At 39.6% G+C, this 72,089-nt stretch overlaps 5 protein-coding genes across 10 annotated transcripts in view; 2 read left to right on the plus strand and 3 right to left on the minus strand.

Moving 5' to 3' along the window:
• Positions 1–17, plus strand: part of si:dkey-229b18.3 (uncharacterized) — a 7,632-nt gene extending 7,615 nt beyond the window's left edge. Inside the window, exon 7 of the mRNA XM_017470469.3 lies at positions 1–17. This exon is cut by the window's left edge and continues 1,022 nt beyond it. The gene's annotated coding sequence lies outside the window, so the exon portion shown is untranslated.
• An 8,606-nt stretch (positions 18–8,623) lies between these two features.
• Positions 8,624–16,755, minus strand: acp6 (acid phosphatase 6, lysophosphatidic). The gene is made up of 11 exons (XM_017470176.3): positions 16,597–16,755; positions 14,320–14,544; positions 14,016–14,144; positions 13,624–13,754; positions 13,439–13,518; positions 13,268–13,355; positions 12,430–12,562; positions 12,047–12,147; positions 10,344–10,436; positions 9,572–9,737; positions 8,624–9,483 (listed from the first exon to the last, which is right to left on the minus strand). Exons 2-11 carry the CDS (start codon positions 14,533–14,535, stop codon positions 9,349–9,351), a joined length of 1,272 nt encoding a protein of 423 aa, XP_017325665.1. The 5' UTR covers positions 14,536–14,544; positions 16,597–16,755; the 3' UTR covers positions 8,624–9,348.
• Positions 16,756–17,955: 1,200 nt separating this feature from the next.
• On the minus strand, positions 17,956–32,544 carry gja5a (gap junction protein, alpha 5a). The gene is made up of 2 exons (XM_017470177.3): positions 32,086–32,544; positions 17,956–22,471 (listed from the first exon to the last, which is right to left on the minus strand). The coding sequence occupies exon 2, from the start codon at positions 22,429–22,431 to the stop codon at positions 21,202–21,204; it is 1,230 nt and encodes a 409-aa protein (XP_017325666.1). The 5' UTR covers positions 22,432–22,471; positions 32,086–32,544; the 3' UTR covers positions 17,956–21,201.
• Positions 32,545–48,450: 15,906 nt separating this feature from the next.
• Positions 48,451–54,995, plus strand: gja8a (gap junction protein alpha 8 paralog a). The gene is made up of 2 exons (XM_017470173.3): positions 48,451–49,217; positions 49,411–54,995. The coding sequence occupies exon 2, from the start codon at positions 49,426–49,428 to the stop codon at positions 52,549–52,551; it is 3,126 nt and encodes a 1,041-aa protein (XP_017325662.2). The 5' UTR covers positions 48,451–49,217; positions 49,411–49,425; the 3' UTR covers positions 52,552–54,995.
• Positions 54,996–60,445: 5,450 nt separating this feature from the next.
• si:dkey-18p12.4 (SPRY_PRY_C-I_1 domain-containing protein) lies at positions 60,446–66,416 on the minus strand. 6 transcript variants are annotated; one of them, XM_017470171.3, is made up of 12 exons: positions 66,260–66,416; positions 65,486–65,622; positions 65,183–65,269; positions 64,527–64,629; positions 63,871–63,975; positions 63,457–63,566; positions 62,931–63,026; positions 62,495–62,620; positions 62,351–62,387; positions 62,030–62,053; positions 61,903–61,929; positions 60,446–61,742 (listed from the first exon to the last, which is right to left on the minus strand). In XM_017470171.3, exons 1-12 carry the CDS (start codon positions 66,348–66,350, stop codon positions 61,210–61,212), a joined length of 1,476 nt encoding a protein of 491 aa, XP_017325660.1. In that variant the 5' UTR covers positions 66,351–66,416; the 3' UTR covers positions 60,446–61,209. The 6 variants fall into 6 exon arrangements, with proteins under 6 accessions (XP_017325660.1, XP_053536680.1, XP_053536682.1 ...); XM_053680705.1 differs by lacking the exon at positions 65,183–65,269; XM_053680707.1 differs by lacking the exon at positions 63,871–63,975.
• Between the last annotated feature and the right edge of the window lie 5,673 nt (positions 66,417–72,089).

A 72,089-nucleotide genomic window follows, 5' to 3' on the forward strand; every position in this document is an offset into this window, starting at 1 on the left:
CAAATTTTACTCTGCAATCGTGTGGCAATATTGTCATACCACAGAATATAGTGATGTCGTCTTTTGGAATTATTAAGATAATGGGGGAAATTATTTTGTATTTCTATTAGTCCGTGGTATATTTGTAACCTTTAAGATTTTTGCATTGATGGGGATCATTTCAGGATGTTACTATAAGCTGTAAGGTCTGAGGACGTGTAATCAGCGCAGCCCACTGTCAGCGTTTCTTTAATATTGTGTTTTTTTTTTTTGTTTTGTTTTTTTTTTATAATAAATATGCATGACTCTTATTATGGCAAGCATGAAATACATGAAACTCCACTGTAGTTCTTTTGTGTATTATCGTGCATTTGATGATGATGATGATAATGATGATAATAATAATAATAATAATAATAATAATATTCTGATGTGGGCTGCAAAACTAGATTTTATCATTTTATCTTCTGCAATAAAAAGGCTACAGAAATACAACTTGTTCTGTATAAACCCAAATATAAATGCTATTTAAAGAGACATGCTTAGTATATTCCAGGTTTCTAGGTGCATTTAACTAATAAGCAGTTTTATGCTCCTTTTATTACTTTGAACTTCATGTTTGTTAAATGGACATTGACTTATATATATTTGCACTATAGCAGGTTAAGAGTAATTGATTAATTTGAAGGTCTAGTTTTATTATTTTATTTTTTAAATTTTTTATTTTTTTTGGGGGGGGGGGGGTTGTTTTCTTTTTCTTTCTCTTTTACTATTTCTTTTTGCAGCGGGCTTGGTAATCAGAATCAGAGGCCGCTCCTGGCTGTTGTCATCTTTCAGATATTTTCTTCTTTCATGTTTATAAATATAAATGTGAAAATGAAAGACCTCAAGATTGGGGGGAGAATCACTATATATCACTAAATATCACTAATATCTGAATGATCAAGCTTTCATTTCCCTTTTTAAGTGTAATATAAATCTTTTATTAACATGTAGATCCACCCTTTGCTTTTTTTTTTTTTTTTTTTGAAACTATATGTCCAACCTGCTTCATGTCATCTGGAGGAAAAAGAAAAAGAAAAACCCATACATTTAAAAAAAAATGTAGACAAGCTGATAATAATAATAATAATAATAATAATAATAATAATAAATTTATATAGTGCCTTTCCAGAGCTCTAGGATGCTCTAGGTCCAAAAGCTGCATGGATTTTAGCATTTCTTCCGGATCATTTCGACAGTACAGTAAACTCTAAACTTCCTCCAGGTTATGTTAGTTTTAGGGCCTAAATCATCGTCCTACTGGAGGAATGGCCAGTAAATTTCTGCAGGATCCAAGACTTTTCTTAATGGACGAAAATGACAGTTGGAAACTGTATTCACGCACATCCGTCATTTCAAGGTCATTAAAAAGAAATACTAATCCCAGCTCAGTTTCAAATCCAAACAATTCATGGCCTTAAATCACCATATTGCCAAATACACAAATTATATAACATATAATTTTATTAGTCGTCATTATAGACAATCCCTCATGACATTTGATAACAGATTAAGCCTTATCAGATTAAGGAAAATTTGAGTTGAGTAGTTATATAGGGTGCCCATGAAGCGATAGCTATACAAGACAAAACAACAACATAACCACAATATTGGAAATGTTGTTCTCCTTCTTTTGGCTTGTTCCATTCAGGGTTGCCACAGTGGATCATTGGTCCGCATATTTGATTTGGCACAGGTTTTACGCCGGATACCCTTCCTGACCTAACCCTCCCATTTGATCTGGGCTTGGGACTGGCGCTGGGTGCAACCCAATACTAGGTTGGTTCCCTGCCCGGAAATTGAACCTGGACCGCAGTGGTGAGAGCGTGGGATCCTTTGCCCCTGGACCACCAGGGACCCAAACCACAATATTGGAAATAATTACCTTTTAAAAAGGGAAATTACTGTACACGACGCACCAAATACACAGTGCTTTCTTAACTCCGTATCATTAAAAGTAAATTAAAACGACTGTTGTTGAACTCCCCACTTTTTCATGTGTCTATATTACAATCTAATCAACAAAGCTACACAAGAACCGTACCTGGGACAGACAACCCATCAAGAACAGATATTAATATCGCATATTATACAACCCCTGGCAAAAACGATGGAATCAGCACACTTGGAGGATGTTTTTTTACTTCGTAGCAAATAAACAAGTCACAGATATGACACAAAACAATTTTTATTTAATAGCTGGACATTCTGGCTCCGTGAAACATGCCTCAAACGAGGTCGTTTTAATTAATGGCATGTTTTTATTACATAATGTTTTAGAGGAAAATAGATTATGGAATCACCTTGTCATTTGCATTTCTGAAACAAATACCAACACATGTCTAAAAATGCAAATGAGTCTGCAGTTAAAAGAGCGTGCTTACACACCTTAACCTTGGACATTTTGATAGGAAACATGGCCTCAACAAGAGAGATGTCTATTGAAACATGGTTCTAAGGTCTGGACGGTCTTCTGATTTTTTCCCCTTGTACACATACACCTTTTGCAGTGAATTTCCCTTTATAACACGTTTTTAAAACTGATTAAACCAGGGGTTCCCAAACTTTTCCAGTGCAAGGCCCCCCAAATGTCATTAACATTTGACCGAGGCCCCCCTTTTGCAAGATGTCTTTAAAACACATTAAAAATACAGACTTCTGAATATATCCCCCTTTTTTTTATTATTATTAATAGTTACATCTTACATCTTTACATTACATTACATTTGGAATTGATTGTGTGTGTGTGTGTGTGTGGTTGTCTGAGAGTGAGAAAGAGAAAACATACTAGTGGGAGGGATGGGCACACCAAATTGTTGAGGCCCCTCGGGCGCCCCCTGGTGGCCTCCAAAGAGGCCGCGGCCCCCACTTTGAAAAACACTGGATTAAACTAGGGAAGAGGTTGCAAACTAATCTGTACACAATGAGTAATCCTAAACAGAAAAGTGCTGTGTCACAGTCGAAAAAGACTAGCTTCTTTCATTTCCACAGGAAAACAGATTGCGTTATCTTGCCTTACTCACTGGGTGCATATCGATAGTTTTGACTTAGACTTTACAACTATATACAACAAGCATAACTATGTTGATGGAGAGAACACACTGTTTAAGATTTATATCAACTACTCCCTATATGATTAATAATCTACATCCAAGAGATATATTATGGAATTCACAAAAAATATTTCATAGAACATATCGGGATGTAAGCATGTGATTAAGCGTAAGAAAATCCTCTCCTATCTCAAGCAAAACAGATCAGACAGAGCTATGCTGCAAGAACCTCACTGAGAAATTCAAAAGGGGTGGGGATTGATCAGGTATACTCAAGTACATTCAATACTAGGAGTAGAGGTGTTGCTATTTTGATCAGGAAGGGTTTAGACTTCAATGTTCACAAAGCATATAATGTCCAGGAAGGCAGATGGATTGCCTTGGATTCTAAGTTAGAAGGACAGAAAATTCTGATTATGAATATCTACGCCCCCAATGTGATATCTCCTGATTTCTTTAACGAAATTTTGCAATATTATTAGAAATATTGGTAATCGCAATACAATACTTGGTGGTTAGAAATGGACAGATTGATAAGTCAAGCCACAAACAGACCACACCTGTAATGTACACAGCCATTGATATGGCCTAAAAGATATATGGCGTACACAAGATTTCACATTCTTCTCCCATCCTCATGGGTCATACTCGAGGATTGATTCCATCCTAATTTCAAAACAACTGGTGAGTCAGGTTCAGTCTGCTTCGATCGGGAATATGGTTCTCTCATACCATGGTCCAGTGGATGTGGTCCTTAGCACTTAGCGCGAATTATAAAAAAGACACATGATGGCGCTTTAACAATTCACTATTGCAGAATGAGACCTCATGATCCTTTAGACGAGTGGCAATAGATGAATACTGGCTGTACACTGATGGCTCTGTCTCTGACCCTGGTGTAACACGGGATGCGTTTAAGGCTTTCCAGAGGGGACGGCTTATCCAACACTGCTCGCTACGTAAACTAGTTCAATTAGAAGAACAGATTAGGACCGTGAAAAAAACAACAACAGATTAACCACCCAGACCCTGTAAATTTGAATAAATTGAACAGTTTGAAATTGGAATTAAACGACATAATACTGAAAAAAATAAACTGACTACAGAGGTGAGGGAAATGAATTATTATTATTATTATTTACCAAGATTTATATACATCGCAAGGGGAAGTAACTGTAGAACTGTATGACCGATTCTTCTCTTCCTTTCAGATTCCATGTATATCCACAAGATAGAGACTCATTAGAAAATGACATCACATTGGAAGAGGTTAAGGGGGCCATGGAGGACCTCAAACCAGGTCGTGCCCCCAGGGAGGATGGCTTTCCCTCTGTTTTCTATAAAAAGTATTCTGAGGTGTTGGCTCCTAAATTGCTTTATGTCTATCAGAATGCGTTGGGAAAGGATAAACTTCCAGAGAGAATGAGAACCGACATAATCAATCACGCTCATTCATAAGAAACGGAAAGACCCTCAACAATGTGCAAGCTGCAGACCCATTTCACTTGATGTTGATAGGAAAATATTAGTCCAAAATCTAGCAAAAAGATTCGGTAATTTATTACCTACTATTATACATCCGGACCAAGTTGGGTTCATTAGGGCTAGGGCTTCAGCAGAGAATATGAGAAGATTATTACACCTTATGTGGAGCTCTAGAAATAACACTGACCCTGTCATGACTTCCTCCTTAGATACGGAGAAGGCCTTTGGCAGAATCGAAAGGGGCTTCTTATTTCGAACATTTAAAAGATTTGTTTTTGGACCGTTAATTACTAAATGGGTAAACTTACTGTACACCGGACCAATGGCGTCGGTACTATGTAATGGTGTAGTGTCATCGCGATTTGAGCTACACAGGGGTGTCCCCTCTTCCCTCTGTTTTTTGAGTTGGACTTAGAGCAATTAGCTATAGCAATACGTAATAATCCAAATATTAAAAAGGTATTATAGTGGGCCAGCAGGAGCATAAAGTACTTCTGTATGCTGATGATATTTTACTTGTCTCCAGTAGCCAACAAATGACAGTGCCGACAACGTTTTCCTTAACTGAAGGTTTCTCCCAGATCTCGGGCTATAAAATCAATTAGACTAAGTCAGAAGTAACGCCCTTATCTAAGAACTGCCATGGGGTAACAGTGGGACGTTTAAATGGGTCTCGTCAGGCATGGTTTATTTGGGAATTAAACTTGTACCGGGATTGGAGAAAATAATACAGATTCAACCAGTTTACCAGGATATCCAAAATTGGTTACAGAATTGGAGTAAACTTACGTCGTCTATTCTGCGTCAGATCAATCGAGGTGAAATGATAAATACTTCATTTTGGGTACAATTATGATACACGCGTCCCCTTGTGTTACCATTGTCACGTCTGAAGGAATGCAGTAAACGTGTAGAATCCTTTATATGGCGGGGGAAGAGACCCCTTTTCAATCGCACTAAATGGTAAATGGTAATGAAACAATTTTATTGAACTTATTTGAGGTGTATTTCACGAAGCCAGCCATTAAACAAAAATTTATTTGGCCAGAAGTAAAAAAAAACAAACAAAAACAAACCAAGGTGAGCATCCTGTAAGTGTGCTGATTCCATACTTTTTGCCAGGGGTTGTACACAGAATCATTAAGCCCATTAATCACACAGCATACAATGCAGTCCCATTCCCCTCAGCCTTTCTATAAAACGTATTCAATTAAATGTCTCATCGATCTGAAAATGCTTTCTAATCGTGATACGTTTGCACAGTGATGAAATAAAGGAACCGAATCTATTTTAAGGCTGTAATGTAGTCTATGGGAGTTCATTTTCCCGTTTATATTTAAAAAAAAAAAAAAAAAAAAACTTAAAGGCTGAAGTCAAATGAATACTCGGCAACTACGGTACGACCACACGACTGTTTAATCTCCTGCCTATCGGTTGGGCTGACGGAAAAATCTAGCAACATTTGGGAAGTGTTTCAAATATACACAGTTTTAAATGATGAGAACTGAACGGTTTGCACACGGCGGGAACATGGCATCCTTAAGCAAAGCAGATGCTCTCATTCCTGTTATTCACAGGGTCAGTGCCCAATCTACGGTTTTGTCATTCCTTTGACCACTGCACAAGCTTTAAATGCACATTCCTGCTTAGACCTTGTAGATTTTTCAAGGATTTTCCAGTGTGAGTTATCTAACCAAGGTGTAACCAAGAAAACTAAATGTCACACGCCATTGCAAATTTGAAACCTGTGACGAAGTAGTGGACAAAACAATTAACAATACGTCTTTTGGTCAAGATTACGCACTTATGACCTAACCTCCGGCAGCTTGGGTGTGAAGATAACGCTTTTGTAGCATCATATTGTGACATCGATGCAAACTCTTTCCTTACAGAGAGCGAAGAATGAAGCAATACGAAAACTTTCGGAGACGTGACACGTCCCATACAACCTCGGAAATCGGGAAAGAGGTGTTGTAAGCAGCCCTTCTGCTGTAGTTTTCCATAAAAAAGCACAAAACCTCTGCAAAATCTGCATAGGGGCGTATCGCAATCGTCTCATCTCAATATATCTTTAACATCTGGTCACTGTGATTTAAATTATATGAATTATGTGCAATTTATTGATTTATTTTTGGAGAAATAGAACTAAGCTGATTAGAAGATATCCTGTGATATCTGAGACTCTTTGTATTTTGAGTTGAACCGTACAGTAATATCACAAGTCGTCACATAACCTAGCACTGTGAGTACTCGGCGTAATCGAAAGCAAACGAAGCAATTATGTTAAATAAAGTGAACAGGGTGGTCCTTTGAAACAGGTACTCGATGCTGCTGCTTTGCATGATCACGTGGTTCTGCATTCTGTTGACATACGCACACCTGTTGCCCACAACATCATCTCTTTTTTGCATAAGAATTGGGTCCGTACTCACTGTTGAAATGCTCTGAACGTCCCCCGTACCAGACCTTTATTCTCAAGGTCAGAATATTCATCAACGAATAGCTGATCAATCGATTCAATACAGGCCATTTTTGTACTCGGAGTACTCCCAAACCCCTAACTACGACGCCGCACGCAGTACAGTAAGCAAGGTAATCATCATTCAGAACCACGGACAACAGCTGTAGGTGTCATTGCTCTAGTGTGATGTACGGAAGTTAGGGATTGGCAATACAACCAGCACTTGTATTCCGATACTGAAATGTTGACACGTCATCTTTCGTCTTTTGAAAATTGTCTTCAGCGACAATTATATTTGAATTATATATGAAGTAAATACACTATATGGCTAAAATTATGTGGACAGCTGGAAAATTGTACCCATATGTGGTTCTTCCCCGAACTTTCCCCACAAAGTTGGAAGCACACAATTGTAAAGGATGTCTTTGTATGCTGTAACGTTAAGATTTCCCGTCACTGGAACTATAAGGGGCCAAAACATGTTCCAGCACACAGGACAACGCCCCTGTGCACAAACCGAGCTCCATAAAGGCGCCATGGTTTGCCAAATCTAGTGTAGAAGATCTCGAGTGGTCTGCACAGAGCCCTGACTTCAACCCCACTGAACACCTTTGGGATGAACTGGAACGCTGACTGCACCCCAGGCTTCCTCACCAAACATCAGTGCCTGACCTCAGTAATACTCGAAGCTGATTGGGCACAAATCCCTACAACATGCATTCCATATAGCATATAGCATAAAGCATAAAGCCTTCACAGAAGAGTGGAGGCTGTTATAACAATAACGGGGGAACAGAGTCTGGAATGAGATGTGTAATAACGTAGCAACAGTGCAATACATAGTATCACTCACATGCAGGTCAAAAACCTGAGTTAATGTCCACATCAAACATCAGAATGGGGAAGAAATGTGATCTCAATGACTTTGACTGTGAGATGGTTATTGGTGCCAGACCGGAGGGTTCGAGTATTTTAGAAACAGCTGATCTCGTGCAATTTTCACAGTTTACACAGAATGTTGTGTACAACAAGAACAACAAAAACAAAAAACATCCAGTGAGGTGACAATTCTGCAGGCGGAAATGCTTTGTCGGCGGGAGAGGTCGGAGGAGAGTGGCCCGATTGGTTTGAGCTTACAGGAAGTCTACGGTAACTCAGTTAATCACTCTTTACAACCGTCATGAGCAGAAAAGCATCTCAGAAAGCATCGTACGTCGAACCTTGAGGCAGATGGGCGAAGACCACAGGAGGTACAGTACCAATCCTGTCAAAGAACAGGAATCTGAGACTAAACAGGGCACAGACTCACCGAAAATGGCCAGCTGAACATTTGAGAGAAAAACAAACACAAACATAATATAACACAACATTACCCAGCCTTTTCCCCAACCGCCCCCGAGTCATTGTTTAAATTTAAATGACTACTATTATTATTTAAATTAGTGCTACAATATGGAGGCAAAACAACAAAACTCCTCATATTCTCATGCCCTCACTAGCTTGTGCATGTTTTCAGTGTATTAAGATCCTATTTCTTGCCCCCCCCCCCCCACATAACGCCTTTTCCTGTGCGTGTTTCGAGTAAAACATTTCGAGTAAAATATTGGACTGCACAATAATTTATTCATTGATTAGGCTTGAACACCATGAAAAATGTATATTTACTAAAAGGACACATTATAATGACAGAAGTAAAGTTGAAACAAATCCACAAAAAAACACGAGGCGAAACCACCGACATCATCTTTCACATCATAGATATGCTAGCACTGCAGTAAAACACCCCATAGAGGGGGGAATAAGATAAGCACACACTCATGAGGACAATAGGTCCACAAATGCAAAACTGGCCCCTGAGTGACAAATTGCTGCATACATTACATATAACAAAATAAATAAGATCACGTTTCGGGGCCATTTCCCCTTCTTACCTTGTATTAACAATCTTTAATAAAGCATCATTTTGGATTAGCTTTTTTTTTTTGTGTGCGTGTGTGTTATAGTGACTGATGATATGATAAAAACCAAGTCTACTTAGACATAACTTCCAATAAGTACAGGACGCAGTTTTTATTCGTTGACCATGAGATGTGCAAATGCTGAGCTTTACGATCGAGACCGTCCTAAACTAAAATGTAAATCTGCTGATACTAATACTGCTGAAGAAAAACCCTAAAAGCAAAATAAAACAAGTAATGAACACCAGAATAAAGCTCTTCCATCGGCACGTGTAAACCTGAACTGAACAGAACTGGATGGTGTTGAACCTTAGTGGACTTAGTGTGTGTGTGTGTGTGTGTGTTTTCAAAGGCGTGAGGTAGTGTGAAGTCAGTAGGTGGGGTTTTCTGCTCTGCGGTTGCAGAGGGTGTGGTAGCTCTCCGCAGGAAGCGCGTACACGGACAATGCCTGCTTAAACTCTTTCAGAGGACAGTAGACATCACTACACCCGGGGATTTTCTGATCCTTCGAGGCACAGAAGAAGGCATTTAGAAATGATAAGCAAGGCATTACATCACTGAGGGCCTGTAGAGTGTCACAGTGCGTGTTTTACCTGCCCGATGTAGGATATTTTGACATAGTGCTGCATGTCGTGCCGGTTTTGGTACAGCTCGAGCGTGATGTCTGCAGCATACGGAGGCCATCTCATATCGAACACACCCAGCGCCATCAAGCACGGCATTAGCGTAGTGTCGTGCACCGAGTACAGAAACAGCTTCCTTGTACCGCAAACACAGACAGACATTCTCATAAAGACAATTTCGCTCTCAGCACTAGGGGGGTAAAGTAATCTCGCAGAATGTTTATGAGCACGTAGAAAAAGTGATAGGAAGGATTTACGACAGCTCGTCAACGTTATCTCAGAGTGCAGGCCATTAGGTGAGGCTAAACTTTGGAACATTCTCCACTTGGACATTAAGTGAGCTTAAAACCCATTTTTATAATCTTGATTTTAATACCTCTTAGCAGCTTTAGTGTTTATGATAACTGTAACTGTTTATATATATATATATATATATATATATATATATATATATATATATATATATATATATATATATATATATGCTTGTCTTTAGTAAGTCATATGAAGGATTGTGGTTTATTAAGTACTGTGAACCACTTACAAATCTCTCTGCTATACAAATAACGATTACTTCTTTAGTAAGTAGTGTGCTCCTGCGAGTCAGAAATCCCAATTGCTAGGGCCTCGTAATAAGAGATAATTGTAGGTGTGTATATGGTTAATTTTTTTTTTTTTTAAAGAAATCCTACAATGTGTATATTTTCAATGTGTAAGCATTCAGAAAAATCTAAACACTCACCTGTCTGAATCTGAGGCATTACCCTGAACTTTGGTCTCCATGTTAGTGAGAAGAGTGTGAAGGACAGGACCCACACACAGCTGTAGGTTTTCCCTGAATACAAAGAAAACCACACAATTATAGTCTATAATGTTTACATTTTCTCATTATGTAGCTCCCTGGTAACTGTTATTTAGCAGCAATGACTTATAGTGTAAAATGTATTATATTATATGGTGTCCAAAAAGTCAGGAACCAACCAATGAGCATACCCAGTAGCAGTACCCCCACTGAGCACTTTATTAGGAACAGTATATTAATACGGGGTAGTCCCGGTCCCTTTGCTCTATAAACAGACTCGATTCTTCATGGCATGGATTCCACAAGATGTTGGAAACCTTCCTTTGAGGTTCTGGTCCATGTCGACATGATTGCGTCACGCAATTCCTGCAGGTTTTTCAGATGCACTTTCATGCTGTGAATCTCCCGTTCTACCACATCCCAAAGGTGATCTACTGGATTCAGATCCGGTGACTGGGAGGATCACTGAAGAACACTGAACTCATTGTCATGTTCGTGAAACCAGTTTGAGACGAGTTTTGCTTTGGGACGTGGTGCAGTATCGTGCTGGAATGATCACAGTCATTAGAAGATGGTAAATTGTGGTGATGAAGAGATGCACATGTTTAGGAACGATACTCAGATAGGGCGTGGCATTCAAGCCATGATTGATTGGTATTAAAGTGTTTGAAGAAAACATTCCCCACACCATTACACCACCTCCACCAGCCTGGACTGTTAACACAAGGCAGGTTGGGTCCATGGATTCATGCTGTTGCTGCCAAATTCTGACCCTAACATCTGTGTTCCTCAGCAGAAATCGAGATCCATCAGACCAGGCTACGTTTCTCCAGTCTTCACCTGTGCAGTTTTGGAGAACCTGTGCTCACTGCAGCCTCAGCTTTCTGTTCTTGTCTGAGAGAAGAGGAACCCGACGTGGTCTTCTACTGTTGTAGCCCATCCTCCTCGAGGTCCGACATGTTGTGCATTCTGAGATGCTTTTCTGCTCACCACAATTATACAGAGTGTTTATCTGACTCACTGTAGCCTTTCTGTCAGCTCGAACCCGGTTATCCATTCTCCACTGATCTCTCTCATCAACAAGGCGTCTCCGTCCTCAGAACTGCCCTCACTGGATGTTCTTCTTTATTGCACCATTCTGAGTAAACTCTACACACTGCTGTGTGTGAAAATCCCAGGAGATCATCACTTATAGAAATATTCAATCCAGCTCGACTGGTACCGACAATCATACCACCGTTAAAATCACCGAGATCACATTTTCCCCTCATTCTGATGTCGATGTGAACATTATCCCAAGCTACTGGACCATATCTGCATGATTTTATGTATCGCACTGCTGCCACACAGCTGGCTGAATAGATATTGCGTATTTCTCTACCCTTTCATCGAATGTTAACGCCATTTTAAAAAATTACATTCATGCCGTTTAACTCCCAATGATTCCTGACTTTTCAGACAACCCGTACTGCATATACAGAACATAAAGAATCAGACAGGTTGTTTTTTTCAGCTATGATCAGCGTTAGCAAAGTTTTTTTTTAAATCTACTTTAACACTGTTAAAAATCTACAAAATGTGCAAAAGCCATAAGACACATGTACAAATTGCTTAGCTGAAAGATGCCTTCTAGAGTGGCTCACCTGTTACTGGGCTCATAGATGTACCAGATCATATCCACAGCCCTCTGCTCTACTTTAGCTCTCCAGCTATCGAGTGCTGCAGGGGACGGCAGCCTGTGAGTCTAAAGGGAGAACCACAATGAAAATTTTGGCCAGATTTTGATAGTATTTCTAAACCTAATCATGCCAGGAAAGCTTTGACATGGGCAAAACTATCAAATCTGGGATTTTAAGACATGTACACGTACAGTAAGTGCGTGAGAACGTGTTACTAGATACAAACGAAAAGAAATCATACTGCTATGACGGATTTACGAAACAACATCTACCGGTGCTACTACGAAACATCTATGTGGCCCCTAGAGACGTTTCTTATAGAGAAGTGTGTAAAACGGTGCTCTAACCTCTCTGGCGACCATGTCATCTCTAATGAGGATGAAGTCAAGACGCTGATGAGGCCCGACACCCAACGCGCTCTGAATGCTCTGTAGATCAGAAGCAATGTCGGGCAACGTGGACGATTTTGCCCAACGGGATCTAAAACACCATAAACATCCACGTTATTTCAAAATGCTGCCTACTGGGACTAATTTCAGACAGTAATACCGATAAGCTTATCCGGGACAAACATGGCTGGTAGAATTAATTTGATGCACCTCAGTACGCTGAGCTCAAAGTCATTCAGAGTCTGCTGAGGCACAGAACGGAAAACGTCACTGTTTAACGGAACCATCGTGTCCGTGGATGAAACGTCTGTCGATGTTTGTGTTTCAGCACGGAGTGTTTGTAATGTCAGTGTCCTGTTTCGTATGTACGTGATGCATGACTAATACGTTCTACGCATTTTAATGATAAACGCAGGTTCAGAACCTAGACGTTTGTGTCCCAGGCGCTAAATATAATCATCTTTATTTATATATTTATTTATTTATTTATTTTTTACAAAACTACAAACAGTGGCATTACGGCATATGCAAATATTAAGTGTTATATAATACCATAATACCCAATGTAATCAATACTGCTCTGTATTGCGCCTGACTTTCCTGTTCCTTCTAATGAACTCACAGTGATGACAGTGTTGTGCATCGCAACTCCGTCGAAAACTATCAGTAATTAAAATAGGAAGTCAAAATGACTTAAAAGAATAATATCCCAACAGTTAACTGCTTCTGAATAATAAATAAACCGTAATAATCTTCCATGAATTTTCAGTAATACAGCTTTCAGATTTCATCTCACCCACTGAGCAGCTTGAGAAGTTTGCATCCATGGTAGTTTGGGTAGAGGATCTCTTTCTCTGCTTCTTCTGTGACGATGGACACGGTGTCTGAAAGCATAAACGGGGTATAAAACAGTCTATGATTTATCCCCAACACATCCACATACAGTAAACGGTGCGTTCGTCTTTACCCGTGTTTTGCTGCTGGAACAACCCTGCTACCAGACACCTGGCTGATTCGATGGTGCGGACGATGTTGGTTGAACGAACGCTGCAGACGAAGAGACTCAAGCTCTAAACCTTATATCAGCAGCGAGCAGTGTCGATCGTACAGAACGGTTGTATACCAGTGGAAAGTAATTGAAGATGAACTCACTAAACTTCTTTACTGTTGAAGAATGGGCTAAGGAAGGCCATGTCCTGAATGTACCTCCTCCTCAGCCTTAGTCCTAGATCATACAGCTGTTGCATGCCCACTGTGGTCAGCTGACCCGGATACGTGCCACCCTAAGGAACAGGGAATGTGATGTCAAGGTCGTCATTTAGACTCAAATGGAACATCTCTACATAGGACCTTAGCTGGAACATTATCTGCAAAAATCTGTAAATGTTATTCAAATATTCTCTGCCCCGATGACCGTGATATACATGTTAGCAAAACCGCTCTCTTTGTCGGACAGTAATCATCTGCTAGCTGCCGTATCCATCACCGCCAACCCGTCTTTCCTGCCTTACATATATACACGCAACATGTACACGTGCACTGACCGCCAGGGTTTTAGCTCTGTAGCTGTCCTCCACAGGAGAAGGAGGTCTTGGGCCTCCCTGCAGGTCTGTAACGACATAATCGATCTTGGTGTGATCTGGAACCTCCAGAAGGTCAGGAACCCAGCGTGCCTGGAATGACCAACAAGCCGACATATTGTATGAGCAGACCGCATGTCAATGTGCAGCGATTTTAGGAAATGCTTTGGAAGATTAAACAGTCTCTATATCTTCGCTCCAGTATTCCAATAAGAATTGAAAGCCCCCCGCCAATTATTTATTTATTTATTTTTACAGTGAACCTCACCTCCAAAACATCTGGTATAGACTTCAGCGGTGTTCTCGCACCATGTCTAAACAACACCTGAACAAGTTTCAGCTCATACTGAGATGAGGACTGGTCGGAACTAGGAGTATTGGTCAAATCCAAGTGTTCCTGTACAGGCTCGGTGTTTTTCTGCTGCGCCCAGAACACTGCAGAGCCGAGAACTGCTGTTGTTATAGCACCCACGCGGGCCAACATGGCGTCGTACTTGGGAAGGGAGAGAGAAAGAGAGAGAGAGAGAGAGAAAATCTGTCACTCTAGTCTTTCCACAGGAACCGGTCCACTTTTGTGTAACCTATGATATATTAGAGGCTCAGAAATATGATTAAGTGAATTGCTGGACACTTTTCCCCCTCAGAAACGGAAATTAGCCATCAGAGCTTTGATCACACCTGACAAGTGACTGAAATACATTTCAAATCCAGGGTTAGTTTGTTTGTTTGTTTGTGTGTTTTTTTGAGAGAAAAGAAATCGTAACAGAACAACAGCCTCATTGACTTCACTAACTATTTTAAGTTACTAAAAAATATTACTGACCATTCTGTTGTGCTTGAAGATTAATGACAACCATTTTGGAAAGTTAAACTAGTCAGAATAACGTGCGTGCAAACCTGCAGCAGAAAAGGGTCAACTTTAAATAAAATAAAACATGGATATTAATATAATCAGGACGGATCATTTTAACCTCTGCACTGTGGATCTGAGAGACCAGGCAGATCTAGCACAATGAATAAGATATCAGACAAAACCTGACAGAAAACATACAGTCAAATACTGTAACACTGTCAATAATGTAAAACAATATATATAGAGATATTATAGATTGGTCATAACATACCCTCACTGAGCACTTTATTAGGAACAGTATATTAATATCGATTAATATCTATACCTCACGATTGGCTGATTAGATAATTACAGGAATGAGAAGCTACACTCCAGACGCAATGCATTCGAATCCATCTGGGCGTGGATGCAGACTGGCAGACTGATCTAAACTACATCAGGAATGTTGGGAGACACCTCACAATTTTTGGACTTCCCTCAAAACTGTTTAAAAGTCTTCCTCTCCACCCTCATGCATCCAAAACGTAAAACACTAAACTAAACACACTCAGTTGCATCCTGTCTTATTGCGCCCTCTACATTTGAATTTGCTGTGTGTTTTACCTCATAGAGCATAAAGCATGTATATTCTTTGTATTGTTTTCTTATATATATATATATTATTAGACCTTTTCCTGTCTTTAATTTCGAATGTCAACCACGTGTGTACATGCTTTAATGTCCTTGATGTAACTGCACAGTGTCCTGGGAACCCTGATAGTACTTGTTCTAAATAAAATGATATGAATGATATTATGATATGGGCTGCGTTGCTGCCTCACAGCTCCAAGGTCCCGGGTTTGATCCTGAGCTCAGGGCTGTGAATCTCACCGTGGCGGTTCTCTATATGTTCTCCCTGTGTCTGCATGGGTTTCCTCCAACCTCCCAAAAACATACCAGTAAGTGGACTGATTAAGATGAATTGACACTAGGTGTGAATGAGTGTATGTGTGGTGTCCACTAAGACTGGTATTCCATACAGGGTGTATTCCTGCACTGTTCCTGGGTCCACTGTAACCCATGATCAGTCTGAAGTAGATACTGAAAGTGAGCGAATGATTATTATCATCATCATCGTCATTATTATTATTATTATTATTTTGAGATAAGCCAGAGCAATCGACTCCCAAATGACTCCTTGCCAGTTTTATTAAACTTGATCAAGCTATTTGCCTAACTATACTTTAATCTGCTCAAACGAACAACCCCAAGGCATTAGGAAAAGCATGCATATAGAACACTCATGAATGTTCTTCATTAGGATATGTTAGATATGTGAGTCGGCTCAAAGAGTCGACTCGTTTACGAACGACACATTACATGGCACAGTTCTGTTCGGTTTGCGACACCGGAAATCCGGCAGGTTGTTAGCTAACCAGCATTATACTCTTCATAGTAAAGATAAAGCATTACAGTTACACTGGATTGTTTCACTTGTATATAAATTTGTTAGAGAGAGAGAGAGAATGTGTGTGTGTGTGTGATAAAACTTTACCGACATCATATTTCATTTAGAAGCTATCTATCTGTCAAGCGAGCTGAAGTTATTATCATATCACTGCGGTTAGCTGCTCGTGACAACACACACGATTATCCGTAGTCAAACAAACGCATGTTTGGTTATAACAAGGTTGTTTAGTCGTTTTTACTCACTAGTTCACTGGTCTCCGGTTAGGTAACTAACGTTGCATTCATTCCTGTTGGCAAACTTTCGGTATTTTGAAAACGTTAGAGGCGGAGGAGAGAGAAGAGACATGTCTTCTGGACATTGTAGTTTCATGTGCCATACCACTCTCATGTGGAGCGAGTTAAAAAGACTACAATTCCCATTAAAAAATTACACCAAAGCCCCGCTTTCACAATGTTTATGTATTACCGTATAGATCATTGTATGGGCGCAGTAAAATTCAGGTGCACGGTTTAGCTCTAAAGCAGACCCAGCGTGCACTAGCGGCCAGGTGAGGTGAAGGAACTATTTAGAAATGTGTGTTTATATAAACATGACTTACTACTTAGTTATAATGTATTGTATGATTCAACTTTTAAATGTTGCAGTAACCGTCCTGCTAATCTTAGTGTATGGTATTGCACACACACACACACACACACACACACACACACACACACACAGGGGGCAGTGTGGTGGTGCAGACCTGAGTTTCATCCTGAGGTTGGGTTACTTCCTGTGTGGTGTTCTCTACATGTTTGCATGGAAAGCACGTGTGATAAGCCGGGGAACAAGTATCAATAATTATTTATTTATTCGTTGTATTTTCTGCAGAAATAAAAAAACGAGGAACCCTGTGAACATGTGTGTGTTGGCTTATCGATATTTATTTATTTGTTTGTTTTCTATTTTTATATTATTAGCATAAAATGGAAAAGAAAACCCTGTGAACTCTGTCTTTCTCTCTGTCTGTCTGTCTGCCTCTCTCGCTTTCTGTCTGTCTCTATCTCTGTCTGTCTCTCTTTATCTGTCTGTGTCTCTCTCTTGCTGCCTGTCTCTGTCTCGCTGTCTCTCTCTCTCTCTCTCTCTCTCTCTCTCTCTCTCTCTCTCTCTCTCTCTCTCTCTCTCTCTACCTCTCTCTCTCTCTCTTCAGTAACTGCATATCATTGGCACAAGGCAATCCTTCGTTACTGGCTCTAAAGTGAAGTTTTGGAATTAACAGCGGAGGCTTGAGATGTGGTGTGTTATAAATTAATTCCACACACAAGAGCATATTAAAGACAAAAACCTGACAAATGTCTCGATATAAAACATCTGAACAACGTCTTGAGGTGTGGTAACTGTGTTATAAGCAGAATAATAGACTCCGGTCCGTTGAATTATTAGAAAATAATGCACACCCGAGGCGTAAAGAGGTATTACCGCCTCCGGGTGTGTATTATTTTCGAATAATTCAATGGACTGTAGTCAATTATTCTATATGTACAGTATAATATACACACGCACCAAAAACGGCAACGTCCCTTTTTCAGGAGACTGTATTTTAAAGATTTAAAGATAAAAAATAAGCTTTACAGATCTTTATTGGAAAGGGTTTAAACAATGTTTTTCATGCTTCTTCAATGAACCGTAAACAATTATTGCACACGCACCTGTGGGACAGTCCTTAAGACACAAACAGTTTACAGGCGCTAGGCGATTAAGGTCACAGTTACAATAAGTTAGGACACTAAAGAGACCTTTCTACTGACTCTGAAAAACACCAGGAGAAAGATGCCTAGAGTTCCTGCTCAATGCAAATACAAGCAAGAATGCAAGCTGAACTCATTGCTTGTTCCTATGGTTAAATTACACAATAAAGTTCCATTTCTGTGTCTTTTCGGTCCGCTATGCTAACAAGGCATCTAGATATTCGTCATTTTAATTATACTAATTGCCACCATTTCTGTAAAAATAAATCCACGTGACCTAGAATCCAAGCGACAGAAGTGTTTTTATTGTAGACTGAAACACAACCTTTATTTAAAGAGAAAGGAAGATCACAGTGAGTGAGGATATGTGTTGAATGATTAAATAATCCGAAATATTGTGTCATCTGAAAAGCAAAGCAATGACGATTATAGATTTATGTACATAATTCACCAGTAAACTGCCACTCACACCATGTTTCACATGAATGAACAAAAAAAAAAAACCCCACAAAAACACAAAAACAACAATGTGTTATATTCTGGACTGCACTGCAGTAGTGTTCACTGTGGCATATTACATGGACATTCCCAATCTGGGTTTACATAAGGCTGAAATCACAGTTGTGTATACATAAATTTAGCCTTTTACACATACTTAAACGTGTTTAAAATGATCTTAAACCCTGGTTTCCGATAACATTTCTAATCGACTAAAATGCAGAGAGAAGCTGTAGCCTTTGACCCTTGGATGTAATGCTTCCAGGATTATTATTATTATTTTTTAACTATTTGTCAGATTGACGAACATCTCATTACTTTCACTCTCTTAAGTGTCACTTGATCAATCACAACGAACGTTATTTATTAAGACAGACCCGAGTACGGTTTTCCGTCTGTCAAACCTCTTGTGAAGGATGTACTGCGTATGAAGCTTCATGCGCTTTCTTTATCATCTTGAATATTGCACACTAAAATCTGATCTGAAATCTAATACGCACACTGGATTATTAATGATTATACTGTTCAGTTAAGGCACAAGTATTGTCGCGGGAAACGCAGAGTTCGAGAACACCTGCGCCCGAGCACGCGTCGATGATTTGCTTCGAGTTGATTGTTGCACAAGTTTGTCATGCAACGCACACTGTTTGCATGACGTTAACAGGTAACGTACCCGTCGTACGAGCTAGGCCAGGGGTGGGCAATCTTATCCGGAAAGGGCCGGTGTGGCTGCGGGTTTTCATTCCAACCAAGCAGGAGGCACCTGAGCTAGGCGAACGTCATCTCCTTGAAAAAGTGTGTCTCGTTGACATTCACAGTAACACAACACTCCATTATCCTATATCAGTACTTGACACTCATACACAAGGGTTTGAGGTCCTTTTTCACAGTCTTGACCTGATTGAAGTGTCAGTTTGGCTTCTTGGGATGGAGCTCTTTGGTGCATAAATTCACAGATTGCTTGACTTATGTGTCGATATAAAACACTGATTTTGGCTTAATGTGATCAGAATGATAATGACGCAGTTAAATCTCTCGGTTTTCACAGAAGATGATGCATTCTGGGAAAATAAAGCTATTGCATTTTTTAAATGATTCTTTTCATATTTACTTTCAGTGTTACGTGCAAATTACAAATCCATCCATAGTAAAGTTTACTTTCCCCAACACAGCAAACCCTCTGAAGCTTTTAAATTACTCGGTCATATTCCCACTTCGAATACTATACAGCAGTTTCAGTGAAACCAAATAAGGTGCTCTGATACAGATTCTCTCTCTTTCCTGATGTCTATCTGTCTTATTGTCGTCTAATCCTAACGGCCTTTTAAGGTGCTCGCTATCTAAAAATCTCTTGTCATCGCTAGTACTAACAAAGAATCTCAGACACATGCACCCCAAAAAATGCTGGGTTATACTTCCATTTTTTTTTTTTTTTTTTTTTGGGGGGGGGGGGGGGGGGGGGGGGGTTAGGATTGTCAATGGGTTGATGATCTAGCAATCTAGCATACTAGGTTGTGGATGAGGACCTGAAAGAGAACAGGCACAGAGCATCAAGATTCATTTTCTAGAATTTTCAGTTGCGCCTGTTGAGTGCAGCGAAAAAAACGGAAAAAACAACGTAAGTAAAAGAAATCGGTCGCAGCGGCAAGAAATGTTTACATTTAACATCATTTCTCATTTAGTTGGACCTTTAAAAATGATTATTTGTATAATCCATATATAATTTGATGTTCATGATTCAGTATTTCAAAATGTTTATGGATATGATTTAATATTGTTCACTGAAATATAATTTAAACGACCAGAGAAGTCATTAAATGACTCAGAAATCCGGTTTCAGTGTTGAAGTAAAAATTCGGTGTACACAGCCCAGTAATGTAGTTATTTTTACCCTAATTTCCCATCAGGACGAATGAAATCTTATCAAAGTTAGGATTAAATTGGCATGCTGGGTTAACAACCCAACCTTACTGTACTTGGTTACAGCGCTGGTTTTCCAATTGGGTTATTTTTAGCCCAGCAATTTTTAGAATGTGCACACACTTACACTTACACTGTATGGCCAAAAGTATGCAGACACCTGACAGTCACACCTATATGTGCTTGTTGAACAATCCATTCTAGATGTAGTTCCCCTTTGCTGTTATAATAACATCCATTCTTCTGTGAATACGTTCCACTGGATTTTAGACTGTTGCTGTGGGGATTTGTGTTCGTTCAGCCACGAGAGCGTTAGTGAGGTCAGGAACTGAGGTTGGGCTTGAAGGCCTGGGGTTCAGTCAGTGGTCCAATTCATCACAAAGGTTTTCAGTGGGGTAGAGGTCAGGTCTCTGTGCAGGACACTTGGAGTCTTCCACTCCAACCTCGGCCAACAATGCCTTCATGGATCTCGTTTCGTGCACAGGAGCATTGTCATGATGGAACAGGTTGTAGTTCCAGGTAAATCATAATGCTACAGCATACAAAGGCATTCTAGACAAATGTCTGCTTCCAAGTTTGTGGCAACAGTTTGGGGAAGACCTACATATGGGTGTGATGATCAGGTGTCTACATACTTTTGGCCATATTGTATTCGCACAATCCTCATTCACCACAAAACACTTGTATCTGGCAACACCCCGATCATACTGCTAGGTCTGGCCGTGTTTTGCTGCTACTGGAGCCACTGGTCCTACTGAAGCAGCGTTTGTCTCTGTTGAAGCTGCTATTGGACGTTGGTGTGGAAGGAGCACTCGGTAGCACTTCAGCAGGGCTGTTTACACAAGCCACAAGGGCTGGTCGATGGTCATAGCTCATCCTCAAGAAATCCTCCCCTGCCTCCAGGTCATCATGGCTGCGCTGGCAGTGCCTCTCAGTGGCCAGGTTGACCGAGTTCTGCTGGTGGGCTAAGTGATTGGTGAAGGGTTGGTAACCCGAGTGGATGGAATGAACATGGTGATGAACATGTCCAGGTGATGGTGGTCCTCTTCCTGATGCTAAGCACTGGTTAAAATCTGGAGGTGGGGTGCAGTTGTTGGCAGGATGTGACTGGGAGCTGTCTGGAAAGTTAGTTGGCATGGCTGCAGAAACAGCTTTGCCGCTTTTGATGTTGGTCTCATTGTTGCCGATAGTGGTGCGGCTCTCAACATACTTACGGAAACAACTCTTGCACTGCTTCCAGCCGAGGTGATAAAGCTCCACAACACTGAGGAATAGGGACACGGCTGCCACGACCAACATGAACACAATGAAGACATTCTTCTCTGTAGGCCGTGACATGTAGCAGTTGACTGGGTTGGGACATGGTAATGTATTGCAGTGGTACAACGACTCCAAAAAGATGCCATATATCATATACTGGATCACAGTGAAGACCACTTCCATGACCAAGCGGATCAGGATGCTCAGTATGTAAGTCCGAAGCAGCGCGCCTTTTAAGCGAATCTTGTTTGGTGTTTCAGAAGACTTCTCCTTCTGCTCCAGGTAGTCCTTCTCGCCACTTCCTGGTTCCCCTCTTCCCTCATCTGCCTCACGCTCCTCCTGCTTCTGCCGCCTGCGTTTCTCCTCCATGCGCACAGTGTGCATGGCATGGCCCATGTAGATAAGTGAGGGTGTGGAGACAAAGACGATCTGCAGCACCCAATATCGGATGTGGGCGATGGGGAAGGCACGGTCATAGCAGACATTGGTGCAACCGGGCTGCTGGGTGTCGCACATGAAGTCAGACTGCTCATCGCCCCAAGACGACTCGGCTGCTGTACCCAGGACCAGGATGCGGAAGATGAAAAGGATAGTGAGCCACACCTTCCCCACTGAGGTAGAGTGCTCCTGCACCTCCTCAAGGAAGTTTCCAAGGAGACTCCAGTCCCCCATGGTTCCTCACTGTCTACACTTCCGCTCCCTCGGATTGCCTCTGGGAGAAAACGAGAAAAACGTAGAATCTTTAATGAACATTCACAGGGAAGCAGTACTAGAGCTAGAGCTTGTGTTATTTGTTCAATTCTTCTTACTATATTTAATTCATTCTGCAGGTGGCACTAACACTCCATAGTTCTGTCGTTTACCTTTTGGATTCTATACAATGTATGAAAAAAGATATTGTACCGATACCTTTTTTTGGTTTGGTACAGATAATGAAAATGGACACTTAAAGGTACAACAATGGTATAACATCTTACTATGCATGTTTGTCATATACATATACTGTAAATATTGATAGATGCAGATATCACTAAACGTAACCTATATGACCAATAAACTTTGTTCACCTGTTCATCATACACATAGCACATTTGGTTGTGTCCCAACAATCCCAGAGCCTTTGCATAAGCTTCTTAATCCCCTGCAATTGTATAGCTTCACCTGGGACCATCTGTCAGACCCTGTAAGACCATACCGTTGATATGTTTTGCATGTATGTTAAGTGTGTGTCAGTAAGAGAGTTGGCAGCCCACAGTAACGGAACAGTGGGATGAATGTTTCTAATCCTGGCATGCCTCTCCCTAGTTTCATGGTCAATTGGGGTAGGGGCTGGCTTCTGTGGCCTTGGTAGAACAAGGCACAGTAGGATGATGCCAGGGGCATGGGAATTGCCCCTGTGCAGATCTGATCCAAACTCCAGACCGTTTTAGACAACAGTACAGCTGTCCCTGTACCACCTGACCTTTTGTATTTTTCCTTTTCAGCATGTGTGTGTATATTTATATGAGTGAGATGCATTTGAGATAGCACGGCCAAGATCTATAATTAGTAGTTTACCACAAAAAAAAATGCATTCCGTGGTTCAGTGGAAATATTCATGTCATTTGAATGAGCGCATGAAAACAAAATCTTTCTATCTGTAATGCCTGGGAAACTGGGTAGAATCTGTTGAGGCAGATATGTGGCGTATAAATTCTTCAGGTCTTTGTTATTATTATTATTATTATTATTATTATTATTATTATTACTATACTTTAAAGAGTTAATCTTGTCATTACATTTAGTGAGACATGAAACAAAAATGCACAAAAAGACCAACGTCTAATGCTCTTGGATGTTGTCAGTGATACTTATAGAAACTACAAAATAAAGACTGCTATTAAAGATTTTACACAAAGATTGCCATTAAGAGGAGAGCAATTAATGTCATTTTTCAAGGTCTGCCAAGCTGCCACTTTTGGGCCTTTCGGCAAGGCCCTTAACTGCTCCAGGGGAGCCGCATCATGTCTGTCCATCCGCTCCGACCCCAGCTATCCAGCTATCCAGCTAACAGTGATTACAGTATGTGAGGATAAGAATTTCACTGTATAGTGAGCATATGTAAAAATTTATATATAACAATATAGGATTTTCTCTCTCTCTCTCTTCTGCCTGTGAGACAACTCACAATTGCAATGAAAACACTGGCGAACCCTTATTTTTATCCTTAAACAGACTTCACCCCTGAAATTACGTGTGCATTTTGAGTTGCTGATAAAAGGGCAGAATCACGCAGCTCTGAAAACATCAGCAACTGAAATGAAGGAAGAAGTAAAGCCCACTGAAGGCCAATACTGTGTTGTATTGGAGATTTTATGGAGATGCCAGTGATCCTGACCGTTTCTGCTCTCCGGACCTGCCTGAGCCATCCTGATGCCCTACCTTTAGATGGAGCTCTCATCAACTGGAGGCTACAGCCTGGAGATCGCTGAGGACGGTGCCGCTTGAAGTACCATAGAAATGGTTCTGGACCTCAGTTCCACATGGACGTTATCGCTGTGGTTGCTGGGACTACGGTTGCTGCGATGGTCTTGGGACTGCGATTACCGCATGCAGTTTAACACTCGGGTCTCCTTTAGTGAACAGTGGACTAGTTCAACAAACAGACTTCATATTAAACCATAATTAACTTTCTTTTACTCTCACACTATCCGTCGTCACCCAGATGAGGACGGGTTCCCTTCTGAGTCCGGTTCCTCTCAAGGTTTCTTCCTCGTATCATCTCAGGGAGTTTTTCCTCACCACCGTCACCACCGGCTCGCCCAATAGGGATAAATTCACACACTTAAAATCCCCATCCTGTGTTTATATGTTTCTCTAAAGCTGCTTTGAGACAATGCCCGTTGTTAAAAGCGCTACACAAATAAAATTGAATTGAATTGAATATTGTTTTTCTGTGGTGTCTTTGAAATTCTATGATCATTCCAGACTTATATATGTGCATATGTGTGTTTGTGTTTGTATGTCCATATGAGTGTTTCAGTGTACTGTACATGCTTTAAACTGCCACCTCGCATCCATCCTGTCCCAAACCATTGCCCTGCTTCAACTAAGCCCAAATATGGACTCAGTTTTCAGAGGCTCTTTCATACATTTGTTCTGCAGTCACATCTCAAAACAGTCGGGGTCATTAAGATGCTAAACCTTATCAATGACCAACACAAAGCACAGCTGAGTAAACTTACAAGTATGTTGTTTGCAATTTTTCTTATCTCGAGCCCGATAACAATGAGAGAAGAAGACTGTGAAAGTGTGCTGGGAGTTGCTTCTGAAAATCTGATGAATGTTTAGTTGAATTGAAATGTTTAGATCTGCAAAGCTCCCTGCATCACAAATAAAATATAATAATTGAATAAGAAATTACAGCTGTATGTGTCTTCACATGCCCTCAGTAATAGGGCAGCATGCAGTAATTGGGACTGAAATTCACCGCATGCGGCAGGCTCTATCAAGTCAATCCTTCAATCTCAATTAAGGAACTGCAGCAATGCCATATAAAACAGTTGGAGTAAAACAGAAGGATCTGCAGAACAATGCTATCTGATGTGTTTCTGAGGCTCAGTGCACCAACTTATGACAGAAGGAATTTCCTTAATAACAGAATTAATGTCCAATACTGATGTACTTAAACAGGTTTTAATGGCACAGGGCCTGGAAGTCAAATAATACCAGATGACACACTAAAATGCACTGAAAGCCACTAAAAGCACACTACATTTTAAAATGTGCCACTTTATGGGAAGTCATGTTTAACGATTGAAGCTATATGTGAAAAAAAGGCCTTTTCAACTACTCAGCGTTTATTCATCTTAGGCATAGCGTCCTAATCAGTAATAATAGAAACAAGGCCAGGGGTGTTTAACAATTACTCTTGATCATGTTATTTCACTACTATAAGGACAAAAGCAAAAATGTTTCCATCCATCCATCCATCTTCTATACCGCTTTATCCTTTTCAGGGTCACAGGGAAACCTGGAGCCTATCCCAGGGAGCATCGGGCACAAGGCGGGGTACACCCTGGACGGGGTGCCAGTCCATCGCAGGGCACACTCACATACACACTCACACACCCATTCATACACTACGGACACTTTGGACACGCCAATCATCCTACCATGCGTGTCTTTGGACTGGGGGAGGAAAGCGGAGTACCCGGAGGAAACCCCCGCAGCACGGGGAGAGCATGCAAACTCCGCACACACAGGGCCACGGTGGGAATCGAACCCCTGACCCTGGAGGTGTGAGGCATTACAGGTTATTCGGCATTATTTAATTATTCATAATCACTACTTATTGTTTAAACTCATTGAAGTGAGATTTCTGTTAAAGCTTTACAAACGTGTTTTTTTTTTCTTTTTTGCACTAGAACTTTCACACGTACAGCTTCCTGTTTCAACGGAAATCATAAATAGACTTTGGATACCGATTTCTGAGCCCGTGTGATGCATTGCTATCTATAAAAATGGAAAAATGTACAAAAGTTCACAGCAGAGCTAAATACAGCAACAGCCTAAAATCTTCAAGCCCAAATCATGCGCTTTTCTTACTGAGAGAATAATTTTGCCATCACTCCTTGCCAAGGAGTCGAAATCACTTTGATCATAAAAGGTATAAAGGTAGGTTGGAAGTAATTTGTATCATAATATATAGTTTCAATTTGATTTGTATATGTATTTTATTTTATTGCTTTGAATTCAGCCTTTTAATGAAACTGTTTAGGTAGAAATGGTAATGACTGAGCGTGTGACAGTTTGCACGGTGCTAAAACAAAAGCTGTGAGCTTCCTTTACTTGTTAGGGTCATAACAGCACACAGCTAGAAGGTTGCTTTGATTTTATCCTCATTAAGGCATTCTATATTTATTCTGGAGTTCTCGTTAAAAATCCTTCATGTGAAACTCTGACTGATTACCCAGAAGTCTCTAACAACAAACTAGTGGACTTCCTCTTTACATCCAACTGAATGAATCATGAAGGCCACTGTAATGGCAGACGGTCTTTTGGAGTTTAACAAAGTTAAGTGTGTGTGTGTGTGTGTGTGTGTGTGTGTGTGTGTGTGTGTGTGTGTGCTGGCAGTGTTCGTCTGGAGTGGTGTTGGTGGGAACAGAATGTTAGACGCTTAGAAAACAGCAATAGGATGGAAATACCCATCTGATTCATTGGCATCACAGTCTCCGTTTTTCCCTCTCTCTATTTCACCGTCTGTCTCCTTTTTTTTTTTTTTTTTTTTTTACCTCTTCCTTTTCTTCTTCTCTTAGGAAGCAATTTCAAACAATATGATTTCCTCCAGCTTTGCTTTCACAGGGGTCACAGTGAGAATATAACCAGATCTCTTTCCTTTTTTCCCATACAATGTGTGTATGAGGGAGAGAGAGAGAGAGAGAGAGAGAGGGGGGGGGGGGAGGGAGGTTATCGAGGGGACATTGAGGGTCACTTGATTTAGTAATATTTTATCATGCCAAGACAATGCACCTGACATTCCACCAGACAGCTGAACCTTATCACCAGACATTTATGAGGTGTCGTAGTCAAGGGTGGCCAAATATGCCGTTTTCTTCAAAACATGAACAATAGGAGGGCAAGACACACACACACACACACACACACACACACACACACACACACACACACACACACACACACAAACTGCTAGTTGAACAATGAAAAGAGTATACACATTTTTGTACAATGACCTAAGGGGAAGGGAAGATTGTTTACATCTTCTAATTAGACGCTTTAATGATCATTTGATAAAATCAGGCTCTGTTTGTAGAACATAAAACTAAAAAGGAAGAGATAATCAGGATTGTTTGTGTGGATATTACATGAAGGCTGAATAGATCTTCCTGTGTCATGATCTTTTTGATCAGTGAGGCATTCTCCTGTTTGTTTCTTCTTACTTTTTTTTTTTTTTAATTAGCAGTATGTAAGGAAGATGCACTTCGATTCATATTCACGATAACGCATTATCAGGAACTTTCTTTTATCTTTAACATATCAAGTGATACACAACATATAAGAGTGATTGAATGAGCATATGTGTTTTTGTGTAGAACTGTAAGTGACGTCGTTAGGGTTAGCCTGATGGTAAATGATCATGACAATATACTGAGCCTTTTATGGATGTGGGCAGGAATATTAGGTGTGTAATGCCCTGTATATGTGTGTGTAAGTGATGCCGGAGAGTGCGTTGAGCAGTAGGTCACGATACGGTATGTGACTTATAAAGAAGCTGTGCTGGAAAAATTCGCAAAGCCATATTTTGAATCACATTGAGTCTTGGCTTTGGAAATCTTGAGCCCAGCACAAAAGAAAAGATTTGATCTAGTGTATATCATAAATAGCACTGTATATGTAGTTCAGGTCAACTGCATGATGTTTGTAATGCTTGACCATCATTTTTGAAAGATTATGCAGGAGGAAGAAAAGTAGTGTATAACAGAAAAAAAAAAATAAATGAATAAAAAATCAGAGCTTGTCTTGTCATGTCAACTGTTAGGCTTATTTCTGTATTTTTACAGAGGCACAAGGATACTTATGTAATATTGAATTGCCCAATCTCTTAAAATATATCTATTGACACTTATGACTGAGTGTCGGTCTTAACCTGGATGAATCTCTGAACATGCTGTGTTCTCTATGAATATATCACTGTCAAGCCATAGTAATAACAAAAATAAACTTAAGAATAACATACCACTCTATACTGTCCCCCAGTTAAGTGAGCTGGGAATGTTCCGGTAATGCTCTGTGAAGGTGCCAGGCTGTGTTGGCATGTCGTGCCTTGCTGGTTTTCCTCAAAGCATTGATGTTGCCGTGGGCACGCTGATGCTGACACCATAAGAGGCTCTGTAGAGTCCACACATGGCCCCTACCTCTACCAGCTAACGGTAAATATTTATAAAAGCCCATTCCCTCAAACCAGAGACCAGCGACGACCAGTGTCGCACCACTGACTGCCATCACACCTACAGTGCCCCCTAATATTGGCACCCTTGGTAAATACGATCAAAGAAGGCAGCGAAAAATTGTTGAACAAAAAAATCTACAAAAAAATACACTGCTGTCATGAATATCAAATAATTGCGAACACAACACAGGTTTATCAAAAAAAATATCTTTGTTAAATATAGGTGTGCAACAATTATTGGCCCGCTTTTAGTCAGTACTTTGTGGTAGCTCGCTTTGCCATGATAACAGCTCTGAGTCTTCTCCTATAACGCCTGATGAGGTTGGAGAATACATGGCGAGGGATCTGAGACCGTTCCTCCATACAGAACCTCTCCAGATCCTTCACATTTCGAGGTCCACGCTGGTGGACTCTCCTCTTCAGTTCACCACACAGGTGTTCTATGGGGTTCAGGTCAAGGGACTGGGATGGACATGGCAGGATCTTGATTTTGTGGTCAGTAAACCATTTCTGTGTTGATTTTGATGTATGATTTGGATCATTGTCCTGCTGGAAGATCCAACCACGGCCCATTTGAATCTTTCTGGCAGAGGCAGTCAGGTTTTCATTTAATATCTGTTGATATTTGATGGAGTTCATGATGCCATGTATCCTAACAAAATGTCCAGGTCCTCTGGCAGAAAAACAGTCCCAGAACATTAAAGATCCTCCTCCATATTTAACCGTGGACATGAGGGACTTTTCCATACGGCTACCTCTCTGTGTGACCAAAACCACCTCTGTGTTTATTACCAAAAAGCTCTATTCTGGTTTCATCTGACCATAGACCCCGATCCCATTTGAAGTTCCAGTAGTGTCTGCACACTGAAGACGCTCGAGTTTGTTTCTGGATGAGAGTAGAGGCTTTTTTCTTGAAACCCTTCCAAACAACTTGTGGTGATGTAGGTGACTTCAAATCTCCTTTGTCTATGTATACCCTTGGTCTATATATATATATATATATATATATATATATATATATATATATATATATATATATATATATATATATATATACACACACATGGTTGTGATAGAGACTGAAAAAAGACAGCAGTCATTTAAATCAGAATGGTTAATTCTGCTCTGTTTTTGTTTTTGTTGTTGTTGCTGTTGTTGTTGTTCAGTGTCTAGGATGAGGATGAAGAGTATGGAACTCGTTTTTGCTGCCAGTATTGCTCCTACACTTGTGCTGCTACATTACACAATATCTTACAGTTACAGTCCATGTCCTCTGTATCTACTGTCCTGTGTATGTTTTGCACTCGTCTCACACTGTTGTGTATTTGCACTTTGTGTAGCCTTGCGTACCGTTCCGTGTTGCACCGTGTTCCTGAAGAAACCTCATTCATTCCAATGTATACAAGCTTTATAGAGGAATGACAATAAAAAGCCACTTGACTTGACGAGCTAAGAGTTTAGTAGTGTCATAAGTGAGATTGAGACACCCCATACACGTCAATAAAAATCAAATCAGATAAACAGACGTCATCGCTGCTTGTCACACGGTTGGCCTGGTAGCTTTCCTCACAACATTTAAAGGACAATCCATTTCTGCCTGTCAGGTTACTACGTGAATAATGCGTTACCTTAAAAGGCGGTTCAGCCATGCTCTCCTCTAACACTCGCCGCAGATCTACAGTACAGTTAAAGAGACTCCCTCCATCTGCTACATACTAGTGAACATTTACAGCATTCGCAATTATTGTAAAAGAGACATGGCTTGCTTATAATCTTCCTTTAAAATCAAATCTGCTGTTGAAGTCATGAGATTAAACTTTAAAAGGAAAGCTACTGAATATATAGACCTATAAAAAGGTTATATCTGACAAATCTTGGATTTTAAGATATCTGAAAGCAGATGCAACTTCAGGGTTTTTTTTTTTGTTTGTTTGTTTCATGTATGCACATATTTTTGACATAATTTTTTGCAAAAACGTCACATAGAACCTTATAATTCCAGGATTTTACTATAATAAATTCTAATTTTGCTATAATCAATTCAGTTGTGCCCCCGAAATGCATGTTTTCTGCAACCATTTGCATATTATTAAATTGTGGATGACTTTAGCACTTTTACAGCATCAACTGTTCAGTGCAATCATACTTACACACACACACACACACACACACACACACACACACACACACACACACACAGAGAGTTTATACTGCTTTTAGAGGAAGAGTCTTTAATCTCAATTGTCTCAGTGTCTCCCACAATGACTGACCATGCCTGAGTCCTCTGTGATGCTGCCATTAGACCCAATTAAAAAAAAAAAAACAATAAACAAATGGATTAAAGCTACATAAACTAAGTGGACAGGCTGTGAATATTAGCACTAGAGTATGATAGGAAGTGGTTTATGATCTTTGTACACAAAAAGCAAACTTTGGTAATCCGCCGTGTACACTCTTGTGATGGATCGCCATGAAGAAGAAAAATAGAGAGACAGGAGACGTGTGCCGACTTACTGAAACGAATGCTCGGCTCCAGCTATCGTCCTTTAGTCATAGAGAAGCTCAAACACACTTTTTGGCCATGTATATAAATGACAGAGCGAGGCTGTTGGTTAGGATTCATTTGGAAGTTAATATAGCAGCTGCAACTTTTCCATGTAAGACCTCATATATATAACTTTAACGCAGTTCAACTTGCATTTCACTTCAGTTCGCTCGTGTACACTATCTTATTTCACACTTTAGCTTGGAGGGTTAAAGTGCATAGGTGCTATTAAACAAATATGCACCTTTTAAATTGGTTTTGCGTCTTCATACGTAAGGATCTTATGTCGTTAGCATTCTGTGACGCTTATTTTAGATTGGTTAAACATGTTAAAGATAAATAATTCCGTAAATTTAAGTGGTGCTTTACCAGCAGGTTATACTGATGATTTTTTTCATTTTATTATTATTTTTTTTAAAAAGGTGCCGTGAGACAGCCTAGGATGTCATGGTAATGTCAAAAAAATAGACAGTACAAAAGTAAGAAACGTTTAGATTATTAGTGAAACTATACGACTTTACATTTTGCAGCTATTTCCTGAGATATAATTGGTTTGGGATCACTTGGGATCTTAAACTGATTTTTAAACCGACTTTTTCAAATTCCAAATTTCCACAAAGCAGAGACTATGTCTACAAGCCGTGAAACAAATACGAATTTATATCGCCTTTAATCTCTGGACGAGCCTGTAATCTCTGATCTTTGTCCAACCACTCTGACACTTCCCATCTGCTGTGTTCGTTCTGAAGCGGCTCGCCGTGTGTTCGAGAAACAGCAGGGAGCGCTTGACATACATGACCCCTAAGACTATAGAAGAGGAGCTCATCATTACCTGTCCTACTGCCGTCTCGATCAAACAGATGAATGTGTATGAGAGCAGGTCCTGCTGTCGTTTCCTGAGGATGTGGAAGAAAGTCCTTATCCTGCTCCTCCGGGGTACTTGGGGTTCTGGCCCGCTGGTGCCGGCTGGGTAGTGGGTCTGTGGTGATGGTAAGTCTGTCTTGCTGCTGTGAAGCTGGTGACACGCTCTCCTAGAGCTGTGGGAATGAGGGCACAAGTGTGGGGCAAACAGAGAAATACTGGGCCATCTCTGGGAGTGTTTCCTATCAACCCATGCACACACACATACAACACCCCCTCCCCTTTACCCAGGACATACACAAGCACACACACGTCCTCCTCCCTCTTCTCTTCCTCCCGTTCTTGCCCCACTCTTCAATTGCTGGCACTTTATTCTGGTGAGAAGAATACCACAGTGTAAGAAAAGGAAGTCAGATTGTATTAGAACACAATGGGTGTTCGACTAAAGTTTTAGTGCTTCTTGTCTGCAGTGGTGTACATGTGCCTTAGTGGGATTACTTGTGTGCGTGTGTGTGTGTGCGTGTGTGTGTGTAATCTATTACTGGTTGAATTATTACCTACTATTATATACTTATTTAAATCTGAATACTAACATATGTTTACTGTATGTAAAATATTTCATTGTGTGTTTCATTGCTTGCTTATTCTCTGACTGCTTACTTCGTTCCATATTTGTTCTTGTTTTGCTCCATTTTTCCATTTCAGTTCGTATGTGTATATTATAGGATGAAAGCAATAAAATGGTTCAGCTTAAAAATGAAATGTTATTAGTAATTTCACTAAAGCGTTTCAGTCATTTCAGTATGAAGTTTCAGCGTGTTTTCAGTATGAAGTTTCAATGTGTTTTCAGTATGAAGTTTCAGTATTATCAGTATGAAGTTTCAGTATTTTCAGTATGAAGTTTCAGTATTTTCAGTATGAAGTTTCAGTATTTTCAGTATGAAGCTTCAGTATTTTCAGTGTGAAGTTTCAGCGTGTTTTCAGTATGAGGTTTCAGCGTGTTTTCAGTATTTTCAGTGTGAAGTTTTAGTGGGTTTTCAGTATGAAGTTTCAGTATTTTCAGTATGAAGTTTCAGCGTGTTTTCAGTATTTTCAGTATGAAGTTTCAGTATTTTCAGTATGAAGTTTCAGCGTGTTTTCAGTATTTTCAGTATGAAGTTTCAGCGTGTTTTCAGTATTTTCAGTATGAAGTTTCAGCGTGTTTTCAGTATTTTCAGTATGAAGTTTCAGCGTGTTTTCAGTATGAAGTTTCAGCGTGTTTTCAGTATTTTCAGTATGAAGTTTCAGCGTGTTTTCAGTATTTTCAGTATGAAGTTTCAGCGTGTTTTCAGTATGAAGTTTCAGCGTGTTTTCAGTATTTTCAGTATGAAGTTTCAGCGTGTTTTCAGTATGAAGTTTCAGCGTGTTTTCAGTATTTTCAGTATGAAGTTTTAGCATGTTTTCAGTATTTTCAGTATGACGTTTCAGTATTTTCAGTATGAAGTTTCAGCGTGTTTTCAGTATTTTCAATATGAAGTTTTAACGTGTTTTCAATATGAAGTTTCAGTATTTTCAGTATGAAGTTTTAACGTGTTTTCAGTATGAAGTTTCAGCGTGTTTTCAGTATTTTCAGTATGAAGTTTTAACGTGTTTTCAGTATGAAGTTTCAGCGTGTTTTCAGTATTTTCAGTATGAAGTTTCAGCGTGTTTTCAGTATTTTCAGTATGAAGTTTCAGTATTTTCAGTATGAAGTTTTAACGTGTTTTCAGTATGAAGTTTCAGCGTGTTTTCAGTATTTTCAGTATGAAGTTTCAGCGTGTTTTCAGTATTTCCAGTACGAACTTGTAAACTAGGTCTCGCTCACCTACACACCCATCTCTTGTCTCTCTTATTTTCTCTTTTCCCTGTTCACCCTCAGTATCAGTAGCAGGCAGCTTATACGTGCCATTCTTACATAATGGAAATGATTTGCTTAATTTCCACCTTGCTGTAGGGTGGGGGTACGCACGGTTATACCAGAGAGCGTGTGATGACATGCATTTATATTTGTAATGTTAATCTTTTTGTTTTGATTCCACCTTGCTGTAGGGTGTCTTCTGTGTGTGCGTATGGGTGTGAGATAGGACCCTTTTGCATTTAAGTCCTCCTTCCTGTAGGGTTTGTATGCGTGTGTTTGTGTGTGGGCATGTTTTTATATCTTGGCTGGAATTAAATGGATAGAAATGAAAAGGATAGGAATATCTGACAGTCTCCACAAGGAAAACCTTTTTTCTTTTAGTTTGGAAACTAAAAGAGATTGGTTAGTGTTTGATTTAGGTGTAGGAATAGCATTAATTAGCTGCAGTAATTATTATGTCGAATGAAAGTCCTCACAAATGTCTGTGTGTGTCTCTGTGTGTGGTTTTTTCTTGCTATGTGCACAAAGGCAGTCACCCGTTCAGGCTTAATTCGGTGCAAAGAATACCAGAGGTACACGAGGACAGTAGTGGTGGCATGTCATTATTATCATTGCCCACTGAAGATACCATCTAAAACTTCATATATATATATATGTGTGTGTGTGCAGTGTTAATGCAGTGTATGTGTTGTACAGCCTGTGATTATAGACATTAAGGTGTTTTTAAATGCATGAAATTCACATTAAGTGTAATCTGAACGTGACGCAAGCCAGGGCATGCAAGTGCACATCTGTTCGAGCGGTGATGACAGTACGGTGTTTTCGGTGGCAGACATATAGTGCGTTCTAGGAAAGGATGATTTACTGTAGCATAAAGGTTTTGGTTGCTAAATCTCGCTGGACTTTTGTATAACACTAATGTATTGGTCTCTTTTATTGCTGCAAGTTGTTCATTTAGCTGGACTCCTTTAGTACACCCATTAATCTCTTTCCCCCATGCAGTTGTCATTGTGTATGTGTTCATCTGTGTGCATCTGTGTCTCTTAAAGTGTGGGCAGGTCGAAATGTCAACCCTCCTTTCCAAATCACTTCACGCTTTTGCCGCATAAATAAATAAACTCGCTAATCCTCGCCTGACCGCTGCACACATTACGAGAGCAGAAAGGACTAATCACTCACTTAACGATTATAAGCAATTCAGGCTCGCTGTCTTCCTGCCTCTCTCTCCTCTCCCTTCTATCACACGCTCCTCGTAGACCACTGTTAATGAGTGCTCGGCTTACGTAAAACCACAGAGCTTCAAAATTACGTTACGTATACTGAAACAAATTCAAACACTGGTGTTTTTTAAATTAATTTTTTTATGTAATGTGGAATGCAATATGGGGGCGCATGGTGGCTTAGTGGTTAGCACGTTCGCCTCACGCCTCCAGGGTCGGGGGTTCGATTCCCGTCGTGGCCCTGTGTGTGGGAGTTTGCATGTTCTCCCCGTGCTGCGGGGGTTTCCTCCGGGTACTCCGGTTTCCTCCCCCAGTCCAAAGACATGCATGGTAGGTTGATTGGCGTGTCCAAAGTGTCCGTAGTGTATGAATGGGTGTGTGAGTGTGTATGTGATTGTGTGCCTTGCGATGGACTGGCACCCTGTCCAGAGTGTACTCCGCCTTGTGCCCGATGCTTCCTGGGACAGACTCCAGGGTTCCCCGTGACCCTGAAAAGGATAAGCGGTATAGAAGATGGATGGATTGATGGAATGCAATATTTATGTGATAATGAAATAAGACCTATGGAGTTTTTCACCAAAGTGAGCAAACACATGAACGCTATTTTAGATGGTTTAAAAAAATATTTGTTAACCGTAACCCTGACCCTATTTTCAAACATGCATCAACTTCACTGTTAATATTTGTCACAGAAGCAAATAACGAAGTAGTTTATTTGATGTTAAAATATCTATAAGCTCCTTGCTTTGAACACATGTACAATTTGTTCTTGACCTATCACTTTCATATTTCTAACACAATATATAACACTGAGTAGTAAAGTACATTGCTTGAAATTTTTGGGGATTTGGAGACCTCTTTAGTAGAATCATGCTATTGCAACCAATGGCGAAGTGAGCAATTGCAAGGCATTGTGGGATTTTAGGACACGGACAGAAGCTTCTGCTTGCTTGGAATGAAAACCTGCACCCACACCGGAACTTTCCGGATAAGATCGGACACCCCTGATCTTGTCAATTCCTGGACAGGGAACCCCAGCCACTAGGGGTTGCACTCGGTGTCGGTCCCAAGCCTGGAAAAAATGGGGGCCATATAAATATATCCTCAAAAACATTTTCAACCAAAATTTGAGTACATTTATTTAAATGTTTTAAATAAAATTATTCAGTGTGGTGGAAGGCACAGCTTGCTGGATCCCATCCTTTTCACAATGCTCCAGACCTCGCTTACTTCTCTTAATTCTTTCCTTCCTCGCTTCTTTCATTAATTAACCAACAAGGATTATTCCAATTCTGAAACAAAAAGCCACTCTGGATACCTCAGATATCAGCAACTACTGACTGTTATGACTTTTCTCTATCCTTTCTAAAATCCTTGAACGCACTGTCTGCACTCAACAGTGTCTCTATCTTACCTAGAATATCCTCCAAGATCCTAACCTTTATAGCTATATATAAAGTTACTGAGAAGCCTCCTGCCACAAGATCACCCAAAGTGTCATCAGTCCGCAACCTCCTTGACCTTTCAGCAGCCATCGGCGTAGTCAATCATAAGACCTTCTATCCTCATAAGTCATGGAACACTGCCACTTCTTTTCCCTGGTGTATTTGCATTACACTGATACTGTGAACTTTTCAGTGTAATAGGCTTTCACTTTTACCCTTTGTATTTAACTTATAGCTTCTTTTTTTCTTCTTCTTAAATCACAGTTGTTAGTACCTGAAGGTTACACTGCCACTTGACCTCTTTGAACTGACTGTTGTATTTGTTACTGAGAACTGTACATGTTTACTTCAGCACATTATGTTACCCAGATAAACTGACTCAGAATTGAAGGACATTTTCATCATTTGTTGTACTAACATGTGGTATGCAACATACAAATAACGCTGTTAATGCAGGATATGCAGTTCATATTTAGTTAACATGGTTTATGTCATGGTTTAAACGCAGGGGTGTCCAATCTTCTCCGAAAAGGGCCGGTGTGGGTGCGGGTTTTTATTCCATCAAAGCAGAAGCCACATCCGAGTCTATTGAAAGCCAAGATCAACTGATTAAACAGGTGGAATCAGGTGAGGCTCCTGCTTGATTGGTATGAAAACCTGCACCCACACCACACCGGCCCTTTCCGGATAAGATCGAACACCCCTGGACTAGACAAAAAATTTTTTGTATTGTGTTTTGGATTGGAAATACCCAGAACTTCATCTGTGTTTGACCCAGAACATTTTGACTTTTAATGAACCTCATACGAACGGGTCCATATAACATGTCATTGTTACGCCTGTTTGTTATAACACTGTTGTACAGAAAAAACCCAACAATCCGCCAGTTTACCCACCAGTGATACCAGTGGATAGCCAGTGGTTGGTATGTGTGGGTGGTCTTCCATGGTCAGCCTCTTCTTATGGTCAGCAGGACTTCTCACAGTCCTGCTTTTGTGTCCGCGGGTGTGGTGTGATGACGTATTACGTCCCTGTGACGACCGGTGCCTGGAGAACTCACGCTGTACTGTAGACTCTAGGATTAAGGATGCCCATTGGTATTATCAGAATACTCAATCAAGCTGTATTTTATTTATTTATTTTTTAAAGTTATGAAATACAGTGTATAATAGGTCATTTATCAGTGTTTTCATTCTATGATTCTGATCTTATGCCTTATTCTACACATTATCATTGTGTGTGTGTGTGTGTGTGTGTGTGTGTGTGTGTGTGTGTGTGTGTGTGTGTGTGTGTGTTTTCCAGAGCTGTCACAGTTGTTATTTTTACTCAGCATATTAAGTTTCCCCTTTGTTGGTTTTCAACACCCTGCAGTGTAATAAAGCACAGACTAATTGGATGCATAGTAAAAACAAAACAAGCACACGATCTGACTCCAGTTAAGAGCACATCACCACCCCTCCAAAATGCAGTAATCAGCATTGCTAGAGCACGGGGATAAGAGTATCCTGCTTTTTAAAGAGAAGAGAGGAAATCAAAGGGTGAGATGCTGGCTTCTCCTGCACTTTAGTGTCTTTCCGAGCAGACAAACACAGGAAAAGGTGTGTGTGTGTGTGTGTGTGTGTGTGTGTGTGTGTGTGTGCCACAATGAGTCGAGTTTGTGTGTGTCTCCATGTGTGCACTAGTCCTAGGGACACATTTCACTTGTCAATAAAACATAGCAAGGGATGAAAGAAGACCTTTTGGCTAAATCGAAGTTGCTTTTATTTGTTTGCCTCTCCTACTGCGCGGTTATCTTGCACATTCTCCTTTATTTTCCTTGCCCTCATCATGCTGACTTGTTCACTAATGCAGAGGCCTGCTGGACAGAAGAGAGAGAGAGAGAGAGAGAGAGAGAGAGAGAGAGAGACACACACATCGAGAGAGATGATTCATTAATTTATTACGCCTCCATTTTTGTAATAGCTGGAGCTGTGTAAATGTGTGCATGTCTGTAAAGTATTATAGAGCACACATTCTACCTAGTAAAACAAATGCCTTCTGGCTAACGTTTGTATCCACGAAGCAGCTATTGATTTACAAAGATTTTGGCTGTAAATGTAATTGTATTTAAACAGTTTTGCTCAGTAAATTTTGGCGTTCAAACCCCCCCCCCCCCCCCCCCCCCCCTCCCCCAGTATTATTATAGTCTGCTCCATAGAATGTTGGAGTTTGGAGACAGAGATTAAAATCAAGTTTAGCTTCTGCTATTTATGCATATGTGAGTTACAGTAAGTCCATCAATCCTACACAGGGAACAGGACCCTATCCAAGCTCGGGGACACCCCAGACGGGGTGACACTACGGACAGTTTGGAAATGATAATCAGCCAACAATGCTGGAAGAGGAAACTGGAGTACCCGGAGGAAACCCCCGAAGCGTGAGGAGAATGTGCAAACTCGAATACAGCGGGATACGGACGCCAAACCCCGGAGGTGTGAGGCAAACGTGCTAAGCCACCATTCCGCCATATGTGAGTTAAGTGTTACAGCTAATTCTGAATTGATTGATTCGAAGATTAGGCCCGGTGACATTTCGATCCAATTCCGTGCACAGTTGAGTACACAACATCACACTCACATTCGGCGTATGAATATTGCCATTGACTACATATTGAAATCTGTTGTGTATTTTTCGTTGTCAGCTGAGGTTATTGTATGTTTCTTGAATTGAAGGAGGGTGTACGTTCCTCTTCTTATGACTGGAATCCTTACAAATGCTTCAGTGAGGAAGATAAGGAAATGTATAGTACTGGATTGCATAGACTGATTTCATTTGACCACTTTTGTAAGGCAATGTGGCGCAGTTCTTTATTCCAAAACTCTTGGTGGCAGTGTGCAACGCTGTATGTGTGAGAGAATTTTTATTTGTTTTATGCTGCACTGTGTCATGTTACTCTATTAGCACCACTAACTGGACCAGTGAGTCCTTTTGGCCAACTAGCAACTATATCCAACCTCTGTGGAGCTATGAAATCATTCAAGCACCAAAAATGTACCTTTTACTTTGTCTGCATTTACTTGTCTATTGTTGTGTGACATCATGTCAAGGCAGCACAGCAGATGTAAGAAAGTGAACCAGCACATTCACAAGAGAACTTTTGAAGCAGAGCTTCCCATGGGCATATGGGTAATCCTGACTCACTTATTCACAGGCTTGATTAGTTTCTTGATTAGTCGATTGTTTCTGGTATAAACGTAATGATTGATTCGATAGAATCTCAGTTCAAATTTTTGAAGCCCACATCTTTGTGTGATGCAGGGCAGGCTATTGATGCATTTGCTTCTGCCATAAGAAGGTGAAAAAGACCAGAAGACCTTTCAAATTTCGGTATGAGGAAAGGGTGGAAAGGAAAGCTTGTATAGGGTGAGTAAGGCTGACTCTGATTGAAGAGCCCTCCAGAAGATCAAGAATCTGGATGAATAAGATTACAGTCCCAGCTCCAGATAGAGGTTCTTTCAGCACAAGCACTTCTGTGAGACACTCACCTTTTCCAATAGGAGCTGGAAAAGTATATTAAAAAACCCCAAAAAAACCCAAGAATCTTGGTATCCATCTATCACTGGTAATACAAGAAAAAACAGTTCAAAAGCTAAAAAAAGTTTTACTTTTTTAACAAGCTTTTATTATGTCTTACTTTTACTTGTACTATGTACAGTACACACACACACACACACACACACACACACACACACACACACACACACACACACACACATCTATCTATCTATCTATCCATCTATCTATCTATCTATCTATCTATCTATCTATCTATCTATATACAGTATATAATAATAATGCTACTACTACTACTACTACTAATAATAATAATAATAATTATATCCATCCATCCATCTTCTATACCACTTATCCTTCAGGGTCGTGGGGAACCTGGAGTCTGTCCCAGGGAGCATCGGGTACAAGGCGGGGTACACCCTGGACAGGGTGCCAATGCATCTCAGGGCACAATCACATACACACTCACACACCCATTCATACACTACGGACACTTTAGACACGCCAATCAGCCTACCATGCATGTCTTTGGACTGGGGGAGGAAACCGGAGTACCCGGAGGAAACCCCCGCAGCATGGGGAGAACATGCAAACTCCACACACACAGGGCCACGGTGGGAATCGAACCACCGACCCTGGAGGTGTGAGGAGAACGTGCTAACTACTAAGCCAATTATTATTATTATTATTATTATTATTATTATTATTATTATTATTATTATTGTTATTATTATTATTATAGTAGTAGTAGTAGTCTTTGTTTTCACTATTTTTGTCTGAAGTCAGCCAATGCATCTTTTTGATCTGCTACTTAAGCTGGGTCACAGAGTAGTGTTCCACACTTGGAGGAAAGTGCTGACTCATTTACATTTACATTTATTCATTAAGCAGATGCTTTTATCCAAAGTGACTTAAAAATGAGGAAATACAAGCAAAAGCGATATATCAAGCGGAGATCAGTGCATGTAGTGCTACCATACAGATTTTTAATTGCGTTCTAGAGGAGCAAAGTGCGCAGAGTAGAGGTGTAAGAGCCAGTGTTTCATTTATTTATTTATTTATTTATCGAGTGTGGACAAGTTAGTTAAGTGGGTCTTTAGAATTTTTTTTTTTTTTTAAAAGACTGCTGTATATGAGCATCAAGGCCTTGAATTTAACACGGGTGGCTACAGGAAGCCAGCGGTGTGAGACAAAGAGGGGTGTGTCTTTTGGGCTGGTTGTAAACAAGACATGCTGCCGCACTCTGAATCATCTGAAGGGGTTTGATAGAGGTGGCTGGGAGGCTCGGGAGTAATGCGTTGCAGATGTCCAGTAGTCCTCATAAAGCAACTTGCGAATGACCCTACAATCCTACACTTTTATAATACCAGAGTCATCAAGGTTAAAAGATTTAAATAATTAGAACCAGTCAATGATTGCAGTTCCTGTCTTAATCTATTAATTTCCCCAACACCTCTGCAGTCCTTACAGATACGAGTATATCACAAGACTGATGTCAGTGACTGGCCCCGTGTTTTAAGAGGCTTATAACTTGGCCTGATTTGTGTCATGTCCAAGAACAATGCCTTTTATAGGACAGTCAGGGCAGGTCAGGACTGAGGGTGGGTCAGGTCTGTCTGAAGGCCACAGGAAGCTGTAGAAGGCCAGATCTTTCACCATAATCCAAAACCAATATTTTCATTCCACTTATACACAATGCCAAGTAGGATGTCTCAGGCTTCAAGCTGATTGAGACGTGCTTTACGACCTCAACCGGCTGGCTGGCACAACGACCCAGTGCATGGCGAATACTCCCTGCCCCCTAAGGACTCAATGTCCTCCATGGTCAAAGAAACACGTAAGACTCAGGAGTTTAGGTTGGCCAGGCAGTTTGCTCTCAGAGCCTGAAAATGTGTGTGCATATAAACATCCGACATCTGTTTGCTCGGTGTGAATTGTGCATGTGTGCGTTGGGAAGTAGACAGAACGCTCTTGTATATTCCGTTTAAATCATTAAACAATCATTGGAAAGGAGCAGAATTTGGGTTCCCAGAGGAAGTGAGGAACATTTTGGCAGGAGAGTGAATAATTATGTGAGACATAGGTGTGAACAGTAAAAAAAAAAGAGAAAATAATAAAGGTCTACATTTTACAGCACATTGGGGAAACTGTATGACAAGCCAAGAAATTGAGATTTGTCCCTTTGTGTCCTTGTTCATCACAGCACTTCACACTCAAAGGACATCTCAGGAGACCTTGCAATGTTCAGCTGTCAACATTGTTTTTGTATGACACATAAGCCTGTAGGTAAAAAAAACAAAACAACAAGACCGACAAGGTAAGGTGCAATATAAATGTGCAGATTTGCTAAACCGAAGTGATGGATGCAGTCTTTTTTCACAATTTAGATAAAAATGTCTCTATATCACCTCGGCATTAGGATTCATTTGGACTTCTGCTGTTTTTGCTTGCTTACTATACTACATTTCAAAATGTATATTTTCTTTATTCTCTTTCATCGAAGGACGCCTTTCTTACGACTACCGCTGATCTCTAATGAATATTTCTCAACATCTCGCCTCGTCCCTTATCATTTTTCTGACTGAGATGAACGTGGTCTTTAGAGGGAGAATCCTACTGACTACTTTCACATCTTCTACACAAATACTCTGGCAGAGACTGCAGTTTAGAAATCTTCAAACCTACAGTCTCGTTTTATGTGGATAGAATTACTGATGCTAGCAGAAGCCAAGTGAGATTTAGAGGACTTATTTATTATGCCCAAATGTTTTAACCAAGCTCTTTGATGAGTTCTTAAGGATCTGGTAAGACTCAAAATCTGTGAAGTGTGTACAGGCCTATTTTTATTTTTTTTTTAAAGAGTTTTTCTATTACAATATTTGTGTTTCAATGATGGTTGGAAAAAAAAAAAATTGAAGTGTAAAAATCTCTACATTTACTGTGTTAAAATGAAACACCGCAGTGGATCAAGTTCTTAGGTGTTCCAAAGAATATGAAAAAATGAATATATGGCCTGCATGCGTAACAGATACTCCACTTATACTGGCAGGAGAAGGAAGTTTGAGGTGTGGTAATACTTGGTGCAGCTTAACGTTTGATAAGAGTGTTATGCTTGCAGCTGGAACGAGTTAGGCTCATGCTTCATTGACAAAACCAGATCTTATGGCCCAGTGCACACTCTCAATAGGCCCACCGCACTCGAGAATGACATCATGTATTTGTGTGGCATCCCGCCACTATTCAGTTACAGCTCTATGTGGCTTAGAGCTGTATCCGTATCAGTGCCCAGCTCTTTTTAAGTATTAACCTGTTAGGGGTTGAGTCTCCTCCAAAAGTATTGGATCAGCAATGCCACTGCGATTGTTTTCTCTATACGCTGAAGACAGTTGGGTTTGAAATCAATAAATCAGAATTTCAGGATTCATGTCTTGATATTTACATCTAGATGTGTTAAAGAACTCTGCGAATGGCGCATTTCGCTTGAACCCACCCATTTTTCAAGTGAGCAGAAATATTGGAACATGTAACTGACAGGCGTTTCTCGTGTGCACAGTTAGATTGATCGTTTAAACAGTGGATCGCTCTACATCTCAGAAGACCTTTTCAACATTGTTTTTTATGACATTGTTTATGACTCGTAAGCCTGTATACACTTTAAGACTATCTGTTCCTATACTTTCGCTCACCTAAATACCAAAGGTGCCATCTTCTAAGTTGTTTAACACATCTAAAAGTCAATATTAGGACATAAAAACTGAAATTCAGGTCTCATAGTCATCTTTTGATCTCAAACCCAAATGTCTTTAGTGTAAAGCAAATACATAAGACTTGGACTTGCTTTTCCAGTACTTTCAGAGGTACACAAAGTCCATGTGCAAGCTAGCTTCAGTGCTTTCGAGCCACGGTGTTGCACAATGAATGCAATAGATTCCAATTAACTGTTAAAGTGTTACCATTGAGCAAATAGTTGAGTAAAAAAAATAGCATTTCTTATTAGAGGTTAGAGTAGTTTTCCTTCAAATGGCATATTTAAACAGGATTTTGGTTATTCTGACAAAAAACAACAGGAAATAAAAAGACTAAAGATTTTACAGACCAAATATGTTCACCTTGAAGTTATGTTCCATCCATTCATCCATCCTCTATACCGCTTAATCCTTTTCAGGGTCACTGGGAAACCTGGAGCCTATCCCAGGGGGCATCGGGCACAAGGCGGGGTACACCCTGGACAGGGAGCCAATCCATCGAAGGGCACAACCACCAATCCACCGTGCGCCCCTGAAGTTATGTTAGACAAATTTATCTGTATGCGTGATAAAAGGTCACATTTTAAATAAAAACCTATTTAGCGATGCAACATACAGGACTCAAGAGATGCTTGAGGATACATATGTGGGATGGTTTATTTGCAGAACCAAAACACAATCCAAAATCCAAGTTGGAATTGGAGCACGGGTCAAATACAGACGCACATGATTTCCAAATCAGATTGTACTTCTAAAGAGCAAACAATAGGCAAGGCGATGGAAAAAAAAAACCCACAGTAATACACAACAAATGCTGGGATTGGCAAGACTTTGCAAAAGTGTATCGCAATGACTAGGCGTTATATACGCAAACAGGAAGTAACCTGGAAGTGGTAACCTGGAACTTAGGGGAGGAAGACTTCTAAAGGCAAGGCGGTGTAATGTCCCAGGCAGGTGGCAATACATTTAGTGCAAATTGTATTTTTGACTCTGCAGTGCATGAACCATATAATCCAAAGAAAATGAGAGCATGATTCAATAATATGAAGTTGTATGAAGTCTGAGGAGAATTTTATTTCATTTATTCCTTTAGATTTTGTGCGAATATACTGTAGTCAAAGAAAAGATTATGACCTGTGAACATGGTTCATGATTCAAGTTGGCGCACGTAAATGATTATAAATATGTAGCTCAGAGACTGTGTTACATATCAAGAGGTTATGATCCTATTAAAAGACTGTGTCTGTGCAAGCTTTTTTTCAGTCTTCATGTGCTTGTCTGTGCCACGTTGTACTGAGATGCTTCCAGTCTGTTGTGCTGTTGCTTGTGTCTTGACACTCGGTCTTGATATACAGTGTGGGCTCTCAGTTTGTATTTGGACGGGAACTTAATTGTGTAACTTGGTATAAACGATCTGTCTGTAATGTAAAAACATTGCTCCTTGGCTGTGAGTTTATTTTCCCTCCTCGCCTAAAATCAGGGTGCAAACGTTTTTGGTTTTTTTAAACAATAATATTTCGCAAGTAGTTTAGCCGTTCGAGTTTAGATAACAGCTAAACAATCCCTTACTTCAAATAAACCCCGTGTCTGAAAGGCGGATGCCAGTAGCAGTAACAGACGGAACTGGCCTTGCTGGAGAAGGGTATGATGCCGATGGAACAATCCTTATAAAGAAGAGTCACAACAGCAACAAGCACATGAGTGTGTGTATGTGCCTGGGTATTTTATTATTTTATTATTATTATTATTATTATTTATTTTTATAAAGGTTAATGTTAGACATGGAGCTGGGCTAACCATATCCCTAGCCCTAACCCTAACCCTCCTAACCCTCCTAACCCTAGGAGCTGGGTTGAGGTGGCGGGGTGGCGGGGTGGTGGAGGAGTGCATTGATTCAACTGTCAGTGAAAATGACCCAGCCACTAACCCAGCAGTTGGGTTACACAAGACTACCCAAAAACCACCCAAGACTGAGAAAATAACTCAATTAAATGACCCAAAATGCTCAACCCAGCGTTTTGGTCGTAACCCCCCCCAGCTTTTTTTAGAGTGTAATATTTATTTTCCGATTTCAAGTCCTCGTTTGCTCGACCGTTTTGAACCTGTCTCTCTTCCAACTTTAGCAGACATAGTCGACCACATGAAACTGACATCTGCTCCCTTAGATCCTATTCCTACTAAACTTTTGAATGACCTGTTTGTCATTATAGGCCCTAGTACACAGTCTATTGTGAACAGCTCCTTAATTAATGGTATCGTTCTGCCTTGTCTTAAACAAGCAGTGGTCCATCCCTTAAGTTAAAAAAAAAAACAAAAACAGGTCTTGATCTTACAGTGATGAACAATTATCGTCCAATTTCAAAATGACCCTTTTTAGCAAAGGTTCTATCTAGAAAAAGTTGTTTTATCGCAAATGAACCCTTTCTTACTAGCGAATGATATTCTTGACAAATTTCAGTCAGGATTTGGAGCCGGTCACAGCACAGAGACCGCCTTGTGAAAAGTTATAAATGATTTGTTGACGCTGGACCGGACTTTTGTCATTGTAATCATGTTAGATCTTAGCACCGTATTCGACACTGTTAATCAGTCAATTCTCTTCGACCGTTTGGAATATGACGTCGGCATTCGAGGGACCGAACTAAAATGATTTGATTCTTATTTACATGTCAGAACATTTTCCGTGAACATTGGAAACTCTCCTTCCTCTACAGTCACCCTAAAATATGGTGTTCCCCAGGGTTCTATTCTGGGTCCTATTGTGTTTTCGCTATACATACGTCCTTTAGGGTCTATCTGCCGCCATCTTGGCATTTCTAATCACATGTCTGCAGACGACACACAGTTATATCTCCCTCTGAAAATTGGAAACGATCTGTCTCTAAAGTCCCCGATGGACTCTTTAGAAGACGTCTGACAATTTTCTTCAACTAAATGAAAGACATTGCGAGAAATCTTCATGTCGTTATTGACTCAACCCTTAGCTTTGATAAACAGATCAATTCTGTTGTTAAAGGTAGCGTCCAACAGCTTAGGATGATTTCTAGGCTAAAACCTTTTCTTAGTTTTAAAAAATGTAGAGATAATTATTCATGCTTTTATTACATCTAGATTGGACTATTGCAACTCTCTTTATGCAGGACTCTGTCATATTACTCCTGTCGTATCATCTCTTCACTGGCTGCCGGTTCAATTCAGGATTGATTTTAAGATTTTATTTCTTGCTTTTAAAGCAGTACATACAGTAACTTGGCTCCACATGATTTCACAGATCTCCTAAGCCTTTGTAGTTCGTCAAGGCCTTTGAGGTCTACAAATCAAATGTTGTTGGCTGTACCTCAGTCGAAGCAAAAGTCAAAGAGTGATCGGGCATTCTCTGTACTTGCGCCTAAATTATGGAATGATCTCCCCTTTTATATTCGCTTGGCCCCCCCATCAATGGAGATTTTTTTAAATCTCAGTTTAAAAGACAATTTTATAATCTGGCATTTGAATTGGGGGAACCCTGAGTGCTTGAGATGTGTGTTCTGATATTGAGCGCACTTTGCATATGCAGCTTCTGTTGGAGTTTGTAGTGCTGTTGATGTGTGTATGTGTCTATGTGGGTGGGTGTTGGTATTTGTCATTTTACTGTTCTTTGATTTTCTGGTTGTGAAGCACTTTGGTCAACTCTGTTGTGCTAAACAGATACACTGAGTTGAGTTGAGTTAAATTATGTTTAATGTTAGTCTTAAAGACTTGAAAGCTGGAAAACTTCAGAATCTCTTTAGGATGGATGAGTAAATTTCATTATTATTATTATTATTATTATTATTATTATTAATATTATTATTATTATTATTATTATTACTGTTTATATGCTTATTTGACAGAAGAGCAGAGGAATTAGATTCGATTGATCTAATTCCAATTCCTCTAATTGATCTGACTGATTGGCGTTGAATTAACACCTACAGTGTTTATATATGTCCAAGTAAACACACATGAACTCACAAATGAAAGAATTACATCAACACACTAGGTGTTAATTCTACACTAGGGATTTTGCGGTATAGATTTTCAGTTTTAGACTTTGTTTAGTGCAGGCTCCTGAGTGACACATCAGAAAAACATTCACCTTGTTGTCTTCTTAACTGGTACTCACATATATGGAAAAATGCAAGTAGTGTCTCCTTTGTGTGTGTGTGTGTGTGTGTGCGTGTGTGCGTGTTAGGCTGCTCTGTAATGTACAGGAATGAGAGGAATCAAGTGTTAGGCCTTAACCTATGTGTTAGTAACTAGTGTGTTCGAATAGCCAATGACCAAAATGTGAGAAAGTGGGATAGAAAACTTGTTTAGTGCATTCAGGCATTTATTTTGTACCGCATATACAGTTGGTGTGTATAGTTTTGTTGTAAACTCTAGTGTTTGCTTGTCTAAAAGATTTATTACAGGTTTTTCTGCAGGCTACTGCTGGAACATCTCTCTCTCTCTCTCTCTCTCTCTCTCTCTCTCTCTCTCTCTCTCTCTCTCTCTCTCTCTTTATTGTTATGTGTGAACTTCCTCTCAAATATCATAAATTTTCCTTTATCACAAGACCACTGACCTCACCTTCAACACCCCGCTTTCCTGTGGGTGAGTGCTTAGTTTAATTATTACTGCAATTTTCCTGGGGTTTTTTTTTTTTTTTTTTTTTTTTTTTTTCCACCACAAGACCTTTGCTCTCAGATGCAGACATGGCTCTTAAATAAGATTATCTGAGGTAATGTGTTGCAACACTCATTCCTGTACATATTTATCGCTCTATTGCTGTTTATTTTTCTATACATTCACTGTTAATGTTACAGTACAGTACAGTACAGTACAGTAGAGTTAACCTTTCTTTTCGGAATAGAAAAGAACCTACAAGGGGAATTCATACACTGTTTTTTATATGATCTCTGGGTCTATGCAGTAAGGGGGTCCTGTCCCTCTGGGCGCAGGTCTGTTGAGCCTATTGTCTCCTGCAGTTCCACACGTGGTCCAGTGCACAAAGGGCGTCTGGCTGGAAGCTTAGACTTGAAAAGCAGCCATCACAGCCCATCCATTCACATCTGCTCACTGAGGCGACAAGGACTCATAGTGATGCTGGGTGAACAGGACATCACAACAGCAGATCACTTTGTCCTTGCGGCAGGGAGGAGAAACCAACTAAGCGACTGACCAGAACTCTATTGGAGCCACTACTTTACCAAGGTTTCAACCGGGACTCAATTCACCTCAGAGTTGACCTCTTATACTTCTAGGTAGTTTTTGGGTCGCTGTGTTGCTGTGTAATCCTGATATGATGATGCATACGTTTCAAATGATACATTTTGACTCAGAAATGTCATTTAATATAGTGTATGCTGCATAATTTAAATAATTTTAGATTAAAAAAAAAAAATTCTGGTCATTACCTCAGCTCATAACCTTAACCTTTCTGTGTTCCCTATGCAGAGTTAAGAATCCACCATGGGAGACTGGAGCTTCTTAGGTAATATTTTAGAAGAAGTGAACGAACATTCAACCGTAATTGGCCGTATTTGGCTTACAGTGCTCTTCATCTTCCGCATTCTTATTCTTGGCACGGCGGCAGAGTTTGTCTGGGGAGACGAGCAGTCCGATTATGTGTGTAATACAAAACAGCCTGGATGTGAGAATGTATGTTACGATGAGGCGTTCCCGATCTCCCATATCCGCCTCTGGGTGCTGCAGATTATTTTTGTGTCCACGCCTTCGTTGGTTTACATCGGCCATGCTGTCCACCATGTCCAAATGTTGGAAAAACGCAAAGAGCGTGAGAATACGGAGCTTCACCGCCAGCAAGAAGTGAACAGCAAACAACTTCCTTTTGCAGAAGACCAGGGAAGTGTTCACATGACCAAGGACAATAGCACTGATGGGAGTAAAAAAATTCGTCTTGAAGGCACTCTACTCTTCACGTATGTATGCCATATCATCTTTAAAACGGTATTTGAGGTAGGATTTATTGTGGGGCAGTACTTTCTGTATGGCTTCCACATCCTTCCACTGTATAAGTGTAGTCGCTGGCCCTGCCCTAACACGGTGGACTGTTTTGTCTCACGGCCAACTGAAAAAACCATCTTCATCATTTTTATGCTAGTTGTTGCTTCTGTCTCAATTCTCCTGAACGTTGTGGAGATGATCCATCTATGTTTGAAGAACATTCAATCTGGGTTCCGTCAGACAGCACCAGCCCAGGTTCAGACCCTTGTCTCTTCTGAGAGAAGCTTGCCGTTTGTTCCCTTTCATAAGCCAAAAGGTTACAGGCAACTTGAAGAGGATAGAAAGGAGGGCGAGGTTGCACACATCTACCCTCTAGCTGAAGCAGGTATAGAGGAAGTCCAGCTTCTTTGTCTATCTCAGGAGGTGGAGCAGAAAAGAACGAATGCGGCAGTAGTACCTACAGCGCCCCCTGTGGAGGAGTCAGTGATTTATGATGAGACAATCCCAGCCTTTACTGAGATCACCAAGGCTTTCCTTGAGCTACCACCAACCGAAGACGAGGAGATATGTAGAGAAGGGGATGAGGTGGACAGTTCCATACTTGTGATTCCCTTGGAAGTGGTACTGGGAAGGAGATCAGAAGAAGAATGCATGGAGGAGACTCAGACAATTGGTGATGTGAAACAAGGGGATGTACAGCAAACTACAGAATCCCTAGTTAGAAAAACCACATTAATAGATGAACAATCGGATGTGGAGACTGAACCAGGACAGGGTGGAACAGAGGTTGTAGACGTTCTAGAAGATTTTGAGGTAGTTGTAGAAGATTCTGAAGAGGTTGAGAGATTGGTAAAAGTACCAGAAAATGTTGAGGTGGTTGTAGAAGTACTAGACAACGTTGAAGAGATTGTAGGAGTTCCAGAAAATGTTGAAGCAGTTGCAGAAGTACCATTAAATGTTGAGGAGGTAATAGAAGTACCAAAAATTGTTGAAGATGTTGTAAAAGTTCCAGAAAATAGTAAGGATGTTGTTGAAGTACCTGAAAATATTGAGGAGGTTGTACAATTGCCAGAAAATTTTGAAGCAGTGGCAGAAGTACCAGAAAATCTTGAAGCAGTGGTAGAAGTACCAGACAATCTTGAAGCAGTGGTAGAAGTACCAGACAATCTTGAAGCAGTGGTAGAAGTACCAGACAATCTTGAAGCAGTGGTAGAAGTACCAGACAATCTTGAAGCAGTGGCAGAAGTACCAGACAATCTTGAAGCAGTGGCAGAAGTACCAGAAAATCTTGAAGCAGAGGCAGAAGTACCAGAAAATCTTGAAGCAGTGGCAGAAGTACCAGAAAATCTGGAATCAGTGGCAGAAGTACCAGAACATCTGGAATCAGTGGCAGAAGTACCAGAAAATCTTGAAGCAGTGGCAGAAGTACCAGAAAATCTTGAAGCAGTTGCAGAGGTTCCAGGAAATATTGAAGCTGTTGGAGAACTACCAGAAAATGTTGAGGTTGCAGAAGTACCAGGAAATATTGAGGCTGTTGTAGAAGTACCAGAAAATGTTGAAGATGTTCTAAACGTTCCAGAAAATAGTAAGGATGTTGTCGAAGTACCAGAAAATATTGAGGAGGTTGTACAGTTGCCAGAAAATCTTGAAGCAGTGGTAGAAGTACCAGAAAATGTTGTGGAGGTTGTAGATGTACCAGAAATATTTAAAGAGGTTGTAGACGTACCAGAAAATGTTGCGGTGGTTGTAGAAGTACTAGATAATGTGGAAGAGGTCGCAGAAGTAACAAACAAAATTAAGGAGGTTGTAGATGTTCAAGACAAAATTGAGGAACTACCAGAAAAGAATGAACTGGTGGTAGAAGTTGCAGAAATGTTTGACAGCGTTGCAGAGGTTTCAGTAAATGCTAACGGTGTTGTAGAATTTCCAGAAAACATTGCGGAGCTTGTCGATGTTCATGAAAACACCGAGGAGCTTGTAGAAATTCCAGAAAATCATGAAAATGTGGTAGATGTTCCAGAAAAGGTTGAGGAGCATGTGGAATTTCCATCAGAATATCCAGTGAGTAAAGAACTGTCCAAGACAGAAGAGCTTACAATAGAAGCTAAGAGCTCCTCTGTAGAAGAAGAGAAAACTGTAGACCCCTTATGGAAGGAGAAACCTTTAGAGGTGATTAAATCTTTAGGAGAGGAGCCTGTATCTAGGAAAATCAAGAGGTCAGATATACTAGATGATGCAGAGGAGACACTCAATTTAGAGGTAATTGCAGAGGTACCCGAAATGGAAAATTCATCTAAGGTGGAGTCAGTAGACGATGTCGTCAGAACAAAGGAAGTAGTAGACTTTATTGATGCTGTGGACACAGGGAAGTCATTCAGAAAGATGGGCAATCCTGAGGAGGTTAAGAGCACTGGAGCCCAAGATAGTCAAGGGAAAACTAGAGATCCTGGAGTAGTAGAGAGTTTAGAATCGGAGGTTAGGATGCCAGAGATACAGACACTCGAAGACACGATTTCAGGCCCTCTCGTACCTCTGGAATTAGCGGCAAAGGAGACCTTGGAAGATACAAGACCGCCGAGCAGTCTTAGAAAAGCCAGCGGTAGAGCAAGGTCAGATGATCTTACAATATAACTAACATGTTTACGTGAGCTAAAACATAGAAAACATCTTAAAACTAAAGAAAAAAAAAGAATCAAAGGAACAATAACCAGTATTTTTGTTTTTATTTTTCATTTCATCTCAATGAAAATCTTTGTTCATTAGAGGCATATTTCTGATATTCGTGTTCTGTGTATGCTGAGGTCCAACATTCAAAAACAATTGTTAGATCATGTTTAACTGGAATCTAGAGCAATCATTATTTTTTTTTATACCCAATGTACTGTACCTAATGTTCACTAATCAACAACAGTATTTACTTCTTTATGTTATTTTTTAAATTAATATATTTTTTATTTACTACTACTACTACTACTACTACTAATAATAATAATAATAATAATAATAATGAGAAGAAGAATTTATTTTCACTTTTTATGGCTTAAACCAATTATGTATATATTGGATTGAGTGACTTTAGTCTATTTATATGCCATCTAGGAGAAAAACCAGATTTCATAAAGGAATTACATTTTACAGGCGAGGTACAGACAGGTGATCAATCGCAGGGGAAAAAACAACAACATTACGTCATTTAGTAATGTGTGGGGCCATGGCATTGATTCTACAAATCCACAAGATATTCACTCAGTTGCTGTTTCGATGATGGAGAACTCTCTGAAATCTTTCACGAGTATTCAGGCTGGATAACATATAGCATATGATTTTTTTGCCTTGCTGATGAACACACTGGTCAGACCAAAATCATCAGATAAAGCTCATGAGTCAGAATAACTGTGTACAGATTTATAGTGACTCTTCCCTCCATTGGGACAAGTGGACACACACCATGTCAAATGCAGCAGCAGAACAGAGACACCCGTTCTTTCTATAATCTGAACTGTAGATCTGCGCATCTCTTTAAATAACTTCTTCATTGTTATGTCCTTGAAAAGTAGTCAACGTGATGCACCATGCATCGCTTATTGTCTAACTAACCAGTTTAAAAAACGCTTTTGTCTTAGCATTTAATTCTCAAAATATGAATCGATTGATTATTCCATTACATTGCAGTTTCGTCAGGATGATATTCCTACATCGTGAAACGTTTGATTAAATTCCGAATCATTGGTCCAATTGGACCCCCACCTCCCGTAAACACTTGACATGGCATAATCTTGAACCTGATCTCTGACTGATGTGAATATTACCCACTAGAGGGTGCAAGAGGGTGCAGGACAATTTGTTTTTTCTTTTTTTTTTTTCTCAAATAAAGAACACAGTTCCAAGGAAGAAAATCTCTACGAGTTTTTGAAGAAACAATCCTTACGAGTAATATCCATAAATCATAACATCACTTGTTAACTGTCTATGGTCTGTCTGTCAAAGTTTTGGTGTAAATGAAAGTATGAGGGCCAAATACCATCTGCCCCAGCCTCTCTAAATTGACTCAGAAAGGCTTGTTGTAGGTACTAACCTGGAAAGATAATTATTTATATGCATTATTTATTGTTCATTTCTGTATTATTCACTCTTAATTGTGTTTTTATATATGACTATGAATAAAGCGTTTGTCCGATTTTGTTTTATAGTTTAATATCAAATGCATATCGGCTTGGCTTGTATACTCTATATTTTCTATGGTGTGTGTGTGTGTGTTAAATTTGATTTATGCAGCTGAGGTTGTGTACTTTCTGAGCCTATGCATATCTGTAAAGTAGTGAATGCAACTCTGTAGAAATACAAAGAAAGATGTTGCTGTAAAGGTGTAAAGAAAAATAAACAACCTCATCTCATTCAAATCAGGTCAGACTACAGAAATCACAGGGAGTCTTGGTTCATTATTCATAAGCGTTTTTCATCCCAACTTCTTCTTTGTCTACGGAAAAAACTCAGTCAGTGCTTCCCTCCTCTAACACGATCTACAGTATGGAGAGAAAACATCTCACTTGTAGTGTATTTGTAATAACTGGGCCATAACAAGAGGCACTTTTGAGAAAAAGCCCTGGAGATTGTTCTTGGAACTCACCCAAAATAGTCAAGAAACACACCGACTCAACCCAAAATATCAGTGTTTTATGCATCCCAAACATGATTGCTTTAATAAGAAAGCATTTGAGAAGAAGATGATTGATCAGTACTCGGTCGTCCAGAAATGATACGGTTTTGTGTAGAGAAACATTCTAAGCAGGATATGTTATGTAGACAGCTTTTAGGTTGGATACCGGTGGAATTAACTAAAGAACAAACGCCGACGTCTTATGGAACTCGACGAACTCGAAGATTTAATGATCGTCTCAACGTTCCCAAAGAATTTATCCGGAATTCATCTTCATTCAGGATTTTGTCTTGTTAAAAAACACACAAAATGTCCTTTAATTAGATTTGATACATGAATACATATCGTTATCCGCCCTGTACATCATTAAGGACAGTTGTGTTTTGTTACACAACTAAATAAAAACTTATATGATCAATTACACTGGTCATACATCGATTTTTTTTTTATTGGTTTGATAGCATGATTGTCATTGTAGACTGAAACTCAGAAATAGTTTGACTGCAGGAGGTGACGGAAGGTCAGTGACAGCAGTAAACACCCATCATCTTTCCTGATATTTATTGCACGTACCCTTGTGGGAATTGGTAGCTTATTGGTAGGTTATGACGTTGGCCTTCTGCTCAGAAGGCCATGAGTTCAAATCTCAGCACTGCCAAGCCTTGAGCTTGACCCTTAACCCTCTTCTGCTAATTTGTATTTAAAAGATGAGATAAACGTAAGTCGCTCTGGATAATGGCGTCTGCCAAATGCCATAAATGTAATGTAATTGCAAGTATCGCTGCACACTGGATAAATCAAAGGTTTGTCTGAAACTCTTTGGTGGTGGTTCATCTACAGACAGCATGAGAGTGGGATTCGCAGAATCGCTTTGGTTTAAAAAACAAAGACATGGCGTATTGATGCAGTCATGATGCAACATTGTTAGTGCTAGTATTTCTTTAAAAAATAATGTTAGAATATATATAGAAAGCAAGTGGGGTCTTAATCATTTTGTGTCTAAATCAATCATCCATAAGTTAAAATTGTGGTCTGCACCTGCAACATGACTAGGATAAACCTGCGGAGCTGAGTGTGTGGACTCTTATTAGTGTTTCATTTTCCTGAGGCACGCTGTTCAGGTCAGTCGCCAGGCCTCTGAAATCTTTGGACTCCTCCGGTGAAAAATCTGTTTGTTGTGGGTCATTGTGAGGTTTTCTTTTGAAGAACTGGGCGTATGTAAAATGTAAAATGGATCAAAATGTCAAGTTTTATCGTGCTAAATAAGCAAGGCACAAACACGGCAGATTATAGGGGCGCACCAAAGAGGCGCAGCAGTTGAAATGGAACGATAGTTCTAACTGTAGAACTGCTAACATTTATGAATGGGGAAGAATCAAGTGTCAAGAAACAAGAATGAGGTTTTTTTTTTGTCCCTCCAAACTAAACTTAGCTTGAATATGAAATACAACAAAATCTTCAGTCTTCCTACACACACTTTTACTTCTGTTTGGTTCCATAGTCTGTTCTTTTGTTCTCTGTTGTCTTGTTTAAATGCAGGTGCGGACAAGTTTGTGTCGTTGACATGTCGAGAGTCAACTGTTGGGAAAATGTATGGGTTTGTGTGTGTGTGTGTGTGTGAGAGAGAGATATTGTGTTGAGAATGACAGGTTGTGTGTTACTGTACCCGTTACAGGACTGGGATATGCTGCTTCATCTTGAACCCCGGTTTTATATCATATAAACAGAACAGACAGACTTTCGAGGAGAGGTGTGACTTATAGTTCTCCATGTAGTCCAAGATTCAGGATTTTCCCTTCATTTGAATCAGATCTGATGTAACTAGTGACTTCATACTTGAGTAGTTTTCTCACTGGATGCTTGATTAGTCTAACTCAAGTCATTATTAACATCATTACTTTTACTCTTACTCGAGTAATTATTTTTTATAAGTAGTTTTACTTGTACTTGAGTAAAATTTTTTGGCTACTCTACCCACCTCTGCCGACCGTACCGTACCTTACCCCACCTCAGAGTGCTGCGAGGGTTGAGACGGAAGATTAGAGTATATGTGGTTACGTTCATGAATTATTCATTCCATTGTTGTTTTTAAAAAAAATAATAATTTAGTATAAAACAAAGAACATCCTATTTTGATGACAGTCTACACCAATTATCATATTATCATTCTGGCATATCTTACTCACCAACATCTTCTTCCCACCATGTATCCCCATCTCATCCATTTCAGTTCTCTTTTCGGATATCTTTTATGACCCCTGTCATAAAACTGTCCGGGCCGATTCTCCTCTGAACTCCTCTGCACAATATACCACTCCTTCCGGTCATAAATTTCATTTCCGCTTTTTTCTTAAAACAATCTGTTCTTTCTCAGATTTGAATTGTATGTTCACGGAACAGTTAGAATGTTAGTAAATCCTGACTTTCTTTATAGTTTCATCTTAAAAAAATAAAACCGACTATAGCTGGCACTTTCTTTGAAAAGAGAAGCTACATTTTAACGTGTAATCAAAGTGATACCCACTGCCAAGCAGGTAGTGTGATTAATAAGTACACTGACAGGGAACAGTTTATTAGAAATATTATTAGGAACAGTATATTAATACGGGGTAGTCCCAGTCCCTTTTGCTCCCAAAGCAGCCTTAATTCTTCATGGCATGGATTCCACAAGATGTTGGAAACCTTCCTTTGAGATTCTGGTCCATGTCGACATGATTGCATCACGCCATCCCAAAGGTGATCTACTGGATTCAGATCCGGTGACTGGGAAGATCACTGAACTCATTGTCATGTTCGTGAAACCAGTTTGAGACGAGTTTTGCTTTGGGACATGGTGCAGTATCGTGCTGGAATGATCACAGTCATTAGAAGATGGTAAATTGTGGTGATGAAGGGATGCACATGTTCAGGAACGATACTCAGATAGGGCGTGGAATTCAAGCCATGATTGATTGGTATTAACAGACCCAAAGTGTTCCAAGAAAACATTGGTTTTCTACTCTTGGTCGTCTATTCTTGAGATTGTTGTGTGTGAAAATCCCAGACGATCAGCAGTTATAGAAATACTCGTCTGGCACCGACAATCACACCACAGTCAGTATTACTGAGATCACATTTTTCCTAATTCTGTCATTCTGATGATTGATGTGAACATTACCCGAAGCTGCTGACCCATATCTGCATGATTGTATGCATTGAATTCCTGCCACATGATTGGATGACTAGATAATTGCTCAAATGATTTGGTGTACAGCTGTTCCTAATAAAGTCCCAAGCGAGTGTATGTCTATCCATTTTTTTATACCCATTTTTTTGAGTGAACAATTGCCACACCGTCCAACAATATAGTTGGAATGTAGTAAAGGAGACGAAAAGGAGGCAAATCAAATGGTTCACAGGAGCTCAGTCAAACATGCTTATTTATCAAGTAGTAATGTACTTGAGTTTTAAAAGCCTGCAAATGAGCAAATGATGCACACCCAACAACATCAGGAGGCAGTCACAGCAGTGTAGGTCCTTGCCCTTGGAGTAGACAGAGCATGCTGCGGTTTCGAATCACTCCCTCTAGTGGTTTGACGCGAGGTATATTGGGGTGTGAGCAATGTCTTCAAGTCTAGATGGCAATGGTCTCAGTGCATTTTATAGAAAGCGGACACAGCTTGTACTTGTCGCCTGTGTTGAAGGCTTTGCTTAAATTTACTGTCTTGTGAAGGATTTCAAATGATATCAGTTGGTTTCCTTGGGACGTTATCAGGGGCTGCCAGAGACATTGTGGAGGCACTCATCCAAGAAAGTGATGCGTATACCATGATACTCCAAACCCGTGACTTGTACACACATGCTCTACCAGGACTACCTACGTAGTTTATTACTGACCTTTCTAAGCGTTACAGATATCCAGATACAGATATACATATATATATATATATATATATATACGTCATAATTTCACATTAAATAACATGCAGTTCTATAAGTTATATAAAGTTTATAAGAATCTTATAACACTACTGTGTTTCCAGATTTAATTTCAAATGGCATTTTAACAAGTGTACACAATATTAGCTGCTTCCATTCATGTCTTCAGATTTCCGTCCAGACTTTATTTCTGAAGAATAACAAAATGCATCTTCTCTCTTTTCTCGTCTGTTGCTGTCAGTAGTCATGCAGGTCTGATATAAGAATACAGAAATTCATCCAGATGTGATGTCAGTTGAAGGTGTTGATAGAGTCCATAAATGTTAGCAGTCAGAGCGAAATCAGACGCTTAAAAAAAAACCACACGAAACTTTTTTTTTTTTATAACTTCCTGTAGGCTGTGGTTAAGTTTTCTAAACATCTTTTCTCTAATACACGCTCAGACCTGGCCTTGCTATCAGTTTTGCACTTGTCAAGCACACACTTGTTCAAATAGTGTAATTGGTCTGCAATAAACTAATTAATAATAATGTAACGCTTAATAATAATAATAAAATGTAAAATTTTTTCAGGAAAAGTAATTACATATAGGTTTTGACATATACGCAGCATTTTTCAAGCACCTCAGCTGTCATTAACAAACTGCAGCTCGAAAACCAAAGAAAATGCTTTCACTTTTGATTTGCTTCACTTCAGCTCAGCACTAGAGGTTACAAGTACTTGCAAGTACAGTTAACCTTCATAACTATACGTAATTAAGTACAATAAAAAGACCTGAGCAGGCCAGCAAGCTGGAATTATTTACATATTGCACAGTATTTCACAAATTTCACAATATTTCCAATTTGACATATTATATTATACTGTATATGTTTATAGGTCATATTTCCTGACTAATAAAGCACTTGAGTTTCTGTTTAATGGCAAAATCAATATATAGTATATAGCGTTATTACATAACTTTAATTAATGTTCTGTTTTTTATCATAAAAGCAATTCAAAGACCCCTTTTTTGCAAACGTATAGCTTACTTTTCATATGTGTAATGTGGCTGTGATTCAGCACTGTTATATATACACGAAATGACTGAAGTGACCATACACTCTCAGAAAATATAGTACGGAACTGTACCTTCCCTTGCTGCTGGGGGTGTACCCTGAAGGGTATATTTCTGTACCTTTAATATGTATGTATGTACGACACCTGACCATCGCACTCATATGCGGTTCTTCCCCAAACTGTTGCCACAAAGCTGGAAGCACGCAGTTGTCCAGAATGTTCTGTAGTATTAAGATTTTAAGATAACTAAGCAGCCCAAACCTGTTCCAGCATGACAATTCTCCTGTGAACAAAGCAAGCTGCATGAAGACATTTCACTGGTTTATCAAGGTTGGAATGTAAGAACTTGAATGTTTTGCACAGAGACCTGACATTAACCCTACCTTTGGAATGAATTGGAATACCAATTGCACAACAGGCCTCCTCACCTGACATCAGTGCCTGACCTCACTAATGCTCTTGTGGCTGAATGAACACAAATCCACACAGCCATGCTTCAAAATCTAGTGCAAAGCCTTCCCAGAAGAGTGGAGGAACAAAATAGCAATGCTCATGCGTTTGGAACAGGAGGTGACAGTTGTAACAGTTAGGTGTCCACATACTTTTGGCCGTATTGTATATTAACCCCCTGGAAATATCTGGTGCAGGTATCTACTGTATAGTGTACCCTTAAAATGATTTAATGTACATTAATGGACTATAATTAGTTTTTGAGTTTATTGATGAAAGGTGTATGATGATTACTTTTGAACAGGAACTCGAATGTGATTGTTAGATTAGACAGCATGAGTGTTAACACTTTGCAACCAGGCTATTGTACATTTTTTCCACATTAAAACATGTGAAAATGTTGTTGTTATATAACAGTAAAGGTCAAAAAAAGATCTGATGTAAATGATCATGGTTTTATTTTTTTATTATTGGCTTGTGTATAGTAGTATTAAAAGCAAAGGATGTTTTGCAGACAGCTTTTAGACTGGATATAGGCGGACGTAAATAAAGAACATATGTAGCCATATATAACCATATAACATATAACTCATGAACATTTAACATCTATTCCAACATTCATAAGATTTTGTGCAGTACATACAAAGCATTTTCATTTGAAATATTTACAATATTTACAATATTTAATCAATTGAATGATTTACAAATACAATACATGCCATTCAGTATATTACATTTAAAATCACCAGCATTAGATAAATCCAATGCATAGCCATGAACATGCAAGTTGTTGTTGTTGTTATTCTTTTGACTGCTCCCATTTGGGGTCTCCACAGTGGTCTGCATGTCTCTATATGTGACCTTGAAATTGTGGGGTTTAAGTTGAATTGGGGGCAGTGGTGGCTTGGGGGTTAAGGTTCTGGGTTACTAATCAGAAGGTCAGGGATTCAAGCCCCAGCACTGCCAATCTGCCACTGTTGGGCCCCTGAGCAAGGTCCTTAACCCTCTCTGCTCCAGGGGGCGCTGTATCATGGCTGATCCTGTGCGCTGACCCCGGCTTCCTAACATGCTCGGGGATTCGAAGAAAAGAATTTCACTCTGCTGTAATGTATATGTGATCAATAAAGACTCATTATTGCGATAGAAGAAGCTCTTTTTCCCTACGGTATGTTCAAATCAACGTAAAGACCAATTCAACGGCATGTTTAGATAATCCTTAGAGGTTTATCTGTCTCCACGGTCCCGAACACAGGGTAGATATTCCCACGCTTACTGAAATCTGCTTGAAATGTGTAAATATGTGTCATTTTCATTGCATCATAGAAAGAAACCTGACTTCCCTCCATATCTAGGAGCACTCCTATCTTAGAAGGCACCGCCTGATTGAGTTTGGTGACTGGTACAGTCATCGCCATGAGAGAGCCTAACTGTAGACGCAGAGTCCAATACCCTACGTCTGTGTTCAGGTTAATAAAGCCATTGCGTGGAGCAAATTCACTCACTACACCTATTCTCCAATCACATTTACCCTTTACATCTACCTCCCAGTAATGCCTGCCTGTGCTGTAGCCCTCTCGCGCTTGGACACACGTCCAGCCATTATACTGATGTTCAGATGTTCTTTGGTATCCATAGTAACTCTGGCTGGAATGAAACTCTTCGTGGGTCTTTGTTCTCACAGAGCGTCCATCATCAGACAGGTTGAGAGTGGGATTCGCAGTGTTCGGATCCAGCATCACTTTGGATTAAAAACAAAGAAGTGATGTATTAGACACATGATGACGCAACGCTGGTAGTGCTAGTATTTTTACAATTAAATAGACCAAGTGTTTTGAGTCTAAATCAAAAGTCATGAAGATATTCAAGTGCTTTGCATAGTTGAAGTCTAAATGCAATACCTGATGGTCTTGTGATGTTTTCCCACTCTGAAACAAGAAGCATATCCACCATGAGCATTGATACAATAGTTACATCAGCTGTATCAAACAGGCTTTTTAAACATGTTAAGCTCAAACTAGAACTGACCTTTCTTGGGAATCTTTAAACCACCTGGAATTGGGGGGAAAAAATGGCATTACACAAAAGGCATCTGAGGAAACACACTGAGGTCTTCACTTAACGTCCGTGTTATTTTTGCAGTGACAAATCATTAAACTCGCAGTTTAATCCCGTGACAAAAATTACAATCACTCAAAGCCTAACAGTGGCTCAATGACAGCCCGGAAGTTACCGTTAACCAGAGAGCCATGGAACTACGATTAGCTGTACAGTTTTAACACTATTGTGATTTCGGCAAATATGAGTAACAAAATGATGTTAAATATTACATAATATTTTTAATCTCACCTGCTTTTTCAGACTTCGGTTTACTGTGGTGCGGCAACTGGAATGACAAAGAGGTAACATGAATACACACTGCAGGTATGCACATGACCATATTAAGTAATTCGTCATAAGATCATATCTTCAATCACACATGGGTACCTGTACCTCAGACATGTTTTTCTGTGGTAGGTTTTTGATGCTGTTGTCTGTGATGGGCATCTGTATGCTCTTCTTCGGTTTATTCAAATCCTCAGGTACATAAGCTTTATACTCTCTGAGACATGCCGGGCCCTAGATAAAGAGAAATATCCATCACCCATTTAGCATGTGATATAAACAGTACATAGTGAATGGACGTAAAATAATTTAAAGCTCATTGGACTTTCCACATTTTGCCCCAGTGAGACATCATTTTCTCTTGCATTAAGTTTTTTGTTTGTTTTATTTTTAAAGATGTCTTTGCAGGTTTAGTATACTACAATGTTTAGTATAATAAACTTACAATGGAATCTTTTTAAAGCGATAGGGATGCAATTGAGATACTCTTATTCTCTAACTGTTGTCATGTTTTTAAGACTCTTATGAGTGTTAGCCAATTTACCCGAGACACTCCGTTCAGCTCAGCTGCCAGTCCTCTGAGGAACTTTTTGGACTCTTCCAGTGTAAAATCTGGTTGGTGTGGGTCAATTAGAGGTTTCTATCGAAGAATTGGGTGAAAATGTCAAATAGTTAAATGTAATGTTAAATTTTATTGAGCTAAATAAGCAAGCCACAAACAAAGCAGATTATAGTGACACGTCGAGAGCAGCGGTTTAAACGGAACAGTAATTCTGTTTTACAGATGTTATTAACATTTCTGATTGGGAAAGAATCAACTGTCAAAAATTAAGGATGAATTTATGCCTAAAAATAAACTTCTCATATTCCTTTAAACAGAACAAAGTCCCGAGGTATAAACCTCACCTAGATTAAAGATTACAGTTAACAAATTCTTTGAAAGGACAAACTACATTCCAACTGAACTGAAACTGAGATACTATCAAGCAGAGCTCATGATAAATGCGTATGTATGGTGTTACTGTCTATGCTGTTAGTAAAAAAACAACTATTAAAAGATTGTTTATTACCTTTTGGTTTGGTTTCGTGAAAAACCTGCCGTGAACTTTTTCACTTTCCTCCTCTATGAATGGATTTCTCAGACTCACATGACTGTAGTAATCCCGTATGTTGTATTTGTCTGTAGGAATTACAAAAAAAACCCATGTTAGAAGAGGAGTCTCTAAAGCTTTGATTAAATGATGGATAATGTCAGCTAGCTAGCAAATGGTTTGCTCAGTCAGTCATGACTTAAAGCTCTAAATATTTTCCTGACAACAGTAAAATCAACATAGCTGTGAAAATTATAAGTCTACAGTTTAGCATTGTACATATTAATTAATAATACTGTACTCGCTACCTTCAGTTATCCGATGTACTTTTACTTTTTAAGTTGCACTTTAGGTATTGAATCGTGGACATGCACATCCACGCCCATCACTAACATAAGTGGGCGAGAGGTGGACCCACTGCCCATCTGGCCATATTGAATGTGTATGCTCTGACTCCAGTTTTCACAAGATGGCGACTCACATTCCGACCTAAAAAGGCTTAAAGAATGCACAACAGGAGTGAATGGTGCCATGTTGTCCACTCATATATGGTTTCTGATGCCTCCATATGAGGAAAGAAATGCTGAAGAATGTAAAGAATGTGCCCTAACGTGTGTCACGTTCATGTTATGTCATTACAGCAAAAAAACAAACAAACCATTAGTCTCATGCATAGTGGTCACTGCAGTGGACAGCTATTAAAAAGCCATTGTCTGGCTATTGCGAAGATTTCAATAGAATGTCTGCATAACAGCCACTCGAGTGGACACTCACTCTTCGTTTGAACGCATGCAGACCACTATACCTCTGAAGGAACTCACTAAAGTCTTATCCTAAATGTTATTTAGACAGCGACAGTTCATTAGACACACAGTTTAATCCCGTGAAACAAAACACAATTGCTCAAAAGATCAGCAGTGGCTCTATGGCAGCTCTGGAAAATAAAATCAACCAGAAATCCACGGTGCTATGATTGCCCTTACAGGTTGTTCTTTCAGCAAATGTGAGAAACAAAATGATTTTAAATGCATAATATTTTTTAATCTCACCTGCTTTTTCAGACACCTGTTCCTCAGACTGGGTTTTCTGTTGTAAACTTCTTATACTGCTGTAGTGTGTAATCTGCATGGTCCTTCTCGGTTTCTTCAACTCCTACAGCAGATAAGGAAAAGTACCCAAGATCCATTTAGCATGTCATCTAAACAATAAATATTGAATAGACTTAAAATCATTTGAAGCTCATGGGACTTTCTACATTTCGCCCCCAACTTGTAGCAGTAATCATGACATCATTTTCACTTCTTTTCAGTTTATTTTGAAAGACGCCTTTGCAAGATTAGTACACTGAGACAAAAAAATTATTTTCTTTATTTATATTTTTTGCCACTACAAACTAATACTAATGAGTGCTACACAAAATCTCCATCTCTCTTTAGACAAAAATTAAGCTAACACAAGTGTCAGGTCAACGCCGGAATCAACAAGAAACTCCGTTTCCCAGAACACACCGCAGCCTACAAATACATCAACCATAGACTACACTTCCCAACACTTCCCAACACTTCCTGATTACATTCACCTGATTTCTAATCACACACATGCCTCCATCACATGACAACAAGCAAATGCTTCAAATCCAACCCCAACACATCTCACATCATCGATGAGCTGAGTGTATGGACTCTTATTAGTGATAATAATTTACCTGAGGCTCTCCATAACACTCAATTTCCAGTGGTCTGGAGGCTTTATGTCGTCTGGAGGCTGTTCGTTGTTTGTCACGTTGTGATTTCTTTAAAGAATTGGAGGAAAAAAATTATTTTGTCTAGTAAGCAAGCCATAAACCAAAACCAATCAGATTATAGGGGCACATCAAAGAGCAGCAGTTTAAATGAAATAATAGTTCTCCTGTTATTGCTGGAGAATTGTTAACATTTAGAAAAGGCAAAGAATCAACTGTTAAGAATGAAGAATTAAGTATGGATTTTTCCCCCAAAGGTAAACTTACCTTAAATCTGAAAGATTTAAAAAATGACATTCTTGGTTTAATAAGCTGCTCTGAGTTACAGACTCTTTTAATTCCCTTCTCTTGGCGTGGAATTCCCAGACTGGCATTACTGTGGAAAGCCCAAGGGTTGTATTCTTCTGTAAGAATGGAAGAAAAACTGTTAGTTAAAAACATGGGAAACTCTTTTTACTTGATCATTATGCAAATAAGAAGAGTCATAACACCGATGATTATCATTAACTAACCACAAAGTCAACAAGGAAGAAGGACTGTGTGAGTGCACTGCTAACAGATGGCTGCTCATAAACTCTACTTTGCTTCTGAAATGTGGAAGTGACAAAAAAAAGTGACAACACACTTGTTTTCTGTGGACTGAAATACATTCTAGCACTCAGTAGTGCTAAAAACACTCACCACAACCCAGTCGAACTAGACATGATACAATCATACAAGATTATGAGGATTAACATAGATAGACATTAATAACATTAATAGACTCCACACAGATGTGTACGTATGCACAGACATATCAACACACATATCAAATGTCAAAACCAGGAAGTTGTAGAACTATGTAAACATTCTCATCTCGCCTTAACGCGCAAAGTTGCACAACAGTTTCTCTTCAAAATCTTTTATTATAAGTGCATTCTAACATTCAGAAAGTACACAAGTACAAGCAGTGTAAAGTACTTTAATCAGTTTCTTCAGTAGTTACTTCAGACTTTGCTTTGAAGAGGAAATTGAAAAAAAGCATCATGTTTCTTTTTATACCTGTTGCTTGGTGTTGGTCATGTTGGTCTGTTCTGAAAATATACAAGTTCTTCCAGAAGTAATCCCTGGTCAGTTTGTTGAAAAAGCCCATGGTTGTCAGCAGACTTTTCAGAGAACTAAGGAGGATCAAAACATGAACTTGTTTATCATGTCTGAAAGTAGGGAGTGGCTAAAGCTGTTGCCTGCAGATCACAACGTCCTCAGACTTGGCCTTCTTTCAGTTTTGCTCTTTTGTACAGTGAACACAAGCATATTCAAATAATGCAACCGACGTTTACAAAAAATGGAATCTGTTCTGCCAAATACATACTTCTCATTGTGTATCAGATTTGACCTATAGGCAGCATTTCTCATGCATTTTATTTATTAAATATACCTATTAAACACAACAAAATAGCATGGAACACTTGATGTGAAATTGAAGTGAAATTATATCTCATTAAAGAGTCACTATTGCATAGTAAACCTATGCTATTACCTTAAATGGAGGTTTATGTATTTACCTACTGAAAAGGTTCAAGGGGCAGATTTTATTGTCTCGGACAATGAAGAATAACTCACACATCTCCACATACCCACAATTACAGTGAGTGACGGTCGTGGTATTGCATGATGCTGAATAAAGTTTTTGCATATGAATAACAGATGGACTGTAGTGTCTGTATAAAGTACAGTGTGAAGTATATGTACATGTTAAATATAGCTTATTGTTATGTGTCTATGGGAGAAAACTAAGATAACAACAACAGCTGATGAGAGAAACATTGTGAGAGCTGTGGAGAAAAACCCCCAAACGACAGTCACTGACACCACCGACAACCTCCAGATTGCAGGGGTGAAGGTATCACAATCCAGCCTTTGAAGAAGACTTCAATATAGCAGTAATATAGAGGCTGTACCACAAGATGCAAACCACTCATCAGCAGTAAGAATCAGAAAAACAGATTGGAATTCACAAAGAAATACAGAGACAAGCCACAAAAGTTCTCGTTAACCTCGACCAAAGTGATGGAAATTCCAAAGTGTGGAGAAAGGAAGGATCTGCTCATGATCCAAAACACAGAGGCTCATGTGTGGAACATGGTGGAGGTAGTGTCATGGCTTGGGCTTGCACGGCTGCTTCTGGAACGTTCTCACTAATCTTTATTGATGATGGAACTCCTGATGGTAGCAGCAGAATGAATTCAGAAGATTACGGGAACATTTTGTCTGACAATTTACAGAGAAATGCATCCGAATGAATCAGGAGGAACTTCATCATGCAGCAAAACTCAACAAAGAACTTCATCATGGGGGAAAAGTGGAAGGTTTTAGACTGGCCAAGTCACCAGAACTTAACCCAGTTGAGCAGCATTTCACCTCCTGAAGAGGAGACTGAAGGGGAAACCCCCTGAAACAAGCAACAACAACTGAAAAAAATCTCTGGTAAAACCCTGGCAAAGCACCATAGAAGATGAAACCAACAATTTGGTGAGTGAGTCAGCGAGTCACAGGCTCCATGCAGTCACTGCAAGCGAGGGATATGCAACTAAATATTAAATGATATTTACTTTAATTTACTTCAAGACTTATCTGTTCCTATACTTTTGCTCACCTAAAGATTGTGTGGTCTGATACAAAAGGTTGTATGTTTTATGTTGTTTAACACAGATAGATGTAAAACCAGGAAATGAAACTGGAAAACTAAACTCTCGTTTCTCGTTCCTTTTTGATCTCAAACGCAAATGTCTTTGGTGTGGAGCACAAACAAATGAACTGGCCTCGCTGTTCCAATAGTTTCAGAGGGAACTCTAAATGGTCTGCTTATATAGCACTTTTTTTTTAACCTTAGCGGTTCCACAAAGCAGTTTAGACTGGTTCTCATTCACACACACCCACACACCAATGGTAGCAGAGCTACTTAAGGCGCTAACTTGCCATCGGGAGCAACTTGGGGTTCAGTGTCTTTACCCAAGGTCACTTCGGTATGTGGAGTCACGTGGGCCGGGAATCGAGCCGCCAACCCTACGATTAGTGGACGACCCGCTCTACCACCTGATCCACAGCCGCCCATAATCTGTAGTACTCTACAAGTGCCATTATGGAGTGTTGTTAGTGAGTGCATAAGGGTGATGGCCATACCTGGAAAAAAACCTATTTCTAAGCCTGGCAGTGTGGACAGAAGCACCTTTATTTCCTGTCAGACAGGAGGACACTCAACATATGGCTTCTGGATGGGTGAAGGCTTTAATAACGGAAGTCCTTGGAAGCTCTTTTTAAAGTTATTGTTATTTTAGCAGTCTACCACAGGACATATTGTTGAGTTGAAATTAAATAAATTCCATACGTTCAGTACTTTGTATAACTACTTACAGTTACATTGGTAGCCATTCATACCCATGCCATAAAATGAGGTGGTATGTTTTGGGTCATATGCAGTTCCTTTTCCTTCCCCATATTCTTCTCGTTCCATCATTCTGGTACAATTTGATCTTGGTCTCATCTGTCCTGTGGCCTATATTTACTTTGGTGAAGGCTTCTCTTGATTCTCGACTTTGACACAGATATGCCTACTTCTAGGAGGGATGGAGGGAATGTCCATGCTCTCACCAGCTGTTGTGAAGGACTTGAAGACTCAATGACCTTTCCGTTTAAATCATGTCCTGGACCTTCTGAAATCTCTGGTCAGTTCATTGTTTTTTGTTCTTTGGTGTCAGATGTTTTCTTCTGTTTGAAGACTCAGTGCTCTTTGATATTAGTCCAATCACTATAGTGTTGTATGTGAAGTTATTGATGGCACTGGAGAAGTGTTTTCGGATGCAGTTGTGAGTGAAAAGGGTGTATATTAAACAGCTCAGTGTTCATCCCTTGGGGTCTCCTGAGCTCAAGGTAAAGGGTGGTGGATGTATGTTTCCCAAGCCTGACCGGCTGGGGTTGACTGGTTACAAAGGCCCAGACTAAGGCCCAGATTCTGAAGTTTCTGTAACACTATGGTGTTGAAGATGGAGCTGGCATCTTGCACTGAAAAGCATTTTGAATCACTTTCGATGTGTACCACCACAGAAGTGAACCTTGTATTGTTGATGTACCACCTGTACCTATACCACCTACCGTGTGCACTTATTTACAGTTGTCATGGCAGAAGCTTGAGGGGACTATGTCCATGGACATGGAGAAGTTGAAGAAGCCATTCAGTATAGCTGCCATGTTGGTTAGCACAGTGTTTGAGGACTCGCGATGCCATTCATCCCAGTTCCTTTGTATTATCATCGGGTAGTCTAAGCCTCATGTCCTCCTGCTGGTGCTTCAGGCTTCATTGCTGGTTCTGAGTTATCCCTGGAAAACCAGACTCACCAGTTCTTGAGCGCATCCGCTAGCATGAAGTCACAGTTAGGAGTGGATAGTAGGAGGGGTAGTATACTGTATACATTACTACAATACAGTGGACCGTTTATGACGCTCTCAAATGACACGCTGCAATTCATATCCAACACATTTGCTATTAAAAAGTGAAAGGTGAGCAAAATCCAACTTCTTGTTTGTTTTTTTCTGCTAATGCTGTACTCTGTACTCATCATCTGTTCTGCGCTTCCACGTGCACAAACATGCCCTATTTTCAAAGCAATGAATAAAAAATTGAAAAAATTCATCTTTTATTTTTACCGAAAGATTAAAAGCTTAATTCATAGTAAAAGCAAATTAAAAAGTGCTAATGTAGCGCTGAGTATATAATTCAGCTGTTTAATTCAGGTCATATACTCTATGTTTACCATGTCAACCATTAAAAAAAAAAAACAATAAAAAAAAACATCCTCTCAGCCCTGATGTTATTGTTGATTTTATTTGCCTTTCCATTTATGAATCAAAGAAGGAACGTGAGGTTTTTTTGTTAAGAAATGTATGGGTATGCATTTCCACCAAGAGAATTTGTCATTGTATTCAATTTATCTCCCAGGTGAAATGATTGCTGTCATTTGCTCAGTCCTCATAATATCCATAAACGCATAACGTCTCCTTTATCTCTTGTTTATCTATTTTTATCAATGCAACCTACTTGATAGCACACAAGATGCAGTTCCTGGTTTGCACGTCTTCCTTGTTCCGTCCCGCTAGCATCCTGGAACCTGTCCCTTTACAGTAATCCTTATCTCCATTGCATGTGGATTATTGATGGTGCCGGGAAAGTCGATTCTAAGATATAATTCAGGATGAATATGATTATATAAGCAGCTCTAACTCAGCAAGTCAGCTTACTCTCCTCACTAAACGTATAGGTAAAAAGAGTATATATTACTGAATACATAGTTCCATATAATTCTCATGAATCACTAAGTCAGAAAGATTCTCTATTGTGACAGTGAACTGAAATCAAGTCAATCCTTTAATGTTTGCTGTTCCTGCTGTAACATATAGCTGATGTTATGGTTCCAACGTCCCATCGGCATTAGGGGAAATCACTCCAAGGCAGCGACATCCAAACATATCGTAAGGCACTAACGGACCTAATTCCTCTCAGAAAACGTCCATATAGTTCTTTAAAAGTGTGTCTTCATGCACTATTGGGCTCGTGGTCACTGAAAGCTGTAGCACTGGGATGATTTTGAGCTGTGATGATTGAATCTTCAGACAATAAAGTTGTTAAGCGTTGTTTAAATGGTTGTACTTTAATTTAGTTTTAGCACAGTGAAGGGTAATGTGACCGAAAGGGTTTTGTTGATGATTTTGCATTTATATTGCCGTTTTACAGTGTGTTACAGTTTGTGAAATTCGACGACAATATCAGTGAAGCCCAGCAAATGACTAAAACTACTTGTGTGCATGTATAAATGTTTGATTATGGAAGGGATAATCCACGGCTATAATGACATGTGCGTTACATGATTTTAATGCTTACCGTAGAGGCAAAGAACTATTGATTAAATAGTTATTGAGCTGTAATTACTACAGATTAAAATCATGTAACGCACACCTAGCCATGGATTATCCCCCTTATACCACAGTCACTTGTATTTGTATTTGTAATATTATAAATATTTGTAGTATTTGGCGGATTTGACTGAAAGACTAAAGACTAAAAATAACGGTTAATTTCCACTTTTCATCATATATATATATATATATATATATATATATATATATATATATATATATATATATATATATACACACGGGTCGATCTAGAACGCCGCCCGCTCTAAATCATACACAGAGATAAAGTAGTGCGGTCAGATTACATTTATTTGAACGCATTATAATAAAGTTATTAGAGATTACCTGCGTCTGTGCCGCGTCTCTACTAATAATAATGAAGCTGTGCGTTTAACTACTGTATGCTACTGTAACTGTACGTTACTATGGTTACAGTTGTTTATAGGCAGCGTATTAATTTAGAACAGTGATTAAACTGAATGGAACTACCTGTGCATTATACGGTTTGAACGCACACCTTCCAGCCAATCAGAATCGAGTATTCAGACATACCATAGTATAAATAAAGTTATATCAGCTAATATTATTTGTTATTTTATTATATTTTTTTGTATTAGTGGGAGAAAAAAAAATCCGACAACCCTAAATACGCCTGAATCATTACAGTATAAATGAACAGATTTCGCCTGTATCAAAAATTGGTTTCACACACACACACACACACACACACACACACACACTTAAGCTTAATCGCACAAGAGCTCATATTTCAAACGCGTCATGGACTCCAACCTTAGATAGGTGTGTGCACCCTAACTCTATCCCTAACCCTATAAGGCTCATAAATGAAGACATTATATTTAGTCATTACATTTTCTATTATTGTCTAGTATTGTGGATCTTATTTGGTTTGTTTGCTATG

The sequence above is a fragment of the Ictalurus punctatus genome, chromosome 6, assembly GCF_001660625.3.
Source record: "Ictalurus punctatus breed USDA103 chromosome 6, Coco_2.0, whole genome shotgun sequence".
Classification (NCBI taxonomy): Eukaryota; Metazoa; Chordata; class Actinopteri; order Siluriformes; family Ictaluridae; genus Ictalurus; species Ictalurus punctatus.

Excerpts from the sequence above, each read along its gene's own strand:
- acp6 (XM_017470176.3), bottom strand. The coding sequence starts at position 14,535 with ATGTTGGCCCGCGTGGGTGCTATAACAACAGCAGTTCTCGGCTCTGCA. Across the intron at positions 13,519-13,623 it reads TTCAACAGTAAAGAAGTTTA|CGTTCGTTCAACCAACATCG; the intron begins GTGAGTTCATCT and ends CTTCGTCTGCAG. Across the intron at positions 9,738-10,343 it reads AATGCCTCAGATTCAGACAG|GAAGCTGTTTCTGTACTCGG; the intron begins GTGAGTGTTTAG and ends TTGCGGTACAAG.
- gja5a (XM_017470177.3), bottom strand. The coding sequence starts at position 22,431 with ATGGGGGACTGGAGTCTCCTTGGAAACTTCCTTGAGGAGGTGCAGGAG.
- gja8a (XM_017470173.3), top strand. The coding sequence starts at position 49,426 with ATGGGAGACTGGAGCTTCTTAGGTAATATTTTAGAAGAAGTGAACGAA.
- si:dkey-18p12.4 (XM_017470171.3), bottom strand. The coding sequence starts at position 66,350 with ATGGGCTTTTTCAACAAACTGACCAGGGATTACTTCTGGAAGAACTTG. Across the intron at positions 65,623-66,259 it reads TGACCAACACCAAGCAACAG|AAGAATACAACCCTTGGGCT; the intron begins GTATAAAAAGAA and ends CCATTCTTACAG. Across the intron at positions 64,630-65,182 it reads AGTGTTATGGAGAGCCTCAG|GAGTTGAAGAAACCGAGAAG; the intron begins GTAAATTATTAT and ends TATCTGCTGTAG.